The sequence below is a fragment of the Seriola dumerili genome, unplaced genomic scaffold (genome assembly GCF_002260705.1).
Source record: "Seriola dumerili isolate Sdu_G_001 unplaced genomic scaffold, Sdu_1.0 BDQW01000025.1, whole genome shotgun sequence".
Lineage (NCBI taxonomy): Eukaryota > Metazoa > Chordata > Actinopteri > Carangiformes > Carangidae > Seriola > Seriola dumerili.
Window position 1 is genome coordinate 6,103,073 of NW_019174280.1, and position 72,089 is coordinate 6,175,161.

Below are 72,089 nucleotides of genomic sequence, written 5' to 3' on the forward strand. Positions count from 1 at the left end.
GGTCGTAGTTAGTGGTGGTGGGGTACTGGACTATATTATATTCATGTTTGAAAACAGTAATTAACATAATTAAATTAATAAGAGTCTGACCATGTCAATCAAAATTGAACATTATCATCTCTGTAAAGGTATTGGATTACATTAGATTTTTACAGGTGTACCTAATATAAAGGCCACTGAGTTGTAAAAGTCCACCTTTGCTGCGTCTCTCTCCGTTCCCTTTAAAAGTTCTCAAACAGCCATACAAGAACTTTGACTAAATAAAACACAATACAATTTGTTTTCCTTTATGCTGAGACCTATCTGAAAAAATAAGTAAACAAGCTCTCAGTATGCTATTGGGTCCCATTATCACCGTTCCGTGTCACTGACCCTGGTCCTGCTCGGTGCCTCTTGCTTGCCCGGGCTCTGTACCCATTGGCCTTCTTTTGCCCCTTTCACTAGTTGCCCCTCTCCCGAGGTTAATCGTGAGCCTCTAAATGTTGGCCTGTGGCTGCTCCAGCCCTGAGCTGAGTTCACCTGCCCTCACCAGGCTACAGCCCATCTATTATTCATCAGCCGTCTCAGGTGACCTCTCATAAACACTCTATTATCATTTAGGATCCAATGTCTCATTAGCGGTCCATTCAGCTTCCTCAAATATTGCTTCTGTGACTTCAGCGGACTGCCAACACGCTGCCCTCACCCGACCAATTGATCCTTGGCTGTCTGTCATTCGCCGGCCCGTCCCGCCGAGCTCGTGTGATTGGCCCTCGAGAGTACAGGTGCTCCGGCGGAAACTGAAGACGCCTCGGCCTGTGGTGGTGAGTTTCAGCAGACCACTGACGTCGTCTCAGGTTTTCATCTTTAAAGTCCCCCGCAGGTCTCCTTGGTAACTGCCCCCCCCCCCTCCCCAAACCAGCACCCATATGCCAGGCACTAAGCTGAGTGGCGTTTAGTAAACAGTCACGTGGTGGGGGGAGGGACTGAGGTTGGACACGAGAGACAAGAAATGTACATTTAGAATGCAACTCTGTGTAACCCAGAGGAATGTAGAATAAAAGGATATTTTTAGTTAAACAAGCTGTGCCTCTCTGTGCTTAGCCCTTGACCCTCCATTAGCACTGCACCAGCTCCATTGGGCCAGACCTTTGTCCACTTAGATTGGGGTCTCGACACACTCTAAAAACGGCAGCTCCATTACTATCCAGTTCGCCTTGAGCACTTTAATAAAGCATGCTTTGATGCTTTTGTATGGCCTGTTGTGTGTGTGTGCAGACATGTGAAGAGAAGTCAAAGAATAGCAAGATTGGGTTGGCATTCGTTAAAAAAAAAAAAAAAAAAAGACAATAATGTTTATTTCCCATCCCCATGAAAACTCAACCAAAAATTATTTCATCTAAACAAATATATTGTATTGAAATGTGTCTTTTCTACCTCTAGGCTTTAAAGAGGCTTCCGATTCTTGGATCTTATTTTTCTATTAGTTTTGACCATAGTGCCAATTAGTACAAACATTGTACTCACAAAGTGAAATGCTGAGATTTGGAAAAACAGTGACATATTTGAAAAGAAGATAGATTGGGGCAGGGGGGGGGGGCTCAGTGGCTCACCTGGTAGAGCACATTAGGTTCTATATTTAGGTAAAGTGGTTTAAAAGCTGTCTTAGCTTTTAGCTTGTTTACTACTTGTCTGATCATCTGACTTCATTTCTTGCCGTCAGACTTTGTTGCTGCAGTGCTGCCACATTCCTAGATCTCAACAATTATCTAATCACCGCATGGAAATCACAATTGACAAAAATCTATCAGAAAGTGACGAGACGAGCCGGGGCTAGCTAGTTAGCGTGCTAACTTCAGGAGAAGAAAAGACGAAATAGAGACAAGTGTTAACATTGATGTTTCTTTCCACAACTAGAGACAGCTCTTGGCGAGAAAAGGCAAAAGACGTTGGATGCTGAACTCACAGCATTTCTTCTAGACTGGTAGGTAAACAGCTGTTGCCATGCTTACGCTGGCTATGTAGAAATAGCAAAACTTACAAATAGCTCCTTCAAAGATTCAAGATGGCTAACAGCATTAACTTTGCCTCTTGTTTGTGTTTCTTCACATGATGTTTTTCTCCCGATGCCTTGTTCAGACAAGTGAGCCTCTTATACACGCACATGCAAGGTATACACATAAACACACACGCATGCACACCCCCAACACACGTGATGATTTGCCCCCACCATTTTGATGTTCGGCAGCACAGCCTTTATTTGTCTCAGTGTCAGCGAGGACCAAGCCTTTATTAGACGCTCCACTCTCTGCCACAGTGTTTTCAAAAAACAAGCCAGAGAGGCTGCTAATTAAGGGCCAGGCTGCCGTTTGTATTTAACCAAAGAATCCTCCTCATTAGTTTGCCAGGCAGTAATTAGAGAGAAAGCAGAGAGAGAGAGAGAGAGAGAGAGGAAGGGGATGAAAAAGTGACTGACTCTGCTCAGCACAAGGCACTGTACTGTACAACAGTGAGGGTTTAATGATGACTCTTTGGTCAGTTGCTGGTGTTATCTATGGTGCAAAACTGACCTGAAAATTGATCACTACCCCTTTTTGATTACATTTTTATCAGCAGATTGAATATATTATTTCTCTCTTTGACTGGGAATGATGAAATAATCCTCTTAACTCAGCATTAAATAACAATAGGGCGTATATTAACGTATTCAGTCATAAATAAAGAAGAATAAAGCATCTAAGAGATAAGAGAGCACCAGATGGTGGAACAGACAGAAATGCCTTGCCCAAGGACTTCAGTAGGGCTATTTAAAATGAAAATTTAAAGAATGGTATCACACTTTTGCAGAAAATGCAGAGGATTAATAAAAAGCTCTACCTATGTCAAGGCTCAGATTGATAACAACCTCCACTTGGTCCACTTGGCTTCCAATCTAAAGCCCTCTGCCAGAAATCTTGGTGTAATATTTGACTCTGATTTCAAACCGGACCTCCACGTAGAAAAGGATGTCCAATCATGTTTTTATCAGCTACGAAATGTCGCCAAGATCAAATCATGTGTGTCATTCGCTGATCTGGAGAAGGTTGTTCGCACATTCATCTCATCATGACGACGGAAACTCCCTGTACCCATCTGTCCCGAAAATCTCTTCGTTCCATGCAACTTATACAACATGCTGGATCTGAACGAAAAATGTGATCATATTGCACCCATATTAGGCTCCCTACATTGGCTACCCGTGTCTTGTAGGATCAATTTTAAAATACTCTTAATTACTGATCAGGCTCTGTCTGGTTTTGCACTTTAAGAACTTTATTTTTAGTTACACATTTTTTATTCTCCCTGTTATACTTGCTTTGCTAATTCCCTGAGTATTGCTTTGTTTTGTTTTTATGTATGTACAGCACTTTGTAACTCTGTTTTGAAAAGTACTTCATAGATAAAGTTATTATTATTATCACAATTACCTTGAAACTACTATTAATTTGAGGATAGATGCAGAAGTTTACAGTGTAGAGCTTTATAGAGAAAATAGACTGGAAGGCTTTTGAAGTTTTCAAAGGAGAGTTGCAGGTGTCTGATTAATCACTCTTCATCCAACCATTTGTTTAATATGATGTCAACCACTTAGGGAAGTGTTTTAATGGAGCCTTGTGCGATTGTTTCCAACCCCATTGACTTCCATTTACATTAACTGCCTCTGTTTCCATTTGAGCGATGTGAGAATGAGCCAAGGTCTGACAGGCCTCCCAAGTCACGATGACTCACATACATTTTTCAAAATTCTCCAACATCACTTTAAATCCTCGGCGAAAGCTCATCAAAGGAGGATGATGATGGCAGAACTATTTATATCAAGGTAATTCTCTGTTCTGAATCAGACCCTGCTCATCGCTGCGGCAGGGGTGGGCTACGTTTGTGTGGGGAGATGAGGAGATGGAAATCATCTTTTGGCTGGGAAGACCGTGCTCTCGCTGTTTCCAGTGGACCGGCGGCCTCAGCTGGCCAATGAGAGTGGACTGCCAGCCGCCCACCTGGTGACTAGGCCTCTGTGTGGGTGGACACGGCGAAGAGGACACTGCTGCTTTCCGGCCTTGTCTCTGTGGTTTGCATGTACAGACACACACTCGCTTTCATATGCATGAGGTGTTAATACGGTTTTATGCCGTGCGAGGCAAATAAATGGGCTTCCTTAGTTTAATTTGTTCTGTAGCACACATGTTGTAATGAGTTCTTCAAGACATGTCAGGTTGATTTCGATACAGCGATCAAAAAAGGTGTGCGTTCTCATATAGATCTGTGTTCGAGAAACATGGTTATCAGTTGCCTTGACAACCATAGGGTCAAGGCAGCCCTGTGGTTCCTGCTGCATTTTGCATTTGTAGCCAAATTTTCATCTTTACAGTGAATCTTTTTTAGATTTTAGAAACGCAGTTAAAACAACTTATTGCTTTGCCAAAGATTTTTATTTTGATCAGTTTTGTTTTACTGAATTAGCCAATCATTATTCTGCTGTCATCTGAATGATGAAATTCTTTATCTTACTGAGATAGTACCACTACACAGTTACCACTTTACTAGACACATCTACAATCTAATGTGATCCAGTCTTTAAACAGTGGTGATGCTACACTCTGGGGCGGGGGGGGCAGGAAAAGAATGCTATTACAAAGCTAACTTACAGTATGTGTGTCAGTGCTGACGGACAATGTAGGTGATTGTCTAGAGGCCTAACAAGCTTGTTTCTATGTGTCTGGATCCATAAACTATCCCATATATAATAAGTTCTGCTAATCATTTAGAACTTTATCTTGAGTATTGATTACTGCACAGGACCATTGGAGGTCTTAACCTGTAAACAGTCAACACCCATTTGTGCTCCGGGCCCGGGGTGGACACGTATTCATGCAGGGCGATGCTGTTGTGCAGAAAAGCCTCGGTGTGGTGTTGAGAACAAGGCTTTTTCATTTGCTGACAGTTGGCCCTCTGTCAATCAACACGGCTCCGGATTAGCCAGCGCTGACGGTTGGCTGACCGACCCATCCTGGGAACAAATGCTCTGCCCTTCCCACACTGTCGCCTGTCAGCACCTTTCACATACAATATTATACAAATGCAGAGCCTCTCCATTCCCGTCACATTTCTCCCTGCTGTCTCTTCCAACTACCCCTTGACAGCAGGGTTTTTTTTTTTTGTTTTTTTTTTCTTTTTACCCCCACAGCACAAAATGTGGCCCACGGCTCGTCACAGCAGGACAGAAAAAGTCAGAGTCGGCTAGTTGCCTCTGCTTTCTTGGCACTCAAAAGTACTGTCAATGCAGCAAGAACTGACAGAAAGAGAGGGGGGGGGGAAGGAAGAGGAAGACAGAGAAGTGGCTGGGGCTGAGGGGGTTATACAAACACGACGAACAAATAAGGGATCTAAGCATAAACCAGGCTGTCACAACACGTTGTCTGGCTAATTGAATTGTTCCTGGCAGCCCTGAGAGAGCGCAGACCATTTTAAGTTTAGCTTTATTGAATTATTAAATCAGAAAAGGAGGACAGTAACATTTAAGGGAACATTCTCCAGACTTGTTCGCTGCGAGAGGAGGGAATGGTGTTGTGACTCCGACTGTATGCAGTGTAACAAGACTTGAAACAAGATTACTTCTGAAAATTGTATTACTCCGAGCTGCCTCAGTCCAGATTGCCGCGTCTGCGTTACCTAAACCCCCGGTCTGTTCGCAGTAATGACCTCTTTTGTGTCAAGGTACATTTGAGCCAGTTGTGTCTTGTTCAGACGGTGCGTATATTGGTGATGAATAATTGAACAGCTGGGCACATGTGTCTAGATTGTTATGAGAGTGTGTGAGTTGATGAATGTGTGTGTGTGTGTGTGTGTTTAGAGGAGGGAGGGGTAAGAAGTTGGATTTGACGCAAACAAATCTGTCGTCTGGGACTGAAGAGGACAAGCTCTGGACGTTCTCACTTTCATTTGCAGCTACTGTTGCACATTTCCATTGCGCACTAATATGTAATTCATAGTATACGTCCATCGAGGTCAGGGGTGCATTACGAGCATTATCCCTCGTGCCCATGGGGCCTCGGAGTAACAGCCCATTCTTGGACGTCCTTGCCCTGTCTCATCTGCAATGCCTCCCCCAGCACCACTGCATTATGTTGCATTTGCATCGTATTGCCTCTGCATTGCCTCTGCAAGGCTGGCCCCCATTTCACACCCCCCCACCCCCCCTCCTCTCCTTCCACCCCCCTCTTCTGTTGCCCTTTCACATATCTGCCTCTCTCTCCTTCTCACCCCCCTTGTCATCCCTCTCTCCAGTGTCAGGCTGGTGCCAATCTGCAGGGGCTTGGCAGTGAGCTGTTGTGCAGACGGGGCAGGACGGGGCAGGACATGGCTCAGTGGATCTGCAGCAGCAGCAGCAGCAGCAGCAGCAGTAGCAGTGTTTGAAGTGAAGGTAGCGGTGTGCAGTGTTTGAGTATTGGCAGGGAATATGCAATGAGCCCAGGACCGATTACGTTGCGGTAAAGAAAAAAAAGAAAAAATACAGGGTGGGGCGGGGGGGGGGATACATCAGAGGGAGGAAATCCCTAGCAGGAGGATCCCAGCTCAGCGCTTTCTCCCTGACACCACCCTCCTCCTTCTCCTCTTTCCTTCCCCCTGCCTCATTTTTCCCCTTCCTCCCCCCTTTTTCCCCCCTCATTCCCTCTTCTGTATCCTGTCTCTTTGGATTGGACTCGCTGCATTGATCTTTCTTTGCAATTATTTCTTGTTTTCTTTTTTTCAGTCCGAGGGGGTTTTATCCTTGTTGTAAGAGCTGGTGATGCAATCCACTGCCACTCCAGTCCCCCTCCCCCTCTTTTGCTCATGGGTGTATTAGGAGTGTGTGTACATACATGTGAACGGGCGTATTTGCTTTTTGCATGTGTGTGCATTTGTTCTGCTTTCAAATGTGTTGTGTGTGCATCATGAGGGAATGGATATCCAGAGCACAAGCAGCTCCACTGGCCCTCTCACCATCACTTTGTCTCCTGTCCCCTGTCTCTACAATATATATTGCAAATAGAGAGTTTGCACAACAGGTGGACTTACATGCCACAGGTTACTATGATGCTGATAATGGTGGCTATTATGTAGATAAGCCCCACAGTGCAAGTGGGCCCCATGTAGCCAACAGGCTCACAGGTGCTGGTGCCTTCACCCTAGGGGCCCAGCGTTGATGTACGGGGTCGACTGCGCTCCTGAAGCTCAATAGGGAGCAGGTTGTTCTGCCAGGCCGTTATTAAAGGGCTGTTTGTATTGCCTGCTGTTTTTTTCATTAGCAGGAATCTTATATCATCACCCCTGAATATTGCATGAGGTTCAGCGAAGCTTGGTTGTCGTGACACCGCCGTAATATTTCACAACAATCAAAGATGGATGAGCCTATTCTTCTAGGTAAATAGAGGGAGGCCTGGCACAGATGAGGAAAAGCCCAAAGATGGTGACGGTGACAATGACGCACCGCAAAGGGGGCTGGCTGGAGGAGAAAGAAAAAAAACTGGAAGAGTGATTGGAGTCCATAAAAATGAAAATGCACTGTAAGACAAATGGAGCAGGCAGAGATGAGAGAGCAAGGTAAATGAGGGGGAAAGAGAGAAGGAGAGGACAAGAGAGGGAGACAGAGTGAGAAATCAAGACGGAGGGAATGACAGAGTGAGAAGGATAAAAAAGCGAGAGATGGGGCTATTAGAGGGTTGAGAGGAAGAGTTAGTGAGAGACCCACGCTGCTCCCAGTAATTGAAAAGGCACCGGGACTGATTTAGAGGGGAGCTTAGCTGGGTTTGTTGGGATGGCGTGGTGGTGGTGGTGGTGGTGGTGGGGGCACTGCATTGCAGAGTATGAGGAGCAAGAACAGCCGAACCCCCTGCGGTGCTTTGCTCTACCACCTCTACAGTTGTCATTAGCGCAACACGGTGAAAACGACCCTCCAAGGCCCATAATAAGCAGTGAGGCTGCAAAAACATTATGGCTAAATCCATACAAGCTAATTACTGTAGGTGTCTCTGCTTTTTTGGTATGAATAATACAGAAAAAAAAAATGAGAGAGGACAGCTTTAAAGGAAGAAGATAAAGTAATAAAGTGGGGGAATAAAGTGAGGAAAGTTCTCGTGTAGCCGCAGGTGAGGTCCATACACGCACGAAAGACAGAGAATTTTTCAAGTAGATTATGTGTGTCCAAGTGTGTGTACGTGCACAGCGTGAGTGCAAAAGTGTAAAGATCACCCATTACGAAAGGTCATCTCTGCCATTCTTTATTACAGCGCTTGTGACTTTGTGCCTTTACCTTTAGCAGGACTTGGTCCATTGCTTTAAAATGTTGCCATCTTTACAGCTAACAACAAGAAAAATATGCATGTTTAGCTCAACAAAACAACATCCAAAACACATTAAGCTGCTGCTAATGGACTTTTACTACTGTCTGTGTGTGTGTCTGTGCATGGTAGAAAGTGCCAGAAGCTGATCCACTTCCTTAACTTGCTAATACAGCTGGACACTACACCAACAAACAGGGATCCATGTCACCAAACACATGCTCTGTCTGCACCTGCCCGCCCACACACACACACACACACACACACAAACACACACACATATATACAGGATACACACCCTCTCATAGACGTGCACACCCCTGCTGTATGTCACGGGCCTGTCTCATAAGTGTGCCTGTTCTTTCCAGGGGCACTGATACGTGATACCTCTGCCCGGTCAATCCTTCTCGCATTACTGCCTCTGCAGTGTGCTGCTTCATTTACACATGAAATATTGATGTTCTTAATTTAACCCCCAGGGTGCTCAGGTGTCCCTTCCTCCCCTGAGAGGAGGGTTGGCCTTTTCCAGAGCTGAAACCACACCCTATGCGTCTTGGGATTGGTTGACAGGGTGTGTTGAGTTGTGCCTCATTGGGTGGCTGGCACATAGAGCGGTGGCACAAACACACCAACAGGGACGTATCCCAGTGGGTTTTTTGTCCTCTGGTGTCCTACCTGTTCCGTACATGTGCTTGAGCTGTGTTTGTCTGATACCTGTACTGTATGCCTGTCATTGTGTACAAAGTTTAATGTTTAATTGTGGGGAGTTAAGTGTAAGAAATAAATGATGTGGTAGGAAAACTGAAATCTGCAGGGTTGTCCTAACATCTGTGAATTTTAGTCATTCAGACAGAAAACAGCAACTAGGCTTTTTCCCCCATCATTCATTGCAGTTCCAGAGTTCAAGACAAATTGGTTTCTGTTTTGCAAAAAATAAAACAATATGAAATAAAAAATAATATTGATAAATATCAATAGAAGAAGAAGATTAATAATCATCTGTTGAGTTTTACTAATTTATTAAATTATTTCGCAATTTATTGATAGCTTACTTCATTTAACAAGGCTGCATATGCTACCTCACTAGCCAGCTAGCTAGCTAGGATGGGCTTTGAGTATTAGCCCTAGTTTGCATCAAACTGAAGAACAGCTAGCAAGACCTAGCGAATCGGGTGTGTTGTGATTCAAAAGATAGAAAGATATAAAACTGAATGAAAACTGAAAGTCTTTCTTGTTGGTTTCTCTAACCAGATGTTGGCTAGCTAGCTGGCAGTTAGCGAGCCTGCTAGGAGAGGTTGGAGGCACATGTGACAGGCTGAAAACTGAGGGGACGATTTCCACTGTCATGAGAAGTGACATTACGATATAAAGATGTGGCACGAGATAAATATGTCACTGGGAAAATGTCATTATGACATTAAAACCAGACTTGCAAAAGACTATTTTGAAATAATAAATTGTACTATGATGAAATCGAATTAACTCTGAAAAACGTTTAGTATAAAAAGGAAGATGATGAAATAGTATTTCATAATCATAGTTGGAGTTTTACAAATTATCACATAAATTTCACAATTTATTGCATCATTTATATAGTCGTTTATTCATATTCCTATTTATTTATTTATTTAACACCAAGCACTTAAAAGAGCTCTGCTATTTTCCTTTAAATGTACATTTTCAGGTTTGAGGACATGAATCAATTGAGGTAAACAAGAAGAGCAGTGCTTCAGTCCCAACTGTCAATCAACTTCACGGCTGTTCCTATTGGCCTGTCTGGTGCTGCAGGGAGGGGCGGGTAAGGAAGGTTCACTGCATTAGCTTGCTTGGTTTTCTTCAAAATAAAACACCATGGCTGTAATTAGGGGATGGAAAACATACTTACCAGTTACCGGCAGTATATGGGCAGGGTTTCTCATCCTGTTCCTCGTTACCCAGCCCTCTACTTCACTCAGCCTCAGTTTATCTGATTAATGTGGGCAGGGTTCATTCCGATGGCATCTAATTTAAAACAAATCTACAGAGATAGTGAAGGAGGAATGCAAAGAATGTTCTATGGTTTTCCCCTTGAAAGCAGAACCATGCCCCATTTCTGTGGGAAAAGAATAAGGTGTGTGCATGCCTATGTATAGGTTTATGATTAAGGGTAGTGCTCATTTCTTGCTTTATCTTGCCTAGTGTATGTGTAGGTGGGTGGAAAGCTGTCTCAGTCTATCTATGCTCCTTTCCAAACATGGTCAAATTACTCTCCTAATATAGTAAAACAGTTCTGCACTAACTTGACTTTTAGACATTTAGGTAGTATGCTGCTGGAGGCCAGCAGAGACCTTCCTGCCTGCCTGTCCTGTACTCTGTGTGTGTGTGTGTGTATGTGTGTGCTGTTTAAAAAGTGCATACGACTAAGTGTTGTGGCCTGGTTTGCCTTACTAGGACAAGCCAACATGGAGTCACTGGCAGAAGCAGGAGGGTTTATTCAAACTCCCACTTGCCTTTTCAAAAACCCCCAACATCCCAGTTACAGCATGCTGCTGTTGCCTAGCAACCAGCTGTGTCTTGAGAGAGCAGAGAGGCGTCATAATTGTGTATGTATATCCACGGCTGAGCGCAAGAGCAAACACTCTCTGCTGCCTCTCCCTCCCCTGTGGGCAGCTCACTCTCTCCACAACCTCACTGCCATGTAATGGGCCTCAGTATCACACACTGAATCCTGCCGCTGCTCAACATCACCCAATGACACTGCACATGGAGAGAACCATGCTTATAACCATTTATTATGGACACATTTGTCTAGTCGGTAAACAACATACAGACTATGCTGTCTTTATAAATCAAGCATCAGGAAAAATGACATAAGACATGATAAAGTTCATGGTCTTTTATTTGAAAAAAAAATAAAGACTAGCATGTACAACTTGGAATGAATGTAAACTGAACTCAGATGAACAGTCGCGAAAACTGGTGCGCTGACACTCCTAACAGCGTGCGCCGCGAACACAGCACACCCCTCACTAATGCTCTTGTCTGAGTCGAGAAACAGAAGAAAAAGAAAAGTGAAGGCCAGTGATTCTCTCTTGCAAGAAAAGACAGACACTCCATCTCAGCGAGAAAATAAAAGAAAAAGAAAAAAAAAAGAAAGAAAGCTCACCGTAAGACTCTTTAAGTCCCCCCTCCTTTTAAAAAGGGCAGGACGCACAACTACTAAGATGGCCATCCAAATAACATAACAAAAACAAAAGAACATGCCAAACATTTGAAAATGTATTTTTTGTACATTGTTTTTTTCACTTTTTATCTAGCATACAATTAAGTCCCATTCCACTTTAACGCTTGAGTTAGAACCTGGTATATTCTCTCATGTTAACAGTACAGGGTTCCTCTCCAAATACAAAAAAACTGTACCAAACCAACAAGAGGACAGCTTATAGTGGAATCAGCACGCTCTGGTAGCCCGGAGGAGGGATGGGGGGGCAAGGGGGTTAGTGCTCCGGTCTCAAGCTGCATGCATGAAGAACAGAAAACAGAGAGAGAAAGAAGAGATGGCCAGCCCAGACATTTACCACTAGCAAATGGAACTGGAAGGAGTTCGCCAAATGCCTTTGCTTTAGTCTGAAGGTAGTAGTTACAGGGTTTGTTGTTATTATTTTTACTTGTTAAGTACTGATGCTAAACTGATCTCCGGGGGGAGGGGGACAGGATCACTAACCATTTTCATGCAGATATTTTTTGTATATTTTTATATTTTTCCTGTGTGGACAGAAGGATATTTTATTTCAACATTCAATTATTTTCTATACAGAAACAGTATGAATAAATGAACATTTTTCCAAGAGGTAAGTAAAACATTTTGATTTTTTTTTCCTTTTTTTTTTCTTCTAAGAGGGGACAGGACGGGGCGGGCAAGCTTCACTTTGCAGTCATCATCTGTACAAACTCTGCAGAGAGAGAGAGCGAGAGGGAGGGAGAGAGAGAGAGAGGACAATAAGGGCATGAGGTTTAAGGCTTTGGCACAGCCTGTTGCCAGTGAGAGCAGTCACCTGCTAAATTGTTAAATGCTTTATTAATTTTTTAATCAACTTGAGCAGGTTCAGAACACACATCCTAATTAGTGTCCCCTTTCTAAATGGCTTCCGTGTTCATCTCATTAAACCCAATTGATTAAAAAGCTCCTGCATTGTGCTTACAGTTTTAGAGCAACGTGATGACAATATGCACACACACAGAATAAAAAAACAGATAAAGGGAGACTTGGGAGAACATATTCTCTCTCTGTGGTACAATGACAGTGTAGAAGTAGGACACTTTTCAGCTAAAACTTATGGACTGTTCATAATATATCAACAGCCTTCTAGAAAATGAGCGCAGTCTCTCGTGTAATGTGCCGAGGGAGTGACAGTAGGGGGATGGGAGAAAGAGACAAAAAGGCTCCTCGCACACTGACGATAATTCAGAAGGATGACTTTCTCCCATCTCTGTTTCAGCAGGCTCCCTCTATAGCCCCTATCTAATAACTAATATTACGTGTGGCTGGCTTATCTCACAGTCGCCCTCAGAGAAATACACAGCTTGGAAAATGAAGTGCTCTGGTCCCCCTGTTTAATAAAAACTTACACCATGGCCTAGAAACTAAAGCTATTTGTGCACCGTGACATTTTTGTGTCTGCTTCCTTTATAGGCATCTTATATATAAATATATTTATATATATATATGTATATATATAATTTTTTTTACCTTCGTAGTTGACCTGTCCGTCTCCGTCAATGTCTGCTTCTCTGATCATCTCGTCCACCTCCTCGTCCGTTAGCTTCTCTCCCAGGTTCGTCATGACGTGACGGAGCTCTGCAGCACTGATGTAGCCATTTCCATCCTGGAAACATGAAGCATGGGATCCAATGTGTGAAACGTGAAAAAAAAAATCCCCACAGGCTGACAACTGGTGCGGCAGGTGTTAAACAAGCAGTAAGTTTTTTTTTCCATCTGCATAAACTTACTTTACTTTCAGTCTTACTTAAAAAGCTTAACAGATGATACTATAGCTGCAAGCAAGTCTTCTTGGCCTCCACGGAAAAATAAAATATTCAAACAAAACTAAAAAGCTTGGCAGGCATAGAGACTGTTCTACCATCTCATTAGCACTTTAGCACACACTCATTTACCTTGTCAAATACCCGGAAAGCCTCACGGATCTCCTCCTCGCTGTCTGTGTCCTTCATTTTTCTGGCCATCATAGTGAGGAACTCCGGGAAGTCGATGGTTCCATTACCTGGAATGGGTGATCAATGAGGCACGTTTAATCAGCAAAAATTGTAATTACTTAAAAAGCCAACTCAGATAAGTAGAAAGAATTTAACCCAGCATTTAGCTGATGAAGAGCACCCGACTGAAAATATTAATTTAGTACTACAGTCCTCTTTTTTTCCCCCTCTGGGAATGATGGCAGCGTGTACATTATTGTATGGAACATAACTTCTCTCCAGTGACGGTGCAACCTGGGACGTGAGTAATGGTGGAGACGGCAGCAGCCCTAAGATCATGTTAGTATACACCTTCCTTCCTGCGATAAACACAGCTACTGCAAGCTGAAAGGAGGAGGGGGATGTATGTGTGTGTGTTTCCTTTTCTTCCTCAGGGAAGCCCCGGGAGGAGGTTGTGTATGTAGTACACAGCACAGCAGCATTGCGGGGGGGGGGGGGCAACCCATGGCCAGTCATCCATAATGTAGACGTACAGTATACTGTGCAGCTTGGCCTTCAAGCAGCCCGGATAAATCAAAGGCTCGTCTCTCCTGGTGCCCCTGTCAGAAACCAAGGCTGGACGGGAAGTGAGAAGGACAGGAAGGGGGGTGGGGAGCTTCAGTCCAGATGCTCCTTCCCTCCCTTCTCTTTTTATCCATCCTAGATTCCCTCCTTTTTTGTCCCCTTTTCTTGTCAAATATCCGGCAGTGTTTGCATGTGTTTTTGGGTCATCTGGAAGCGACATCAGAAACCCCACCAACCACTGGTGGCTCATGTATGCGTGCAATAGGATCAATATCCATGTTGCCGCTGTCAAGACAGGATTACCAGGGGATCAGACCCTCTTGACAGGGGAAGGATCTAAGAGGAGCTCAGCAGCTCACTAACTGCAGCACCAGGAGAGAGGATGGGAGGGTTGGTGGTGGTAAGCCTCGCTGTTATGTAGATGTTATGGTGATGTAAGATCGTAGGAGTATGGAAGTTATCATTAAGATTTGGCGAGAAAAAAAAACGTAGAAAATTGTCAGGACGCTGAAGTGAAGGTCAGAGACACCGAGGGCAAAGTACCCAGGAGGATTAGCCCTGGGGTGGGACGGATTGAGGGGGGTGGGGGTGTAGCAGATTAACCAATGACGGAGCACGCCTCAAGAGAGCGAGATAGAGAGAGAATAAGGGAATGCATGTGTGTATGTGTGGAACAAAAAGGAATGCAGTAATGTGATGGGGCAGATGGTGAACTCATGACCCGGGGTAACAATCTAAGGACCTGTTATCTAACACAGAGAGACAGCCAGCAGCACCGAGGGAACACATGCTGCCACTGGGGGGTTGGAAGGGAGGCTGAGGAGGGGTGGGGAGGCGGGGGTCCCAGTTTGGGAGAAGGGTAAAAGTGCAACTGGAAAACCATCATTTGAGAGCACAATGACCAGAGAAGCAAGGCAGCCCTTTGAGTGATATCTGCTCAACTGCACCTCGGGCCAGCTGCTGCTGCGGTGGAGGAGGCAGGGAGAGAGGGAAGGATGGATGGAAGCAAGGAGGAATGGAGATAGGGAGGCAGGTGGGAAGAGAGAGAAAAAAAAATGGTGGGAGGGAAAGAGAGAGAGAGAAAAGAGAGGGAGGGAGGGAGTGGGCGGTAGAGAGGGAGATGTGAAGAGGAGAGAATATAAGGAGTGAACCGAGTGGGAGATGGTGCGATTACACATAAGAGGTGCTGACGCAAACTATAGAAGGCTGAGGCATCTCAGCGCACTTGTATGTGTGGTCATCGTTTTTCCTGCATCATAAAGCCAACTTCCATCCCTGAGATAAGAAAGAGGGGTGGGATTGCATAATGATGATGAGTGGTGTGCCGGGACTAAAGCTAGTATTTTTGTCATGCAGTTATTTAATCTTGTCTCAAACATCCCTTTTACATATTTTACCTCATTAAGGTCTAAGATAGAAGCCCTGTATAATTTTAAGTAGGTGTGGTTAATTCCCGATGTGTGTGGTTGGAAGATAAACAGCAGCTATTCCATGTCGTACTGTAATCCACACTGTTTGTAAACTGCAGCTTGGCTTTTACATTCAAATAGCCAAGAGACTATTTCTTTTCACAGCTGTGTCTAGCTAAAGCTCTCCATCCTCTCTTCCATTCATTGTCATTCTTTACCACAGCATCCTTGTTTGGTAAATAAAGCTGATTTTCAATGGGCCAGCTGACATCCAATGGCTGCCGATGTGGGTACGGGATGTGCAAAGCGCAGAGAGGCCTTATGTAACCACTTTTATTTTCCATTACTAGCTTCATTGCTGTCTGACCTAGATTGCATCAGCCAAGGGAGGCAGAGGCAGAACAAGGGGATGTTAGTGGTGTGTGTGTGTGCGTGCATGTGTGTCTGCTTGCTCCTGGGTGTAACCAAAGGGGAGGGGGGAAGGGCACTGAGGATGGTGGGAGGACGTTTCAATAAAGGGGCAGCCAAGCTGCGGTGCAATTGATTTCTCCTGATCAATGCGGTCCCATTTTAGGAAATCCTATAAGCTGACAGAGCACCACTGAGGTAAAGGCCCCACTGACAGCTAACATCCTCGACTCTACTGCCCAAGGGCGGCCAGCTTGGGAGCTACTAAGCCAACTTCTCTGACTCCTCTCTCTCTCTCCCTTATCACTCTCTTTCGATCACAGAACCTTTGGGAGACGCTGCAGTGCAGGATGAAGAGGTGGTAAACAGAGGAGGAGGAAGAATCTGTCTGAATTATGGCGCTCAGCGTGGGGCGCCAACACGGACAGTCTTTTGACACTTAGCCTGCCCTTCTCACCAGCACTGCAAGCACCTCCTGCACATCCATAACTCTTACAATGTCAGCTATGATGGAGCTGGATACACAGTGACTAAACTGCTGACACAGAGCGACACGTCATCTGAAAATAAAGCCGGCCGGACAGTTGGCTCGGACAGTTGGTTGACAGTTGGCAGAAAGGGGAGGGAGGTGGGCAACAGCACTACTGATGTGTTTCGAAATGGAGGCAGTAATGGATGCTCTATATAATCCCTTATCCATTTGTAACAGAGGTTTTATCACTGAAGTCATGCAATGAAACGTCAACGGAAAATAAAACCAGCTCTGACACTAAAACTTTGTCAGTATTTGGAACCAATCAGGAGATGGATATATCAGCTCTATTTCCTTATTTGGCATCTCATATGACGTCTTTAACAATTATTACTGATATGTTGGTAATAATCAAGATCTCTGTTAATGTCATGGGTAAATCAAGCACGGGTATACTGACCGTCAGCGTCCACCTCGTTGATCATGTCCTGCAGTTCGGCCTCTGTGGGGTTCTGGCCCAGCGACCTCATGACGGTGCCCAGCTCTTTGGTGGTGATGGTGCCGTCGCCATCCTTGTCAAATAAGGAGAAAGCCTCCTTGAACTCTGCAGGGGGCGGAGGAAAGAGTGAGAGGTTAGGTTACTGTTGCTATGCAGTTACAGAAATGGGTTACGCTGGGACACTGCAGTCGGGTCTAGAAGGTCAATCGATTCTTGTGAGCGATGTGACTACAGGGGCCGAGTTAACTCGGTTCAGGCTTGTCGGTAAATTGGCCCACATGAGCGTGAACACGACTAGAAACTGTGAATGTGCTGAGCTCTGAAACCACACTGCGATCTTATCTCATACTATGAGAAAAAAAAGCAGAAAACTGCAAGTTAAAAAAAGCCACAAGATTTCAGTGTAAGAACTTCAATGTGTGCATCAGTTTTTTCTTTGTAGGAGCAGCCCTCTAAACTACAGGCCATAATCAGAAGAGCAGGCAATAGTGAGCGTTACCCTTGGAGCATTAGCACAGGCTAATTAGCCACAGAGGGGGTTCGACTAAGAAAAAACTGTGCGGCCTCCAGTATTAGTACAGAGCCCACATCATTTATTTATCAAGAATATCAAGGTGCCTGAATGATTGAAGCTACTCGTGAGCTTGTCTGGAAAACTGTCTATTCACTGTAGCTTTGTGGGTTTCCTGTCCTGACTCATGACATGCTGTAAATACGTTTTCCCCTTACTTCCTGTTCTTTCTGAAAAGCTAATGATCTACCAAGGGAGGGTGGGGTGCCAGATCCTTCAATTTTCTGTTGCGTGTCATGTTCTCTGTAAGTTATGTGGAAGCAACCAGAACAGCTAATGAGAAACACAAAGAGGAACTTTATTGAAGTTATATCATTATATATTATAATTATAATTATAGGGTGGAACTGATCCACAAGTTGCCAGTAAATGTGTGAAGGAAGGATGTGTCTGTGAAGGGAAGTAAAGAAGAGGAAATCTGTCTGTTCCTACCTGCAATCTGCTCCTCTGTTAGTTGGTCAGCCTGTGGTTGGAAAAAGAAAAGAGGGAAGGGAGAGAATTACAAACAAACAAGTCACTCAACAAGGCAATTATTCCCAATACCAAACTGTTTCGTCATTACATTCCTCAGCATCCCCACCCGCCAACCACCACACAGCTTAACACTGGCCACAGTGTTCAGAGGTCTGCTGGCCTCAGTGCAAGGCCATCTCCAGAGGCCTCCACTGGAATCTAGTCTTGGGGCTGCCAAGATTTACAAATGACGATAACTCAAAATTAACCACAAGCCACAGTCAGAGGACTTGTTTTAATATTTTCCTTATCTCAGTGGCATTTTCCTCGCAGCAGAATTTCACCTTGCCCAATTGATTCAGTCCCTTAAATGGTTTTAAGCCAATTGGAGTCCATCTTGACTCCAGTCAGACTTTGATTGCCATATAATTGATCCTGCTGCTGAAAATCAGTTAACAGACATGGCTCACATTAATAGCATCATGGCTTATCAAGATGCTTTTTAAAGGTTGTGTTTGTTTGATAGGCTGTTGGAAAGGCTAACATGCAGAGAGCTCTACAAAGGTACTGCGTGATGTTAAACCAGCCGATGAGTGGCTCCATGGAATTGTGCAAAAGTAGGCTACGCCATGGCGGTTCTCACAAGAGGGACTGCTGGGAAACAAGATGCTGTAATAACTCGGATGAAGTGCTGTCTCCAGACCAGGAGAGAGTGTTTAAGCAGGGTTGTTTTAGGACATATCAGCATGGGAGTGTTTTCCATGGCCCTACCAACAGGAAAAGAGGCCCGCTGGGTTGGCACGGGTTGGTTCCCCCTCCCAGTCTGTTCCCTCCACTAGCTGGGGCTCTTTAATGGCTGATAGTGACTCACAAATACTTTAAATGGCTTGGAAGCGAGCATCCACTCGCCAGGTCCTTTTTACATGGATGGATCCAGCTTCTATGTAAAAGCAGCACCACTGATTTCAAACAAACACCCACAGCAGTAATGTGTGAATACAGAACTTGTGGTGCAAACAACTCCCACAGGTACCCTCCCTCAATGCTGCATCAGAAAAAAAAGGATTTTGTTTTATTGTTATTGTTAACAGACCACTCTGACATCATTGTGCTTGGCAACAATGCAGGAACACACACAAAACGTGAGTAGTCACAGATGTGCACATATACTTTCACACTAACTTAAATTTAACTACGTTACTCTAGCGCGCACACACACACACACACACACACACACACACACACACACACACACACAGACACACACACAGAGAGTGTCTCTTAATGGCGTTCTTCCTCAACACCAATACTTTCCATCCCCATGTTTCCTGTGAATTAGTCAGACTAGCCAGTTCTGCCTCAAAGCAAATTCCCCCAGCCCGTCAGTGTGTTTATGTGTTTGTACAAGCAATCTAGCTCTGGATGCAGCCAAGCCCACATCCAAGAATCGACTCATCCTCAAATCGCGTGGCTGTGGAAACCTGAGCCTCATTTTTTGAGGTGAGGGTATTTTATTTTGTAATTCAAGCCAGTAAATTCAATTTTGTTGCATAATGACTAGATTCGGTTGAGCTGGATAAGATTTAACAGGTCACCGCATGACAAGCTACAAGCTGACCTTTGACTTTTCAAAAAGGGGTTAGAAAGGCCTCTGGCTCTCCTCTCCTTGTGGCTTGAGTAGCAGCAGCCACAGGATGGATCGATCCGGCCAGCAATGGGTTCATGGATAACTTCAGCGGCGCTCATACGATTAGCTGACATGATTCAATAATCTGCTCCGCACACAACAGCTCTTGCTTTTCTTCTCCCTCCCTGCACCCTCTTCCTGTCTCCATTTCCATCTGTGAGAGACGGAAATGTCAAGAGACAAAAACAGCCTCGCCACCACTAAAATGCCACCCAGCTTGACCAATATCTTCAATCTCATTTTGTTCATTTTCTGACGCCATCTTCAACCGTTCCTCTCATCTCTTATGTTCTGTCCTCGTGTTAATTTCTCTCTCTCACTCTGCTGATGAGTCTCCCTTCCACTCTTTCCTTAGTCACCCTGTTTGTCATGCTGTGTCGCTCCTGTTATATCTTTGCTGTCTCTTTCTGTCCCCTGCTGTCTCTCTAAGTGGACTGGGTGTGGGGTATGGTGACTCAGTGCTATGGATCCTCCCCTGGCTCCAGCCCAAGCTGTTGGGGACTCACAATGTTGCTGCACCACCAGGCCCACTACCGGCCCATCCCTTCCTTTTCGCCTTGTTCTTCCTTTTTTTCCCTGGCACTTGGACTTCAGCCAATGCCAACTCCTCCTCCTGAAGACCTTTCCCCTCTATGTGTCTCTTTTCTCTCTCTTTATGTGGCATACTGTTCAGAGGAAACTCCCTGTGATTCACCATCCACAGTGTCTTATGGACAGGGTTGTTCACTGCCAGGCTTCCACTCTTAATAACAGCTTGTAGAGGAGAATGTGTGTGTGTGTGTGTGTGTGTGTGTGTGTTTCTGAGGATGGGTGGTGCTCTGCTGGCAGTGGTCTGTTGGCATGCGTCGGTCAACCACTCCCACTGTTGCCCGGGCAGCCAGCCTCAGCAATGCGCTCCAAACAGGACTGTGAGGAGGCAGGAAGCAGTTCACTGGGCCAGCGAGGAATATCTTTTACTCTCACTTGATGCTATATCACCCTTCTACAAACATACTGCATCCTTCGCTGTTCACACTCACTTTAAGTTGACAGGGGATGCAAAATGGTGTAAGAAAACACCAATTATTATCTTTGCAGCCCTTCCATCAACACTCTCCAGGTTTTTCAAGTTGCCAGTCTGTCACTGTGAGGTGCCCAGGCACTTCCTTAAGCAGCTTCTCTATACTCACCAAGTGAAAGGTGCAAAAACCAGCTGTCACTCTGACAGATGGGTGTGACACACACATACACATACACACACACTCTTGTACAAACTTCCATTCACTATGACACAAGCACAAACATAAAGAGTCAGTGTGACACACACGCTCCTTTTCTATAGGAGCACTGAGCTCCACAAAGCACTGAACGCCTCTTCTCTTTGAGGCCGAACAAAAGGCAGCGAGGCCTCTGGCCCAGCCTGTGTCTGGAGGGGAGGAGGGAGAGAGAATGGGTGTAAACAACACCAGCCTCCCTACTCCCTGCAGACAAGGCTGGTCCACCATATGGCCTGGTGGTGGTAGGTGGCTGGGTACTCCTCCACACCATAGAGAGCACTTTACTGCTCCTAGACACTCGGGACATGGAACATGGCTAGGTGTTGCCGCCAAGCATATAAATTATTCACTGCAGCAGATCAGATGTCCTTCAAGTTACTAAACATGCATCAGCAAACAAGAGCGTAACAGGAATAGGATAGGGCCTTAGCATGGTCCAACTACTTATTCGATACTTCCACCTCAATGGGGGAGGCTGTTTCCACTTCAATGGGCGTATTGATGCAGACAAGGGGCTTACGCCTGTGGATTAAACTTTTCAGAGATGCTGATACGCAGGCTAACTCCATAACAATTCCACTTTACACTCCAATTACCGCGCCACGTTTGCAACGTGAAACTGCATCGCAGTTCGATACCATATATGGGATATTTGATCACAGCAGAAGGGATCGGTGGGGGGGGGGGTGGGGGGGGTCTATAGCTTCTTGAATCCCTTCGGCCATTAATGATCTATCAAGCTTGATAATCAATGGATTGGCTTGAAGCCCTCTTTTCCACATCCACACTTGGTAACTTCTCCTTGTGTGACATAGCAGGTGGAGGGGCTCTGTAGCTGCCTGCAGATGTCAAAGTGTGCGTGGACGCGTGGCCCCAACATCTGGTGGAATTGGTTAGAACTGGGTGTTAACGTGTATGTTAATATAATCTGCAAGTCACCCAGGCCTGTCCTACTGAAACCTCATGGTGTCACACAGAATTTGACTTGCTACAGAATAAAACATAACTTTTAAAAATGTATAAGCTGTAGAGCAGCATGGCAGTGCTGTAATATTCATATCCCACGATATGTGGCGTTACACTGGTTTGGAAAACGTCGACTAAACTTCCCAGCTGTTGATGTTTTTCAGAAAGAGCTTCTTGGACAACTCACACTGGCTGCCACATTTGCATTACATCGAAAATTTGCAAAGAGGCAACCAAATCAGCCGACATAACACAAATAGATAACACAGCCTGAGATAAACCCCGCAGTGAAGGCGGAACTGCGCCTCATGTCGCTGTATGTGTAGCCCTTACACACAATTTAGCTGTAACCTTGTAATTACAGAATATGGTCAGTTTCCGTTGCGGAACACTGACGAGATCCACTTGTGTCATTCCCCCCATCGTGGCACAGTATAGCACGGCACGGCGTGGCTCGAGCAGCAGCACGATGGTGCAACCTAGAAAAAGGGAAACCAAGCTCGTTTTTTTTCCCCCTCATGACGAGGGGCAGCGCAACTCGCGGGTTAGCCGTGTTCAAACCGTGTGAACAGCAGCTACAGAGAAGAAACCGTGTCCCACATACGTGTAGAAACGTGTTGAAATAAATGTCAGCGTATGGCTCTGCTGTGACTCTAATAACGTTAGTCAGGGCGTCCCAACATGCCTGCGCTCCTAAGGCGGATAGTAGAAATGTTGCCCTTAACTGAATTATGCTGTAATAACCCAGAATAGCTTGTTAGTTATTCCGATACCACTAAATCTAGTCCAAGAATTAATTCGATCTGCACCAAGCAGCCGTGAACCAGCTACTTGACCCGACATAGCCGGATAGCCAATAATGCTCTATGAATTGCGCAGTTATGGGGAAATACGGTCCCGGTTTGAAGGTGACCATCGTTTCAGAGAAAAAAAAACATTAACACGAATAAAGCCAGACTTCGTGAGGGCTTCACGTTATCTCGTGCACTAGCTAAAACATAGAAAAAATGCGGTTTGCGGGCGTTTTCCGTCCTCGTCTCTACATACGAGTAGCTCATAAGAGCAATCAATGACTGAGTAGCAAATACGGGGACGGAAAAGCATTAAACCGCACCGGGTTTACATTTGTAATAAGCAGGCTTTCCTACAATTAAAACGCATTTCCCTTCTACACAGAATGAATGACAATACATACCATGTCGGATGGGTTGTGTGCTTGTCGGTCTGTGGAGGCAGACTAGGAGTGTGGTCGTTCCTTAGATGGAGTTCCACTGGCGGGTTAGGAGTGTGTATATTGGCCGTGGCCAGATGGGGATTGCCTGTGTATCCCTCCGCCACACTAGCACTGATCACTCACTTCCTTATTTCAATTCAGGGCTGTTGCAGCAGCTCGGGCCTCCAGCAGATGACATGCCAGTCACCGGGGCTGAAACGCCTGCAGTGCACGGAGAGCATCCATCCACTCATATTGAACTGCATGACCTGGGATGCAGTGGACATCCAGTTGATAATAGCTAAATCCATCTTTGTAGGATGATGATTCATGATGTACATTAAAGTCAGCAAACTTTGTGATATAACTTTATCAATGGATATATAAAACCCTTAGACCAGAGGATCAAACCCCCAGCAGTTAATGTGTTGTTTTCATTCTCATAGACCATTAAACTCCATCACCGCAAGCAATGACAAACTGATGTAAGTCATGTAAGGATAAGGTCTTTTAAGGAAAGCCCGGATGAACATTTCTAGATATGTATCCACATGTTTGCCTACTGGAGGCCATATTCTCCACACACTACTGCTTGCCCTTGTTTTGTGCACCATATGTGCAGACTACTTTAACTTGCAAGAATCAATATTTTACAGTTTGTTTGGTTGGCCCCTTGGGAGTTCTCAGGCCAAGTTAGATGAAGCGGCAATAAAGCAGCAAATTAAAGTTAAGGCCAAACAGTTACTAAGGTGTTATGGACCATGATTAACTTTGAGTAGGTAAGAAATGTACATCTGAACTGAGCCACCATCAACCTTATCATCATCATCAATATCCTAGCCAAGAAGAAGTTAATCCCATAAATGGCCAGGATACATCAACTTGTTTGTCTGGATCATCTAGAAAGATTGGAGAGACTTCTGTGAATTTCTCCTAATTTTTCCTCACCTGATAATCATCACAAATCATTATAATACAAGGATCAAACCTATTATGGCAAAAGTAATCAACAAACAAAAGTTATTCACGTGTGAAAGGGTGGGTATTTGACAAATGACTGTAATCACAAATATAAAGACTAACTGAACTGATGTTTAATCTTTTGTTATTATATTCTAATATTTATATCAGTCCACTAAGAATATATTTTTATGACCATAATCTGTTTTATTATCAATTTATTTGTAATTTTATCACCAAATGTGGACATTTTTTTTACTCCATAATGAAACCCATAGGTCTGAATTTAATGCAGACTGTGCCTTTAAATTGAAGCAGCTAATTGTGAGAACTCACAACTTACCCAGATATATCTATTACATACAAACATATAAAATCTCTTTTGGTGCATTTTGAAGCTGCTATCTATTCACCTGGCTTCTTATTATTCCAGAAAGAGAGTTGGATTCTCCCAACACAGGGTACTAGTTTGCAGCCGCGGAAGGATAACGTTTGTGTAGGAAGCGGCCTGGTTGACACTGGAGAATTTGCTGTGCCGGTGTGTGATGGCGTCTCTGATTGGCCGCTGCAGACCTGCAATATTATACTCCATGTGTCGGCCGCATCGATTGGCTACACGGGACCTGCATTGCACCAGGCAGTGGCACTTGATGGAAATATAATAAATATAAATACAGGAATCTTAAAAATCAACGCAGCTTTCAGCGCCGCGTTTCCTCTGCTTTGTTAGTGTCTATAATTATTTACATTTGTTTGGTGGAGACGGATGTAAATTGCGACAGGTTTTCATTGGTGCGGGGTAAATGTTTGATAGGCTCCATATGGGAAGTGCGCAGACTTACTATTGGCTGCTACAAAGTCTGGTAGGCCTACGTGAAATTAACAATGAAGCGTGGTAGTGTTACAGCCTACTTATTTAAGCGGTACATAACCGGGGTGCGTTGTATGCCATTAAAACAGGAGCTTGTTAATCAAGTGAACATTATGTCTGACCCCTGAATAAAACTAAACTTAGGGAGTGACGACGCAGGATGTGGCAAATAACATAGTATGTAGTCATAACCCTACACACAAACACACACACACACACACACACACATATGTGTGTAAAGGTCCTCCAGCCTGTTTGTGACTGTGAAGTGTACCTGACAAAAGCACCACTCAGTGGACAAAGCGTAGAAATCAGGAACAGTTGTTTACAGCAGGCGGCAACACGGAAGGAAGAGATCCCACACACTGAATACAAACAGAAAATGTCTTATATTCAGAGTAAGGGCCATGAACATAATTTTAACCATATGTTCAAGTATTTAGATCACTGAAACGTGTTAGTAACTGGTTTCTGAGATGTTTCTCCAGTCACAGCTTGGTTTCTAGTTTGATTCAGATCTTTATTAACATGTAAACAGACTCATAAAAGGCCTCACAAAGGCTTAGTAAGTTACTAATAACTGTTCATACGTATTCAAGGGTGCAAAAGGTATCATTGTAAGACTGAACAAGTGACAATGGATAATAAGGAAGCTAGCCAAGAACCCAGAACCAGTGTTTTATTGATTGAACTGCTGATTATATTACACACTAGTCCCGTACCTTCTTTTATCCTAATCAATGAACTGTTTTATGTATAGGCCTATGTATTTGTATGCATATGCATTTTATATATAACATTCACTTTGTTTCATTTACATAATCATATGAGGTTTTCCTGTTGAATGCAGAAAGAGTAGTGTTTGTAACTCCTAACGGAGATGCAAATAAACAACTTCAGCTATTTAATATTTAAATTCAACCCTTTAAAGATCTTATATTGTAGTTCTTTAAGTAAAATCTCTGCGGTTCAGTCAGGGAGCAGGCTGTTTGCAGTCTTCTCATCAGGTCAAGTAACTCTAACTCAAGTTGAGCTGTTTCATTTGTTAATCTACTGGAACTAATCGGGACTTCTTACTGAATTTGTTCGGTGCGTTTGCCCTGTTTAACAGGAGAAATAGCTATTACATAAGCAGATATACATTTCTCTTGCTGCTTTGCGTCTATCTCCTTCTCTCTCTCTCTCTCTCTCTCTCACACACACACACACACACTTCTCTTTTGTGTTGCTGCACTCTTTGCAGCAAGACACAGGTGAAAGGATGAGCGTTGTTGTTTATGACTTGGGACTACATTTCCCTGCACATGTGGGGATTTGAAATGGCAAAGGTAAGATCACAACCCCACTTTTCAACCTTAAACCTCTTACTGTCTTTTAAAAGGCTGAATAAAGCAGGACCCGAGGTGCCCGATAAGGTCATGCTTCAGGTTAGGAATTGCTTTGCTTAATACTGCAAGGAAGTGTTTTGGATATCTTCATTAGTTCTTTACCATTTATGTGTTTGTGAATTTCTAATTTTGAAAACAAAGCTTTTATTTGCGTTTACGCAGAGCTACATTAACTAGAGCACAATCTGTACACACTGTGACTGAACAATAATGTGGATGTGACATTTCAGAGAATGCCAACACCATGGTCAGCCCTGCTGATCATCCCCCATCAGTGTCTGTGCGCTCACGGGGGCGGTTTAGAAATACCCAACCCAGAGTTTGCCTTAAGCTGACAGGGCAAATGCCTCATTAGAACGCACACTCCTCTTCTTGTAACCCTCCCAGTCTTTCTGGCCCAACATGCCACGCTTGATTTAAATGGTGTGTGTGTGTGGGGGGGGGGGTTCTTCCATTTGCTGAATGTGCTGCAATGTATGAGCTGCAGTTGAAATGCGTGACTGATTTAATAAGGAGAGTGTTTCCGAGGAGGGGGCTGCAGTACAACAGCAGCAGCAGCTTCGTTCTCACTCGAGCCCAAAGATGGCCCTGTAAAGTGGTTCGATGCTTTGCTGCATGGGGCCACTTTCTGCTGAGCACTGAGTTACACATGGCTCCACATCAAGAGGAATTAAATCAACGCTGCTGCTCTCCACATGTCAGACTGCAGCAAAGGCAGCTTAGCTGGATTTACTTAACCATGCTGTAATAACTTACAAGGCTGATTTGAATGGAGACGGCAAAAATCAAATCACAGACCACACTCATTCAGCACCCCCACCCCCCCCACCCCCCGACGGTGCAGAAACAAAAACATGTGCCAAAACTCACTTTGACTTCTCTCCACTGCTGAGGAACATTTCCCTTTAAACACTTGAGAGTGAAGCATTAGTGCATTGACATTACGCTACTCCTGGAGGAAATGTCAGAGTAAAATGCGACAGTCAAGGTGTTTTCTCTCATTCTGTAACTCCCAAGATTTAATTATCTGCATCTGTGTTGTTGTCAAGTGTGTAGGAGTCATATGGAATATTGTGGTAATTAGTGAATTTCTTTTAAGAGAAAAAACAGCCAGTTCCTTCGGGTCTTTACTTTGCCTCTGGGGTCTTGAAATAAGAGGTATGTCATGTTCAGGAAGTAGGCAAGGAGGACAATAAGACAACAAACATGACTTTGCATATTGATGGGAGCTATTATGTTTGTGACACTGAGGGCGACAACAGAGACTGAATTAATTGAATAATTCATGCGATTAATTATCTCAAGATATTACAGCACAGAGATGAAGTCAATATACAGGAATCTAATAAAGAGCAGACGTCAACAGATGCTGCGTCTGTGCAAACACGATTGCAGAGGCAGCTGCTAGTCCAAATGCTCCTGTAAATACAAAAGGAGAAAACTGATGATTTTTTTTTTTTGTCAATTTATTTACTGTCTGAACATATAACGGTAACAGGAGAGTGGGATAAGCCAGACATGACATGCACAAAATATATCAAAACTCTCTCTGGGGGAGACAGACAACTCAACTGCTGCCTCCTCTCTTTCACACAGCGATAGATAGAGGTGGAGGGGTGAGGGGGATGGTGGTGAGAGAAACATAAAAAGTTTGAGGGTTAAAGGTAAAGCCCCTCTGGTGTGCCCTCCTGCTTCTTGTACAGGACGTTTTCCTTGGACTTCTTGAAGTCTTCGTTGGTGACTTTCATACGGCGCTCTCGCAAAGCCATGAGGCCGGCCTCTGTGCAGATGGCCTGGAGGACACAGTGAGAGGAGAGAGAACAAGAGTCAAGCTCAATCTAGGCTTCCAGAAAGTTTTTGTTAAAGAAAACAGACACATTACACTTTGTGGAAATACAGTAAAGATGGCCGTGGAAGCCCATTCTGCTGAAATGGAAACAAAAAGTTCTCAAAAGATCAAAGTTTGGGTGGATTTCTCACTTTAAAGTTTACACCTTAGTTCATATAAAGTTCTTCAACAACGATGATGCTGCTCAAAATCAAAAACCTGCAACCCTGTGCTTTCTTCATGATCTCCATGGACTTCAACCAATTGTGCAATTATAACAGAGCAATTTCCCAATAGTGTTTCTTATCCTGATTTGAAAAAAAATAACTAAGCAGCTATTGTAAATGATCAACATAAAATATAAATGATGACAAACCACTTAAGGTGGAAGCTCACTCAAAGTGTTGTACTCCAACACTCCACATGAGGGCAGCAGAGTTGAGTCAATGAAAGGTGAAGATGTGAATGTACAGATAACACTTTGGATCTTTCTGAACGGAGGACTTCATAAAGTTAAGTAAGTTCACACTACAATAACTTAGAAAACCAGCCATTGTCCTTCAAAAAAGCTTAATCTTGTTTTCTCTATTCCCTCCACAGCGTGAAGCCGCTCACTGCTCAGACCTACTGAACCAGACCAGAGCAAGTTAAGAAAAACAGACAGAAAGCATCTGCAGTGCCAGGATGCACTTTGATAGGTCACAACACCTGCCATGCTGCTTAATCCACTCATGTTAAAGACAACGTTATCGTACAAATACTATTAGATCTGTAAAGGAGTAAAGGAAAATAACTCTCGCTTTTGTTGGAAAATGTCATAATTTACTGGCCTACCTCTTATTTACAGGCTCCTTTTTACTCTAAACAACAATGTGTCAGGTCAGAAAGTGAGACCAACTTGTAGGTTTAGGAATTTAGCTACTGGGAGCAGATTGAAAACTGTTATGCAGTTGAGAATGGACAGTATAGCTCTTACCTTGATGTCTGCTCCTGATAGGTCGTCCTTAGCCAGGATGAGGTCATCAAGGGTGACATCATCTGCTACTGTCATGCGGCTGGTGTGGATCTGGAAGATCCTCCTCTTGGTCTTCTCATCCGGCAAAGGAAACTCGATCTTTCGGTCGATTCTCCCTGAGGAGGAGACGGAGAGAAGAACAGAATAATGTGACAAACTGTTTGCAAACTGCTTCTATGAACAGAATCTCATCATTCTGACAATTCTTGTTTAAGTTTTGATATTTTATTCAGTAACTAAAGCCAATAACAGTCACTCAAAACCAGTTTGATTAATAAACATAGCGTTGCACTACTTCAAATTATAATATTTTGTTAATTTATCAAATGTTAATCTTTTAAGAACACAATTACAGAGGCACCTTTGCCTATGACAACTCTACCCAGACTCAGGCTGACTCACAGTAAAGCAAAGCATTTTAATAGCAGAACTGTCCTGGTGCACAATCAGTGCAACTGAATGAATAAATAAAGAACCATTAATATGTACTGTGGTAAAGTGAATATCTGATTTTTGGAATAACCAAGATTTTCAAATTAGCAAAAACAAGTTTTTCATTAAATAAATGTTAATAATTCTTCTGCGTCGTTTCTGTATAATAACGAAGAAGAATTTTGTATTGTTGTCTCACTAAATTCACTTTGTGTTTATAAGTGAGCACCTTTATCATGAATGTATTTTCTAAAGAGCGGTTTCAATTCATCCAAGAGAGAAAAAAAAACTTGAACTTCAAAAGAAGAAAAAACTTTGCCATAATTTCTACTTCCTGCCATGACTCATCAAAATACAACCACCTCCCAAACGCCACTCAGTCATAATGTAGATATTCGAGCCGGCAGCCAATCAATAATAGATATAGTCTCCTACTGACCGGGTCTGATGAGGGCTGGGTCCAGGGTTTCTATCCGATTGGTGGCCATGATAACTTTCACGTCTCCCCGTGAGTCGAAGCCGTCCAGCTGGTTGAGCAGCTCCAACATAGTCCTCTGGATCTCCCTCTCACCTCCAGAGTTAGAGTCATACCTACACAACACACACACAGGATATATACACTTAAAAATTTATGGACCACACTATATCACCATACATCTTCAGACTCCAAGGACCTCAAGCTTGTCCATCATGTAGTCTTGTTATCACTAACTAATTTTACTGAGTCGTTTGCCTTCTCCTCTTTTTTTACGGCCACTATATTACATCACACCCACCTGATAAACAAACTGGCAAAGTTTGATGTGGATACTGAAATCTGATAAATAAACCTGGTATAATGTACAATTTAACAGGCTTACAACATTTTCAAATTCACCGCACAGTAACACATCTTCAGTTAGACGAGGAAAACTCTGCAACCTGAACTGTGCTGTTAAATATAATAATAAAGGCTCTGCCAGTTTTCACACTAATCCAACACCTTGTCATCTAGTTCTGCCTCCTCAACACCACAGGTGCAACATCATCACTGCTCTGACGCTATCAGTCGACGCTATCAGCCTTAGACAGCTTGAAGTACAGTACACCTCTTTGTACCTTTTAGTGCCGATGGCGTCGATCTCATCGATGAAGACGATGGAGGGTGCGTGTTCCTCTGCCACCCTGAAGAGCTCTCGGACCAGCTTGGGTCCGTCTCCCAGGTACTTCTGGATCAGCTCTGAGCCCACCACACGCAGGAAGGTGGCTGATGTCTGATTGGCTACGGCCTTAGCGAGCAACGTTTTACCTAGCATACGCATAACAGAAGCACATTCAGTAAATACAGTGACACATCTAACAGCACATACTTAGCATGAAAACTCAATTTGGTCCCACAAACATCCTTGTCCTTTGGACCCTGCACACTGCTGTTTCTTTATTCCCACCCATATGAATGTCATTACTTATTAGCAGGGTAGAATAGAAATACTCTGACTAGATATGATTTGAGACATTTAGAGACATTTTCAGTAAAAGGGTAAAAAATGGTGAAGAGCTGGTGAATGGTAATTTTATTTTTAAAGGCTTTGGTAGTTTCCCATGAGATTTTCTTTTATATGAAGTGGTGAGATAAAGTATCTGAACACTGGAATTATGGGGTTTTCTGCACTAATTGGTCATAAAATGTGATCTGATCTTTATCTATGCTACAAGTGCAGACAAACACTATGTGCTTAAGCTAATAACACAAATAATTAGAATCTCTCGTGTCTTTATTGAACACAGCATGTAAACATCAACAGTGTTGGTGAAAAAAAGTAAGTGAGGCCTTGGATTTAATAACTGGTTTAACCTCGTTCAGCAGCAATAACCTCAAATAAGCAGCTGCAGATCAAAGCTGCACAATGTTCGGGAGGAATTTGGTCTTTTCTTCCTTATGGAACTGTTTGAGCTCAGCTATATTCTTAAGATGTTACAGTATGTCTGTCGGGTTAAGGCCTGAGCTCTGACTACTTTTACAGACAGTTTCTCTGACCGTGGACTGATGAGTCTCTTTTTTATGAGGCATAGTTCACATCAGCAAATGCTTCTTGTGAAGAGCAAACTCAAGTGTGTGAGTGTTTCTTATAAGTCCAAGTAGCTCTAAGCCACACCTTCAATCTGGTTTCATTGATTGGACTCCAGGATTGATAACTCCTGACTCCTAATAGCTCTTGTTGATGTTATTAGCCGAGGGGTTCACACACTTTTCCCAGCCTACATTATGAATGTTTGAATGATGTTTTCAATATGGATGTTTTCAATAAGAACAATACAAGATTTTTGTGTTACTGGTTAAAATAAATTGTTCGTTCATAATTGTAATTTAGATGAAGATCTGACCATTATTTAGGACACATTTATACATACATGCAAATAACTCCAAAGGGTTCAATTACTTTTTCTTTATCTAATTTCAATTTCTCATTTCATTTGGAGCATGAATGGAAAGGTTTTTCAACCCCCAGGCAAATTCTATATTTTGTTGATTTTTTAAGTGTCCCTGAAAAGCAAAAATAAGAGATTTCCAGCAACACAAAGTGCATAAACTGATAAAAATTAAGAACACAGTTGTATGCAACATGTTGGGAAGCAAATTTAATATTTTGTTGAAGTGAAAAGAAGTAAATACAACCCCTGCAGCAAACAGGCATTAAAATTTGTCTTTCTTCTAATGTTAATGCTGTTACTTTTTATTCATGGATTTAAAAAACTGAAAAAATCTGGGAGACCAACAGAACAGCAAAGTAAACCCTCCATCTGACTGCAAAGGAACTGCAGGAAGGTTTAGCTGACACAGGAGTGGTGGAGTGGTTTTTAAAATATTTAAATAATTCAACAGTAATTGTGGCATGCAAAATATCACTTCAAGCTCTGAGAGCTACCCACAGATGCTTTCTCTACAACATGGTGTAAGGCAGGTTGGATAACAGTATAAGTTACAGGTAGGAAAGATATTAGCTTTTTAAATATTAGCATCTTTGTTTTATTTGTTTCTTTTTTAAAGAGTCTAAGAGCCACTGTTACATGTAACATGTTTAATGAAAGAACTTACCTGTGCCAGGTGGGCCATACAGGATGACACCTTTAGGAGGCTTAATGCCCATCTCCTCATAATACTCTGGATGTGTAAGAGGCAGCTCCACCGACTCCTGTTAAAAACAAACAGAACTACACAGTCAGATGAGGCCTCTAATGGTAATGTTAAACGAATACAAGCAAACAACATTAGAACATTAACCTTACATGGTGGTTAATAAGCAAATGTTGTTTCAAGTGATGCAACAGGTCATTATGTAGGCTACAAACATAAACAATGTATTTATTTTACCATATTGGGTTAATATTTGTGTGTTTTGAGCAAACCAAGCAAACAGACTGAGAGCAGAGGATCATGATACAGAGGTGGCATAGTTCATATAGAAAGAGGCCAAGTGTCTCTTTTTTCCGCTCTTATTCCAGACCACAGACAAACTTCACACAGGTTAGCACTTCATAAACCCACCTATTTTCTTGCTTATCTTTCTTTGATATATTGAAATGAAGATTTTTGGCTCAGGAAATTTGCGAGAGAGATTTTTTTGACTTTATAACATGGCGAGATGAAGTGCCTGCGCTGTATATTGTACCTTGATTTCCTGGATCTGATTGTCCAGTCCACCGATGTCAGCGTAGGTTTCTTGTGGGGCCTTCTCCACCTTCATCACTGTCACCAAGGGATCAGTGTCATCCATCAGCACCCCAATCACAGCATGAACCTACATAGGATACACAAACATAGGACAAGTGGTAAGAATTATTACATCAATTAATAAAGGCAGCTGTAACTTTTTACGTGTTGGGGAATTGTAGAATATTTGCTGGCAAGATGGATGGACTATTAAGTGCTACAGGTAGTTAAATAAAGGAAAAATACTAAATATCAAGAAGCCACAAAACTGAAATTATTTCTGGTTAACTGTCTTGAATCATAAGTTGACAGAAGAAGCCTAACATAAGGATTATGATTGAATGTTACCTTGTGGTTGAGCAGGACAGAGCAACCTGGCTCAAGCAGATCCTTATCCACAAAAGACAAGATGCTGACGTAGTGCTCTGATCCCACTGAGGTGGAAACGATGGCGTGGTTGTCATCAATGATTTCTTCCAGGGTGCCCACAGACATGGGAGTCCCTCTCAGGTCGTCTACCTTTGACCTCTCCTCCTGTTATAAAAACAAAGGCAAGAAGTGGATTATTTTCTCTATCTTTTATCCAAATATACAGCACAAAAGCATGTGAGGTACTAGGGACACAAAGGCTGACCTCCTGTTTCTCTTCAAGGGGTTTCATCTGCTCCTGGTTCCTGATAAACTCCTCCTCCATCAGTAGGTAGTCTTTGATTCGCTCCTGCTTCAGCAGCTTAAGGCGGCATTGAGTGTGAGGGGTGACTGAAACACAGACAAATGCCAGAATGTGTAAACCTCACAATAAGAAATTATATAAACACTAAGTTCATACAATAACAACCAATTTGTTTTAGACTTAACCTTTCCTCTTAAATTTGAAGGTCAATATGATGCATTTACCCTCACCATTTACATCAGTTACTCTCTCTTACATTCTGTTTTTATTCAGAAATGCCATGTAAGGTGTTTCAGCAGTATTACAATCTTTTTACCAGAGATTTCATGATAAGTACCAAACAGTATCCTTATTATCCAGTGAGATAGAGAGAGATCCAGTGAGATCAGAGATAACATTGAACAAATGCTGCTGACTGGACAAATCCAAAAACTCACAGTGGCAGTAAAAATGAAAACAGAACAGAAAAAGGTCAACCAAAAATTTAACAGATTTGTGATACCGAGAAAACAACAAAGTGGTATGGGCAGTAGACCTGAGAACTGAACTGAATAGTACTGGGAGATAAAATATTTCTTCAAAACTCCACGTCTTTTCCATTTCTTACCCAATGGTAGTTTGCTGGCGGCATCTGGTCCCTTGGTCTTCTTCTTCTTCTTACCAACTCTAGTGGGAATTGGAGGCTCATACTTCTTTTTCTTATCCTTCAATTAGCACACAGTGCGAAAACACATCAACTACAGTGTTTACCTTTCACAGACATATAACAAAAATATTTATTTTCATAGCAACACAAGCCAAACAAGTTTTTCCTTGTTTGTTATCATCACACAAACAGCTCTACAAGATCTTTGCTTACATGTAATGCAGTAAAATTTATACTCTTTACATACAGTGGCCTGTGGTAAATCGGTGTTTGATACAAAACGTATAGTTGGCCTGTCTGTCAGTCACAGTGACAACAAAATATCATAGAATACTACTTTTACTAAATGTGAGGTAATTACTGGATGGTGTAGCACATTTTGCTGCGCTAATTGCCACATAGACTTATCCAATATATATCCGTTAAATCATCAAGACATCTCAGAAATGTGCAAATATAATTATGTTTTAATATTAAAATTTGGTGACAATAATAAACGAGTTAATTTAATTTTGACTACCAAAATATGCAGGTGCAGAGGTGAGCTAGCAGAAGCTGTGTCATTCTCACCTTGTCATCCTTCTTGCCTCCCCCTGGACCGTGGCCTCCACTCTGGCTTTGACCCTGGAAGAGTTTCAGACATATATTAATAACACTGAGAAAAAAGTTGCCATCGGTTTATTTTGACCGTTACAGACAGTGATTTCCTTTCCTGAACAGCTCATTAGCAGAGCTGTTTACAACAAAGTTAGCTCACGTCGCCGTTACCTGCTCTATTAGCAAAACTCAAAGTGTTAGCTTGTAATTAAGGAAAGACATAACCGATACAACATTGACACTGTCATCCACGAAGAAACATCGCTAACACTGACACTAAGAGAAAAGGCTGCCTCCTAACCATGAATGACTTCGTTGGTAAAAGCCAGTATAACGACTGCTGCTAACCGGGAGAAAAGCTAATGTCGCTAGCCTTCTGCTAGTAGGCTGTTACTTACTTTCAATTCTTTTGTTACTTTACTAATAAAACATAAAACCATTTGAAACTACATGACAGTGGGAATGTTATGGTTCCAAGCACTGTGAATAATGTTATATTGGCGAATATTACGTACTAGTAGAATAAATATACGAGCCGTAGAGAAAATTGCTTGCTCACTTACCATTGTTACTTGTCGCTCTGGAGTGACGTCAGAGTGTACGGCAAGAATGTAGGACCAAAAGAAAAAAAAAAACAGACACCCACCTGTCGCTGGAACAGTCCACCATGAGACCACTCTTAAAACATGATTTTTGCATGATATTCGGGTTTAATTTGTGTATTTAAGCCATTTATATAAAAGTGTCCAATCAGTATATTTTGGATGCAAATATTAGTTACTAAAATTAGCTAAGTAGTGGTGTTTTTAAGATGAACAGTTAGGATACAACAGTGAATAATGATAGATAGATAGATAGATAGATAGATAGATAGATAGATAGATAGATAGATAGATAGATACTACTACTATTGTATTTATCCCCTAGGGGAAATTCATGAATAATGGAACAACTTCTAAGACATCATGACAGCAACCTTGGTAATTTGGTACTTACTTAACTTAACTTGGTAATAAAAACTTATTTTAATTGGAATATTTTAAACACATCTTTATGCACCACTAAACTGTATGGCAATCGACTAACCTTAAAAACATATAATTTGGTGAAATCATACCTTCATGTCTTAGTGCTCCAATTTCCTGTTTGGCTTCCACATTTGTCTGTATATACATATTTCACTGTTTGAACTCATTGGACTATAGCACACTGTGTATTGTTTTGGGTAAAGTTGTCCTTAAAGTTTATTGAACACATTTTAATGAACATCACATATCATGCGTTGTCATGGTTAATTGTGCAATTATTGCACATTGTAGCTGATTATTAATGAGTCCTGCATTTTCAACAAGACAAGGTGAGTTATTGCACAGTATGTCATAACAAAGGACTTTTCTGAATGACACAAGTGTAACAAGACAAGGTAGACCTTGATGGATGACTTTGAGGACAGTGTCCTTAGTACTGCACAGGTTTTTGATGTGGGCGCTTGACAGTCATAAAGATGGAATAAAGCTACAGAAATAATATTATATCAGCATATGTTTGACTAGAACTACATGCCACTTTCTGCTTTCTTCCTATTTACCCTGTCACACTCATGCACATGATAAATCAATATTTATGCATATGACATTGGCAATGCATTCCTCCCATCCTAATTAAATCATTAGGGTAATTTGCTAATTGTGCAGGGCTGCCATTGTCTGTGTAGCTAATTCCCCACCACCACCCACATCCAACATCCCATCCCATCCCCCACCTCCAAATTGTAATATGGAAAATAAATCTACTTTCATTTATTCTCATAATAGCATGTCTGTTCCATTAGAGTAAGTTTCAAATAATTGTCTCCAAACCAGCAGATACCACAGCAGTGTAAGAAACAGTGTGAGTTGGAAATACCTTTAACAAAGAATTTTTGTATGTCTGCATCTGTCAAATTCTCACCTCCAACACAGAAACGTATTTCTGCATGCACAGACGTACAAGCAAACATGAACAATGACTTGTTCAAAGCTATTATTATCTGTGTAGGCACAGCTTCTCTTGATATACTCTCTGATTCTCTATTGAGCCATTTTGGTCTGCATGTCTGTGTGTGTGCATGTGCATGCAGCATACGTGTGCATGAGCATTGGCAATGCCAAGGCAACATCTCTCTAGTTTGAGTATCAGATTATCTGTCTGAGGGTGAGATTGTCTCCATAGCAAAGAGTGGAGGCTGTTAGATTCAAGTTATTTTTGTCTGTTTTATTATTCTGCAAAAGATATTGGATTTCAGTATTCAGGGATTTGTTCATGTCTGTGTTATTTTCTCCTTCTCTGTTATTTTCTCCTATTTACTGGTCTGATAATGTAGGTGACATCTAAGTGTTGGTTTTGATGAGAGCAAAATGTTGACATGTTGTTTAAATACATTAAGTCAAGTAAGGCAGCACATAAAATGTTATACCTTAGAACATCTCTCAAGTTGAGAGTAGAACAATTAAATACTCTAAAGAATTGTTTCAAATGGACCAATTCAAAAATTTGCAACTGACAGCCGTCTCAAGCCTACTGCCCTTAGTTATTGTTGAAACATATTGTTGTCAAGCTTTCTGTTCTTGCTCTGTAAATTTACAGTTTACCATGTTAATGGTGGCAATTTACCACTTGAATTTCTTAGTCATTTTTGGGGCAATGGGTTTGTGGTTTTAGACAGAGCTAGACAAAAGCAGGCCTCCTATTTCTACCCGGTAACCACGGTTCTCTGCATCAGCTGTATACTTACCTAGACAACTAAGTTAATGTTAGGTCCAGTAAGCTGAAAATTCCATTGCCACCTGACTTTTTTATGTTTCAAGCATTATGATGAAAACAAGAATCTTGTATAAGATTTTACTTCATGGCTACATGCATGATATTGTGCTAATAGACTGAAGCTACAGCTGCATGAGTGGCAAATGAGTGACTGCTAATGCTCAACTCTGATAGCATCCAGGATTGGCTTCCACACAGTGGAGAAATACTACATAGTGGAAGTGCTTGTGCTAGTTAGTGCTAATGATGCGTTCTTAGGCTTTGAGTGGGGTGACATCATGGGTTGCTGGACTGCATTTTGGTTCAGTTGCTTCGCTTTGCTTGTGGTAGAAGTTAAGAAAGCACAAGCGTCAGCCAATCAAATGTAATAAAAGCATGGCTGTGATTCGGTCATAGGGTTCACTCCCTTTCTCTTTCACTCCTCCCATTCTCCTCTCCACCTGGGTCTTCATCACATATTTTCCTTGTCTATGCTCTTAATTTTAGGTTTTCACTCCTTTGTCACTCCCGTCCTCATCTATTCACCTATTCCTGCTTCCTCTCTTAGTCCACAGGTTATCCTGTCCTGTCCCCTTGCTCTTATTCGAGAGGTTGGAGAGAGGCAAGACAGAAGGACAACTATTGGTACAGATTCAAGATTATATACTATTTATAAATATATATATATATATATACATAAATATATACATGTGTATATATATATATGTCCTTTAATACAATAATAAACAATAACAATAGCAAGGAATGTAAATAAATGTGTGGTCAAGTGAGGACACTGGGGGACAATGACACTGGGTGAAAGAACCTCCAGAGAGAGAGAGAGAGAGAGAGAGAGAGAGAGAGAGAGAACAGAAGTAACATGAAATTTAATTTTTCCTCATACTTCATATATATTATACAGTCCATGATGTGACCCGTGTAAACCTCCCTGCGTTGTGACTGAATGGATTTATTTACTGGACAGTATGTGACAAAAACGTGATGGGATTATCTTTTATTCTGATAAAGCAGAAAGCTAGGTACTGTGCATGAGTGTCAGGTTCCGTTTCCCTCAGCTCTTCACCCCACAGATGAAAGATTAGGGCAACTAAAATCAGTACAGTAAATACATATAATCTAATACAGTTTGTATATAAAATAGCTATAACAATGACCAAAAAAGCAGCATCAATACTAATTTAATACAAATTTCCCTGCCGTTATAATTTAACATCTTAATGTTGCTTACATATAGCATAGCCTCTAATAGATTGTAAGACACGTTCCTGCAGTACCGGAGGCTGCAGTCTCAGGACCGCAGTATATTATGAATAATTATATATCATTTCATTAATATAAATATGGTAGATGGTTGTGTCAATAAAGAAATTAGTTGGTTACTCTTAATATGTTTAGGCTATATGAGCTTTCATACTCACTTTCTGTTTACCGTCCATCTTCTTACGAAATGCGGAGCCAATGTCCATGTCATAAGTGGCAGTGTCTCCAGAAACTAGGGTCCTGAAACTGCAGTCTCCAGTTCTGCAGGAACATTTAACTCAGAATTTCCTCCAGTGAAGAAATCACTTTTTTTGTTTAAAAGTAAAAAAAAGGGATAAGACCAGCGTACAGGCAGACTGGCAATGAGGACTTCTGGCTGAAACCCCGGTCGGCCGGTGGCTCATGGACTTTACCGGCTCCAATAACTCCAAGGCTGAAGTTCTTACCCAATCCTACCTTAGAGCCAATTATGGTCTGGATTTACCGAGATGGAGAGACCTACTAGCTGCTAAAGGACTCCAGCTTGACTCAGAACTGGCTTTTCTTCTCCAAAGTGCGTAAGTAACTTGATGACTACATAATGTTACGTGTCTGTTTTTATTACTGACCGGTTACAGAAGGCATGATAATGTTAGCTAACTTGCTGTTTCCATTATTATGAATGTGTTCGGCAAATGTTGCTATGGTTAGCTGGCTAACTGCAAGCGTTGCTGTTGAGCATAACATGGCCATGCTAGTGAGCTAGTGGTTGTGACTGGATTGTTTTTTGTTGGCTCTCGTGTACATTTATTCAGTTGTGCATGTTGTGTGTTTAGTGGCTGCTAGCACTTAACTTCATAACACCTTGTTGACTGAGAACGTGAAGGAGGGAGGAAGGGGGGTTGTGGCCGAAGGGAGGCCGGAATTGTGGCTGACAAAGCGTTTGTTTTGGTTTCAAATGCTGGTGGTCTAATGCGACATATACTCCTTTAACTTTTACCCCTGTGATTTTGAATTTTGGAAACGCTACAAGAAGGCACCATACATTAAAATCTGAAAGAAATGCAGTTTTTCCGTGATACAGCCTTATTATGTAGGCTGCTTCAACATGTGGAGAAATCCAGGGTTGACAGGTTTGCCTTGCCAGTTACAGTTTCTAAGCTGTGATTTGACAGTGTTTCTTTATTTTTATACAAATACATTCTTTACTGGGCATATGTTTAATCAATGCTGTGAGCCATCTGGATCTCACTTCTTCTCAGTTTACAGTTTTCAGTTTATCACGTTGCCTCTGTACAAAAAATACTTTCTTTGTAGGTTACCCTGTGTTGTCATTTATAAAGGCAACTCCAAAGGAGGTTGTCTCTCTGTAAATCAGACACACTTAAATCAGATATACAAAAGCTCAGCTGGTGACATCAGAGGTGGAACCTGGGGGATTCTCACCCTGTAATTTCAGCGTCCTCTCAGATGCATTTATATCGAGCATGAAGATGACTTTACAATCTGCCTAAATCAAGCATAATGTAGTGTCCACAAGTCGTTCTTGCTCTTAGCTGTTTGCAGGTTTCACCTAAGTCAGTTACTCCACAGGCATGTTATTAACAATCTCTTCCGTCTTTTGTCCTTTGTGTTTACTGTGCTTGGTGTGAATCCAGACAGCGGGAAAAATATAAACCTGACACTTGCTGAGCAAAAATCAAATAATCAGGCCTGTAATTATTTGTTTCAGTTTTTCACATTTACATCAATACCAACCACCTACCTTCCTAGACAGCATGAGGGTGCGAAAATGTCCCCATGTCTGCATCTGTGCTAGGATAATGTGCAGCAAAGCCGAAAGCAAACAGCAGTCTCACATAATAGGTTTCATCTCAGATTCAGAATACTTCTCATTCAGCTTCAGATAGGTCTGTTTGCTTTGTAATGAGGTTCTTTTCAGAGGTTTTGTCTTTTATTTGTCGTGATTATGAATGAATGCAGTAGCAAAGACAGAAGCTATTGAGTAGGATATAATGTGGCTGTAAAACATTTGTCTGAATCCTGAATGATGTGAATGAAGGGTGCCACTGATTGTCTAAATGTAAAATCATGTATTCTTCATTGAAGGTAAACATTCAGTTACCTGTGAATTAGGCTACTTTTTCATTTTCTACATGACACTGTGTTTTATGTAATAACTACCAGTAGACACAAAACCAAAAAACACCCATTTTATTAAAGCTATTTTTCTCTCATTAATGTCCTTTACAGGGACAGATACAGTATAGACGTGGGCAGAGTCATAGTGGGTATTATAAAGTACTGCAGATGAGTGGAAGTTGTGGTTAGATGTGAAGTAGCTGTGTAGTGCGCATGAGGTCTTTAAAGCATAGATACAATGGCTCTAGGCAGGCTTTTTTATCACCATGGAAACTGAATTCCTAGCGGGGTGGGGGATTGGGCATTCCGGTACTCTGAGCTTTGTCCAGATGTGAGACTCCAGCAAACTATCATGCATCATTCATGTAGCCATGTTCTTGACAGAAAGGTGGGCTGAGATGGTTTGATTCTAAGCCGCAGCTGCTGGGGGGTCAGCCTGCTTGTCAATGGAAAGGATACATTATTTAGTCATGAATTCAGTCTTGTAACACCAAGTAAGTCATTTCTTCTTCTGGAAGGCAGTCCTCAGTGTCTTTTTGTGCTCACTCGCTTCACCCTCTCAACCCTTTTGTAAAATTTGACAAAAAAAAAAGATTCACACTTTTCCCCCTATCTGTCCACACTAGTCTCTGCCAGCCGGTTGTTCATGATGCCCAGGGCGCCCACCCCTCCTGAGAATCCGTTCTGACGTGAACTGGAGCTGGACTGGCGTGGGTGCCCAATGGCCATCTCCGATAGCTGTTTCTGCATAATAGCCAGGTTCACCTGCAGGGAGGGGACAGAAATAGAGAAACCAGCAGATGAGGAAATATTTGCTGTCTGGAAGTGGTACGTGCAACCTGTGAAGCATTGTGAAACAAGAATTAATACAGTCTTGTTGGCAGCAGGCACATCTGATTTAACAGGTGTGATATAGCAGCAGCACAGGGTGTTTTTCTTCTCCTTTGCAGTGTTGATTTAAGTGAACAAAGACAACAAAAACTGACAGAAACCAGATATTTACTCTCCCACACACCAACTGTTCCCTTTCATTTTTCACTCTACAAAGCAGTGTGTGGAGAATTTACTCACCTGATGTGTTTTACATTTGTTCGGTCAGTATTAAAACTGCATGATATGCAAAAAAACAAAACAAAACACAATCATATTGCGATAACCTTGGCAGATATTGTGATATGCGATTTAACTTTCATTTCGCTGAAAGAAAAATACAAAAATGATGATGTGATTTTTTTTTTTGGGACTTGTGCCAAACAAATATGTTCCTTTACATCTGGAGAATATGATTGTAGGCAGTCTCTGTAGCACCATATTGCTTATGGTGTGATGTGGATATTGCACTTGGCCATAATGCAATTTCGATTATATTTTGATTAATTGTTCAGCCCAAGTCAGTATTAAAGCAAGTGAGCTGGAGCTATTTTATCTACACACAATTTTGTGTAATATCCTAAGGGCATGAATCTAGGGATGGCAATATCAGTCCACCACTTTGGTCCAGAGTGAAACATCTCAACAACTACATGTTTTCCATTAGGGCTGCACGATATACAAAATAAAACATATAGCAATTATTTTTGGCAGATATTGCAATTGCGATATGAGTCTCAATTTCATTTGGAATGATAATTTTTGCATTTCATTTTCACTGAAAATTTTTAAAATGATGATGATGTGATTTTTGTTGGGACTTGTACCAAACAAGCATGCTCTCTCACGTCTGGAGAATATGATTGTAGGCCGGGGCGTCTCTGTAGCGCCACAATGCTTGTGGTTCTAACAATGCACAACAATGTTGTGACACATTTTACCTTTACCAAAAAAATCGCAGCTCCCGGATTTGGATATTACACTTGGCCATATTGCAATTTCGATTATATTTGATTAATTGTGCGGCCCTACTTTCCATGAAATGTTGTGCCGACGTTCATAGCCCCAGGAGGATTAGGCCAGCCCCTGACTTGTAGCCTAGCATCACCATGGCACTGACAGTGACGTTGACACTGTTGTCTTTGAGTGGAAGGAGGACTGCCATGAAATGTGGTTCAGTCCTTCGTGTTCCCCTCAGGATGAACTGTAATAACTATGGTCATCACCTGATTTTTATTTCGGTTCCATCATCAGATCAAAACTTGAATTTTGTCCCATACTTTGGTTTAGGGTCAAATACTGCTCTCATCAGCCTCAGTTATACTTTATCTTTGATGCTAATTAGCACACATTTGCATACTGGCACACTAAGCTAAGACAGTGAACATGGTAAACATTACTGTCATTATGAGCAAATTAGCATGTTGATGCTGATTTAGCTCCACTGTGCGCAAGTATAGCCTCATAGTGCTGCTAGCATGGCTGCAGACTCTTCTTGTTATGACAGAAACAAAGGGCATCATTCATAAAATGTTTGTGCACACAATGTCATGGTGTTCAGTTAAATTTGAGATAACCACAAAGTATTTTGTTGCATTAAGATGTAAGTTGTTGTTGTTGTCAGTGTTGTTAGTGCTCTCAGTAAATGGATGTGTCTGATGGGGCCATGAACTGTTGACCTCATCTTCAGTGTCTGCACCGAGTGTTTATAGATCTGCTTCTAAGAATTTAACCACCTTGTGCAGCTAGAGAGGCTACAGCAAAATAAAAATGTATTCCATTAACACCATCTGAACTCTAAAGGCTATTATGAATTTCGAGTTTATGTTGCCACTGAATTCCACCTACATGTCATCGACGTTCAGCTGTCCCAGATTGAAAATGAAAAGGTCAGTGTGTTACCTTGGGCAGCACAAACATTTGAACTTGTAGAAGTCTGTGAAATGTCTTGTCTCCAGCCCTCCCTCTGTCCTCTCCCTCGTATTCTTCTCTCCAAAAGTACAATATCTACACAGCCAGACTTTACATGTGTCGTATGAATAAATGTTCAGACAGACTAGTCTGATATTCAGACTGAAATGCCATTTCATGTCATTCATATATTATTATATATTATATAAAGGGCTGAACAAATTGGTAGACAGCAAATCAGAGGTCTGGAATCACAGACCTCTACAGACACGAGGCAATACCATGATTTGCAGGCAAATTTGCTGTCAATCAACACACAAGGGTGCATGCATGTAAGGCTCTGAGGTTTCCATCCAGCTCCAAGCTGAATCAAACTTTAGTTGTTCTTTTATTTTGAAAGGAGACCAGATTGTGTTTGTTTTTGTGAGTATTGTAAATTTTAATCAGTGTTTTTATGCATATGCATAAGAAAACAAAACTATAGCATCGTTTGAATTCATCTGTCTGGGCAAGGTGGGGTGATTTTAACATTAGCTGCACTGGTAAGTGATTTCAGTCATGTCTGGAGCACGTACAGCATGTGGGTAGTTTTTCACAACAATTACCTACTGTTTTTCGGCAACCTTGCTGGACCTCCTGTGGTTTAAATCTCACTTGGAGTGATGTCCTTGTAACTTAAAGTGGATGTCTGAATTTTTTCTGCAGAAAGGGCAGCTTCTCCTTCTGCTTTTTTCATAACCTCAGGATAAAATTTGTCTCTTGTGTGAAAATTGAGTAAATGCTAAGCTAGTCAGACAGAAACATGTTAACACCAATTTAGACCTATTTGGGAACCAATATGAAAAAAACACCAGGAGAGCAAGACCTCATACAAGTTCATCTTGGACAGGGCAGATTACAGTGACTCACTATTGTCCTTTTGAGGTACAAAGTCATATTACAAGACAGGACTGGCCAGGGCTAGCTGATAATCATGCTAACTCATGCTAACTTGAATAGATATCTCTGCAACACAATAAACTGTGTGTGTGTGTGTGTGTGTGTGTGTGTGTGTGTGTGTGTGTGTGTATGTAAAATATCAGATTCAGTTGTTCATTGTGGGCCAGCACTAATCCTCTGGAGGTGCACAGTCACACTGAATGATCAATATGTGTGTCAGTATGTTTGTTAAGTTTCTGTGTTAATGGTTTGACGTCAGTTTTTATCACCTCCTTGCTACAGCATCGCACCATTTAGTCAGTCAAAACCCTCAGGCTTTAATCACCATGTGTGAAAATCTAGTTTTTTTGAGTTTATAGTGAGTTCATAATCCTTGGGAGCATGGTTTTGACATTCAACAGCTCACACTGCTCACTCCTATTATCTCAGTGGGGTAGCTGTTATGGAAATGTACGGACAATTGACACCTAAGTGTCTAGAAGGGCTGTCGAGAAATTTTGTTTATGTAACCTAGAAAACAACAGCAAAAAATAAACTGCTGCTTATACAGACAGGAGGCTCTTATCAAAATATGAATCATTATATGAATTATTTAACCTTTGTTAAACCACCAGTCATTGGTGTTGCTTATCTTTTATTTTTAATATTTTAATGAGTTTCAGTGATAATAAGTCTACACATGTATGTTATGGCTCATGAGGAATCTCTGTATTGAAAGTTATGCTGCCTTACAGCATAAAAAATTCAATTAGGCTTATAATGATGGAGATGACTGAGAGCAGGGTGAAGGAGTTAATGAGTACAGTAAGCACGACTACAGGGAAACAAGGTTACTGACTAAATGTTGTCTGCTACTCATATGAGCAGTAAAATCAAATTACTCTAGGTATTAACAGAATATCTTGTGTGCAATAACATGCGTGATTACATTAACCATGTGAAATGTCACACGAGCTGTTGCCACAGCCTGCTCGAGCCCTGCAGCTCTCACCTTATTGGCTGCTAAGAAGTCCCGCATGGAGATCATCTCCCCAGACATCCTGCGCCCAGTGTCAGTCTCGCTCTCGTTGATGGCGTCTGTCTCGATCGAGGGGTCTCTGCGGGTACGCAGGTGACCTGGGGCCACCACGTTCCGTCGGGGGTGCCGGTGCGGGTGGTGACCCCTCCTTGGGAAACAGCAGCGGCAGGGGGCTTCCAGCCTCCTTAGTAGCCAGTTGAGGACCTGCTTGATGACAATGGAGATGACATTGAAGAGGGAGTAGATGCAGCAAACGCCGGTGAGGATGAAGAAGAAGTTGCCCAGCCGGTATGCAGCTGTTGCGTGGCCCTCGTAGACGACCCGCTGGCTGCTCACCATATCTCCAAAACCGATGGTGCTAAAGGCCACAAAACAGAAGTAGAGTGAGTCCAAGTAGCCCCAGCCCTCGGCTGCCGAGTACATGAATGAAGCGCAGCAGGACACCAAGATGGCTGCCGCTCCTAGGATGAGCATGACGCAGTAGACCGAAGGCTTCCAGCCAGCCAGATCCTCCCCTTTTCCCCCTCCACCTCCTGCAGCTCCACCTGCTCTGTTTCCTTCAGACACTTGCCGGCCATTTTGTGGGAGCACAGCCTTGTTATGGCGTCGTTCGTGACAGGACTTAAGGACAACGGCGATGACGGTGATGACACGCTCCAGAAAGAGGTTGAAGAAGAGGATGGTGGCTGCGCAGCCAAGCAGGCCGTAGAACATCAGGAAGACTTTTCCTCCAATGGTGGCAGGCGTGGTCATCCCAAACCCTGGGATACACACAAAAAATAATATGAAATATGTTAAAATTACACAGTGAAACTGGTGTTATGACAAGATCAAATGAATACTAGGAAGAGCAGCTTCCTCGATGTTTTGTCCTCAGATGTACAAGTGCCTCTGAATGAAATAATTGTTTTACATAAAAGCATTACATTCACTTTAACAACTGCTTAGTCTTACTCAGTGCCTCCATTTTTCTTTCAAGCACACACTTAAGTGCTCTAAGGAAATGAATGGGTTATTTGTAGAGGAGATAACGGTGGTCATTGCTTCCAGCTTCTTTTACTCACCTTTAAAACTAAACTTGCACCCTCTCTGTCATTATCAAAGATGGTTAATTACTGAGCTCGCCTTCTTCCTAGTGAATATTATACTCACACAACAGCTTCACTCCACTGGGTTGCCATTGGTGATGCACTCTCCCTCCTCTTTCTCTCTCTGTCTCTGTCTCTCGCTCCTTCTCTCTTTTTGTCACTCAATTTAAGAGCTGAGGTGTTTTCAGCCCAAGCACATCACTGCAATCAGTCCCAATGTGTCGGGTTGTCTAACATTTCACTGTATTCCACACAGTTATTTGGCAACTAAAAGACCCAGTTGAGCCCTTTCACTTCTCAATTTGATCATTTAAAAAAAAAAATATATATTTCTAAAAGATTTGAACCCATTTAACTGGTTTCACCTTAAGGGGAACTGAGACGCTGTTTTTAAGAGACTTCTCTTTTGTCTCTTGAGAACGGGCAGAACAGGCCTTCCTATCGACTGCACCAGTATCAGTGAAGTATCTTTTTCATCCCTCACTTAACACTGAAAGCTCAATGAAGCGCTGTCTGTCTGGCTGCTCTTCTTTTTCAGTTTATCACATTCATAACATTGTTGAAAATGTGAACACTTATAATTCTCACGGCGATTTCACGCGCCGTGTAACGAATTGACTTCTTACAGGTAGGTATAGCAGCTGTAGAGCCTTACAACACGAGAGCTCTTTTCTGTAGAGAAACAAAGATGAATGTTAAGGTGTCTCGCGTCATGAAAAGCATACTCTGCAGCAAGACTAATTGCCACTGTGCCACAGGCGGGCTTCTTGCAGAGGATTTGATTGCCTCCACATTCAAAATTGGTTCTCAAGGTGCAAATTGAGCCGGAGTTTTCTTCCAAATACGCCGATAAAGCCAAATGAACTGGATTTTATAGATGTGTTTTTCTTTCCTTCTTGTTTTGTTAAGCCCGGTTAAATGCGATGTTGATGAGTCATTTAACCTGTTTAATAAAATATACAGCCCATAAAAGAAAGGGGAGAAAACAGTGTGCTACTGTGTCAGTATGACATCTGTGTCAGGAACAAAAGCTGTGGGTGTTAATGGAGGTGCTGGGCTGTGCTACACAGTCCCGACTTTTTCCTCCTAAATTCAGCGTCACTCACTCAAGAAAGATATTTAAACCAGTAAAAGGATGTGGGAGGCGTATTTAACTTCTTCTCATAAGTTTTTATATACATAGGCTTGTACTTTTGACTATTTATCAATGAACTTTTATTATCTTTTGAACTGATTATTCAAACTGGACAGTTTCATGCCCATGCAAGCTGTAGAACTGTGACTTAACAGATACCACAAACATGAGTGTGAAATCAATCTTCTAATCTACTTTGACTGTAAACCAACCTATCATATATTTTAATTAGGCCATGTAACCAAATAGTTTTATTATCGCAATCTTATAGTAAAACAAACAATGTGCATGACAATGTGCATATTTTCTGACCACACATGCACTTGAGATATTAAAAAGATGCACCACTCTCTAGTACTCCTCCATGTATTTATCCAAGCTCTGCAAGCATGCAGCACTCTCAGAGAGGATGCAAAATGATGCTGTGTTTGTGAAGGGCTTTACTCCAAAAACCGAGAGATGAGAGTGTAGGAACAGAGAAGATGAAAAGGCTAAAGAATGCTCAGATTGATCTCTCTCAGCATACAGTATATGTACAGGAGGTTGCAGCAATGATGACGATACTTCATACTTGCACTGTTATAACCATAAACTCAAACTTGTAACGCAGTCTGTGATTGTGGAGTGTTATGCAGGAGCATTTTGAAACTGTCTGCATTCATATGCAGAACAATGATGCTTCTTCTCTTGGGAGGCTACTTGAGTGAAAGATGTGATGAAGTTTGTGTTTAAAAAAATCAGAATGTTGTCTTTGCTACTCTCAGAGGAAGGTGCAGAAGGAAATTCATCTTGGAAATTGTCAGACGCCTCAGGAATAATTGGATCAATCTTGCAGCATGGCCTCTTTGTAGGCCACAATCTATCTAAAAAAAAAAATGAGGTCGTATAAAATGTGATCATTTTGGAAATTGGCTTGACAAACCCCAGGTCCTTCATCACCTTCCCTCTGATTTAAATGGTGATGGTCTTTCCAGTCATCTAATCGGAGGGCCTGTCAAACTGTCAACTGTCATAAATTCAAAATCACCCCGATCAAAGATGTTGAAATGGCGCTGACCTATCAGGTACTGAGAAATAATCACCTGAGTCTGCAGGTACAAATCAGGGGTATCAGCAACGACAGATCAGTGAGTTTATTGTCACTCTGTATAACAGTGCTATTCCCTAGAAGGATGGCTCTGTCTCTCTGCTCCGTCTATCATACTGACACTGACACCTGTAGTGCTCTCAGACAGTCCTGGAGAGTCTGGGCTGAAATGGAGAACAAATTGTCAGGGACAAATCTTGCGCTAAGGCAGAGATTACATTTTTTTTTAAATTTTTTTTTATCTTTCCTTCTTTTTTTTTTCCTCTGAGCTTTGTTCTACCCAAAGAAACAGACTGCAGGAACTGATGCTTCAAAATGAAACATGCGTGGTCAAAGAGGAGACTCATCAAACACAGGTGGAACTAATTACATTAATTATGGCTTCATTCTGTTCAGCTTTGCTACATCCAGGGCTCTGGTCATGTGTATGCTGGATCACTGCCTGTATTGATATGTTACATGGGAAAAAGTCCATTACACACAATATATTATTACTCGTTACTGGGCTTCATCTGTTTTGTGTGAAAGTTTGAAACCTAACTTGCTTTCTAAGACATTTTCAGCAGAAAATGAAATGAGGTTGAAAATAATTTTGCCATTTTGGCTCATAGAAAGTGAGTAACTAATGGCCTTGAGTTTGCTGTAGTGTTTGTAAACTGTGAAAGACAATTTGTGACACAGTCATCTGTAATTACATATAACAGACAAAACATACACATGAGTTAATAACTGATTATCCTGGAAGAGAGGTCAAATCGATTTGGAAATGAATGTGTTTTCAGAAATTGCATTTTAACGCTGTTTTAAGCGCCTCTCTCTTCATCTCACCAATGGTTGATACCACAGTTCCCACGAAGTAAAAAGCGCCGGTGAAGTCCCATCGTGGTCTGATTGTGTCCACACGGATACCGGCTACGTTCGCCTCCTCGTAGTTCCTGAGGAAGTTGTTCAGGTCCTTCTTACTCAGGTTATACTTCTGGCTGAAATGCTCGAACCTCTGCGCCCAGCGCTCCTTCGCCTCTCGCTCTTTTGGCTGCTCCAGTGCGGAGAAAACTGCCGCCCCACAGAAGAGATAGATAATGATGAACAGTGCCAGCAGCAGGAACCTCGCGTTATCTTCGTTTATTGGACCGGAGCCGCAGCAGCAACCGCTCCTACATGCCATTATTTTGCTGTTGTCACCGTGGTGCAGTTGCAGTGAGGGACCTGTGACATGGTGGTCTCGAATAAAACGCTCTTTTCCTCGGGAGAAACGTTGCAAAGATATTTTTTTTACAAAAGAAAAGTCCTGCGCAGTACAAGTAAATGGTCAGGTAGTTTGTAATCGGGCTGTGGATTCGGCATTTTGCTCACGGGCATCTGCACTGTCCAAAGTCCAAAACGTTCATGCCAACGCGTTCTTTAGCGACTTCTCACTTCATTTCCAACGACTGTACTCTTCGGTGTGGGCTGCCAAGATGCACAGAGAGGAGGAGAGATCCGCGCAGCAACCTGTGGATGCAGGGAGTCGTGCTGTTGTGCGCTGTGATCCTGCCTCTCCAAAGAAGTCTCCACCCCAGAGCGCGCGTTTTACGCACCGCGGACAGACCACCATAATAAGAATGAATTTACAGTCTCCGTCCATTCATCACCGTATGCGAAGTCTATCTTGACATATCTGCTGATTCCAGAATTCATTTCCACATTTCAATTGTAAAAGAGGCTGATGTGTTAATGAGTCCCAAACTGACCTGAAAATGTTCGACCTGACCCCAACTTTGGAGGCTTGATTCTGACAATATAGCGCACGTTTGCATAGTGAGATCAATATCACTTGACCTTTCCGAGCTCTGATGAGAGATTCATGCTCCTGTCCATGCTTACCCAGGGACGATGTGAGCAAATGTCACAACGGAACGAAGGCTGGAAATAAATTATTCAGGATCACAGGGACAACAAAAAGCCATTTCTGTAATACTGGGAATTTAACACAACGATGATGCGTGCAAGGCCATTTCAGCACCATGGACAGAGCGTTAGATCACACTACAACAAGGTTTTATATTTTTTGGAAATAACAAAGTTTTTACTTTGCCAGAACTACTTTTAAAAATCAATTTAAGGCTGCTCAAAGTGAACCAGAAAGTGTTCACTGGACCAGTTATTAGCATTTTTTACTCTTAAATATTAAAGCCCAGATGAAATTGCAGGTTTTTTAAGAGAGTTGTAATAGAAGACTTGCATCACTGAAAGTCTACTGATGCATAAAACATATTAAGAATTCTGAGCACGTCAAGCATTACTTTGAAGTGAGTAATATATTCAGCATTGCTAATATGCTAATTCATGATTTCAACTGACACAATCAGAATTAATTTGAAACAATAATAGATGACCAAATTAGGCGTTTTGGAGCTGCCCTTACTAACAGGTACAGTACCACATATTATAGCAACTTGATTATAATTGTATTTATACCATAGGTTATTGTTAAATAAGGTTGATCAATGGAAGTGATTTTCTCTGTGTCCTATCTGGAATTAGTGCAACATAACAACCACCTGTCTTTGAATGGCAGCTCATCAGCTTGGATTGTTCCCAGTGATTGCTCCTGGTTGTGGGCTACAGTAAGACAGGAGTGCCAGGAAAAACATTTTATTTTTAAACTTAACATATATTTAAGCAGACAGTTTAAAATTACTGTATAAGGAAGAAGTCCAACCTTTGCATGCAAGGATTGAAAAGTTACTGTGTAAATAAGATTTAGGGGAATCCCTTTTACAAATGATAGTATTAAAACATTAAAAACTAAACTGTTCTCTCTGATATTTGCAAAAGCTTCATGTTGACTATTATGGTTTTGCCAGTCCTTTGTCATATTAGATTCATACATAAGCTTATAAAAGTAAGACAGTAAGAATGTTCAGTCAATAACATGGGGCAGTTGTATTGTAGGACAAGGAAATTAATGTTAGATATAAGACAAAAGTGTGAACAGAAAAGTTATATTTTTCTGAACAATTGGCTATATGAAGGGTGGTAGTTACATAAAGTAGAAAAATAACACATTTTGTACATACAAGAAATCGGAGTGAAACCAGTGGAAGTAAGGAGGAGTTATTCTAGTCGTTAAACATGAGGGAGCAATTGATAAATACGGAAAACACCTCATAAAATAATACACCACTGAAAGTAGACAATCAGCTTGATTATTTACTGTGTACATGATTCGCACCCCTGATTACAGCCACCTTGTGTCTGATTTTATAGACTGGGCCAAATCCATACCAAACTTCAAAGTATTAATATTTCACTGGCCATTATTTGGCGATTACAGTTGACTGGAGTGTTGCTTCTCCACTCATACATGGCTGTTTAAGGCCATCAACAAGTGATAAATAAACTTTTAAGTGTGCTTGACATTGAAACAAAATGGGTATACTGCTCATTTTTATACTCAATGAGGGTTAAACATCACTGCTGGTTCTGCTGTTTTCTATAAATAACTCGGTAAATAAGGGTTTTATGTTACACCATATTTTCTACTATTGCTTTGTTGTATAGTATAGTATAGTTTAATATAGTATACTACACGATTCTATATTCTATATTATATTATATTGTATACATACTATAGCATAGTGTAGTAGTGTATAGTATAGTATAGTAGAGTAGTGTATAATATACTATAGTTTTAGTATACTATAGTATAGCGTTGTATAGTATAGCATAGTATAATAGAGTACTATATAGTGTTGTAGAGCATAGTATAGTATAATAGACTAGAGCATTACATAATATAGTATAGTATAGTATTCTATATTATAGTATAGTAGACTAGAGTATATAATAGTGTTGTAGAGTAGAGTATAATATAGTGTATAGTATAATATGGCACAGGCATGTGAAGGTCTGTCAGTTATTTAATTTAATGGTGACAGGTTTTAGTTGCAGAACTGGACTCTGTCAGATATATAATTATCAAGGTTTAAAAAGAAATGAAAAAATATGTGTAATTTGAAATATGCTGTGTTCTTTGCCTCACAATGGAGTAAACGGGCAACCCTGAAGCTGTTTCTTTTCCACAGTACTGACGTACAAGCAGATAATTATTTCATTAATTACCTCATAGCCTGAAGCATAGCCTGGTTTTGTGGAAGTTGTTGTACATAGAGCCAGACAGCCAAATGGGCTGCTGCCCTCCAGTCTCTTGTCAATTATAATTTAAAAAAAGTTGCTGCTCTACTGTTGTGTAACTTCCCAGAAAGTGCTAACAAAAGTAAAAACAACTATGTTTAGCTCTAATCTGGCTCTTACTGAAGACCTTAGCTTCTTTTTACTTCCTATTCTTCTGCTTTTACTTTCTAAATCTAGACTTTGTAGCCAGGAATTGCTAGTAGCTGTGTGCGTATAAATATGAGGTTCATTTCCAATTCTGTTCTTATTTCATGAAACACTGGTGATTATTGGACTGTGGTAGTTTATTAATACTATAAATCATGCTAGACAGATGGGTATTGAGCTTCCTGTTAATTCTGTGTTCACTGCAGATATGGAGTCAGTCCATTTCAGTTTAAGCAGAAAATGTTTCATTAAAAGTCCATGACTTTTCAATACACATTTGTTGACTGAAAGTGACCTGAACCCCACCCTTCTTCAGACTGGTTGAAATGATTGTTGTCTGATAAACCAGCATAAAACATCAATTTACATACGTTGTGGTTACTAACAGGGCTTTGTGTACATACACTATGTATTCATGTTTGTGCATATATGGCCTTGATTATAGTCATTAAATGGCTGGGCATTCACAAGCATGTGTGTGAGTCTGTGTACATGGCATTTGCTTATTTATGCATACACACAGACACAACCACACGTACATCAGTCTTGCCTGTATATGTGGCTTTGATGGCGTTGTCTACAGTAGCTACCTCTTCCTTTGCAGAGCTTTCAACTTATACATGGCCTTGTTTTGTCCATAGCCTTCACGTGCTATGGAAAATAGGACCTGGCAGAAGAAAGCACACCATTTTCTGTGGTCTGCTTCACATCATTTTGAGCAATCTTCAACACACTCTACTGGTCTGTTCTTATCACCAGGCGAGTTTATCAGCCGGCCCTCTTCCAAAATTTGGTGCAAATCTACAATGGCCACAATTTTTATAAAAGAATAGTTTGTTTTCATGTGAAGAGTAAGAGATTAGGAGATTGAAACCACTTTTTCCCAAAAAACGATTCCTTTATTTTTAAGTCAAACTTAATCAAATGCAACATTCACTAACATATTTAAAATCAAGATTTACATTATGCATTATGAGAGACGTCAGTTGGGTCTGAGGACTATAAGTTTGAACATGAGAAAAGGTGGAGTAATGTGGTGTTGCAAAGATATGAGCTCACCAGACCTCTGTGACCCACTCCTGATCTCTGCTTGAGTCTAGCAGGTCGAGGCTACTCTCACAGCTCTGAATCTCCAACAGATGCATTGTGGATAATTGTCAGTAGATGCTAGGTTTTGACAAGGAAGAAGACTACGCCACTAAATTTGAAAGATATTCTCTCCTCTCTCAATTCTGGATTTTGTCGCACATCTGGTCAGAATATGAGACTTGATTTAGATAAGGAGTAAATATTCTGAATAAGAAAACAACTCCCATATGGTCTTATTTGGGAAAAACATGAACATTTCATAACTTTCCATATGCTTATACGCACTGATTAATGGACTACATCATACTACGAACTGAATCTCTGAGAAGCACTGTGTGGGATATATACCTTTTATATAGGATACTGAAGGCAGTCATCATTTTAAAAAATGTACTGTTTACTGTACTGTTTTTCTTTTTGTAGGTATGAGATCCGTTTCCATGGAAATACATTGGGAATATTCAAATAAGGGTTATTCATGAGCTGAGCGTTTTGTGAGCACACTTCCAGACCTGCTGTAACCTAATAATAATCTACTCTTTTATTCATAATGCATATGCCCAATTATCTGAATGTGCATGATCCCGGGCTTATTTCTTAGTTGATGTAATGACACTGTTGCAGCTTCACTACTGCAACTATGACTCCACCATTACCATGTGGTCTGCCAAGGTCACAGCCATTTGTCATCAGCCTCTACATCTGTAAGTAGGCACTTCACCTCATTTTGCCCTGGTTTATAAGCAGCATCATTAAGCTAGTGCTCTAATCATTTACACACAAACAGACACACACACACACACACACACACACACACATATATACAAAAAGGACCCTATTTTAAACTCTTGAGTCCACAAGTGTCCGCACTGCTGAATCACCTTCGAGCAAGACTCTGGATCTCAGCATCTCCAGCAGCTTCAGGGTAGTTGTTCGGTATCTGACCCTAACCGTTGACCTCCCTCTGGAGGGAGCAAGAAAAAAAGAGAAGTTCTTGTTGAGTGGGAGCAGAAGGCATTATTAAAAATTTTGATCATAACACTAAAAGTCACAAGGGAAAAACCCTGACCTTCAGCTTCACTGTCTTACCTCATGGTGGACGATTGTTACCTCTCACATGGCGCTCATATTCACAGCACACCACAATCTTGGAGAGAATCAGATCACATTGTGTAACAATATTGTCTTAAAAACACATATACACACACAGTTAAGAACAACCTGTACTGAGTAATGAAGGTGGCGTGAAGGATCCTTTGTGATGAGAGTTACCTCTGACTGCCTAAGTATAGAGATCTGATAGTGAGGACTCAATGAGTGATAAAGTGTCTCTTGCATTTAAATTTTTCAGCAAAAAGAATCCGACTGGGCACATAGACATAATACCTGTGCTGAATAAATGACAGGAGTCTCTCTATGTGTCTGTTTCAATGCCAAACTAAAGGCATCCCCTGTTCCACAACCTTTGAGTTACAGGGGTTCAAAAAAAAAAGTAGGTGGGAGTTTGGACCAACCCTGTGTGAAACAACACCAGCTATGCAGTGGGGCTGCTGAGGAGGTGGGGGTGGGAGGGGTGGATGTGGGGGCTCCAGCAAAAAGCAGCAAGGTCAATCTGACAAAAGTTGAACTTGGCCAAACTTTTGCTGCAATGCAACGAGCCGTGATCCAGCAAGGCTCTGAGGTAGCCAGTCAAATACATGCAAGTGCACATTCCTTACAAATGACTTGCATGAACGACTCATTTCTACAGTTTTGGGTTTTGTATAACTCGTACCTTTGACACCACGCTGCCCAGTCGTGAAGATTGTAGCATGTCAGCATGTGAGTAAATTGCTCTTTGTTATTCAGAGAAGAGACTAACAGTTTGGTATAACAGGCTGGTGGCAACAGGGTAGTTAAGCAGATTCTATGATGTTTCTCATGAGTAGAGCCTGTTTCCTGGGCCAGAATAAGTGCATTAATTTAAGTCAGTGGAGACTGACCGAAGAATGTGTTTCTTTATTCATCACTCACAGTATTATAAACCACTGTGCAGTGTTTCGGTGAGTAATTAACCTTCAGACTCATGGATCCGTTGCTCAAACCGGTGCTTCCCGGTTCATATTTCATGTCTCACCAGAACCTGAAACAACACAGCCGCTTGCATTTTAATGCAGGGTTGTTTTCGGTTTGTTAGTTAAGTTATGTTGTTTGTGTGGATGGAATAAAAAGAAGTGGGTATAGGACACAGCTCCGTGGGACCACAGAATTTAAAATGACATAGCTGGATTTAGAACCATTTTGTCACCTATCCTTCAGGAACCTGTGGTACAGAAAGCCAAATAACTGGGGAAACTGGTGTGGGTCCAGTCTGTCTGCAACTGAGGTGGATAGGTGGTCACACATGCCCCTCTCCATTTACGTAGCAAGTTCAGCTAAATACACTGAAGACCATGGTCTGTTAGATGACATTCATTTACCCAGTCATGTGCGTAAGCCGTCTTCGTGGTTTTCTTTGTCAAATTAAGATACAAAAATGAAACTGTAGCATGATGACGAGTACCACTGGTAGTACTGTATCTCTGCTTTTGGATAATTCTATGACTTTGTGCTTTATCAGAGTGGATGTGATTTTGCTTTTCTTTTAAGTGGACGACAATGAAACAAATGACAATCTTATTCCATTTAAACTAAATCACAAGATTCAATAGATTTTTGGCGAATACATTGACAGCACAGATCTCTCTCCCCCTCTCCCTCTTTCTCTCTGTCTGATAGAGAGACGTTTATCCACTGAGCATGAGGTAACCATAGTAACTAAAAACTAGGTTATAAAGTACTGTATATAAACAACAGTAAAGTGCACAGGCGCGTACAATGATCGTACAGTTCTCAGACTGTCAATATTCTATCAACAAGATGTTCCAGGGAAATATGTTGAATATAAAGTGCTTTGTTTGTCAGGATGTACTCTGTGTGTGAGGGTCGCCTTCTCTCAGTCTGTCTCTAATTTCTGTATCTGATTCTCCCTCCGTCTTCACTGATAATACACAATCTCACTTTTACTCCACGGGTTTCATCCACACAGAAACTTGTATGCCAGACAGAGTTTATACATGGACTGCAGTAGATTCTATAGGCAGTTATGATACTGTGTCCAACTCTTATATAAACAGACTCCCCCAGTGATTCTTGTAATACACGCTGAAATTAAATATGCAGCCGAAAGCATATACGATATAGACTTCAACATAGCAGAGTCTGGGGGTCATTTCAAATATATATATATATATGTATACACAATATATTTTTTTTCAAAGCCTGCTCTTATTGCACAATGCAAATTTTGTTTCATAACTGCACTTTCAGTTGCACTGTCAGTCAAGACAAATAGGGCAGGGCTATTATGTGATTGGATGTCACTGTTGTCTGACTAAGCAACCACTCATATTGCCCATTCCTGGCTCTGACCTGATTGTGTTCACTCACAGATAAAGAATCAATTATTTAATATTGAATAGACTTCTATTGTTGTCCAAAAACTATTAAAACACATCAGAGAGCCGAACCGTTGCACTGGGTGACATCTTCCTTTGTAACCATAATTGTGGGCATTGTAGGGCATTGTATACTATTTTAATTATTCAGTCCCACCTACACTTCCCTGCTGTAAATACTCACTATAGCAGAAAAGGTATTAATCTGCAGCTGAAAATAATTCCTAACAAACACATTATTTTCTCCTGTTTGACTAGTATTTATTTAAAACTACAGTGCTCATTTGTTTTTGGCAACTTAGTCTTTTTTTTTTTCTTTTTTTTTTTTTTTTACTTTATATTTGTAACAGACTAGAAATTCATTGCTGGTTTGGTGTTTTCATGGGATTTGTTGACAATAAGAAAAACATACAATTGCACTAGACTTATGCATTATTCCTCAGATCTTATGACCAAAACATTTTTTTTTTTGCAAGGTATGAGAGTTATAAAGCTAGGTATTAAATTTACTGCCTTTAGATACAAATTTATTGGTCTCAACTAGTTAACAGACTGAATTTGAAGGTGCATGAGCAAAGTCTTCCACTTTTGATATTTGCTGTGCCTCCAAATGATGCCTTTAATTTTCTCTGCAGCAAATTCTCCTTCATTTCCACCTTTTGTCATGTAAATGCATAAATATGTTGTTCTGGAAAGGACTCGCTACCTCGTCCACTGTGTTGAACTAAAAGCAGCGAGCTTCGTCTCTGTTGCACAGGAGTTGTATCAGCATTCACACAGAGCTGGGATTAGTTTTGAGCCAATTAGCAGCTTTGCGCGCTATGGCAGCTTTGTATGTGGTTGTCTCTGTGGGGGGAAAGCATATAGACATGGTTCTGTGCATATCTTTACATATTTATGTGTGTCTTCTTATCCATGAGTTTTCTTTGAGGGAATCTATGTGTGTGACTGTGTACAAGTTTTGGTGTTGGCGAGTATGTGGAAGGCCTTTATCTCTACAGCCTTTGATGCTCACAGCTTTCTCCTGTCTTTTGTGAAATACACAGGGGTGGGAGTGCGGGGTTGGGGGGGTGTTAGGGGGGGTGTAGCAGCACTGTGGCCACTTTACAGTCCAAAGCCAATAAAGAAGACTGCAGCCTCTTAAGTACACTGTAATTGGTAAGGGAGGAATAATGAGCTTGTTCCATTTGAGGAGGAGTGATCGGCCAGACAGAAGATCCGTGATAAAACTAAATTGGATAGACCTGTCCTTCATCCTGGCCCCATACTATCAATGAAGTCAAAGAAATGATTCGTCATCGCCTGGAAGGTGATGACAGCTGATTTGTGGTCGGTCACCCTGACTGATGTAATGTTTCCCACCTCTGCTGGACAGTTCATTTTTCCTTATTTGAAATTCAGAAGCAAGGAACAGATGTATTCAACATGCTGAACCTATGCTGAATGCTTTTCTGTGAGCACCCCATTATAACAAACAGTACTGTGCTGGCAGTGTCAGGTTATTGTCAGCCTGGTTCTAGGGCTCACAATATTAATCTGTTGGTCAACCATTCTGGTCCAAACTCTCTATAATCATTGAATGGATTTTCAAGTTTCATACAGACACTCATGGTCCCCAGATGGTGACCACCAGTAGGTGACGTTTCATGTACCCAGTGAAACTTCTCAACAGCTGCACAATGAAGAGATATTCATTGTTCCCAGACGGGGTATCCTAATGACTTTGACGACAACCCGACATTTCCTCTTGTGCACTCATTTCATCAAAATTTTGATTTGTCTAAAACAATTAAATAACAACTAATTACAAGTAAACACCTGCAAGTAAATACTTACCTTGTGGAGAATCTGTCTGAGCTGACGATGTATATATAGCATGTCAGTATTGACAAATGTTTTAGCACTTGTGTCTTTGCGTGTAGTGTTATGTTGCTTTGCACGAGCTTCAAACTGGTTGCCAGCGACCAGGTGGGTTTTTTAAGAGGCTTAGCCCCCTCAGGTGTTTTTTTTTTTTTTTTTTTTGCTTCTACTCTTAAAAACTTCCTGTAGAAAAATAGCAAAAACAGCAAAATTATTGGTTGAGATATTTTGATCGTGAGTCAGGACCACAATGAAAAGCGCATTCTGTGTTTGGGTAGTGGAACATGGGTTTGTCCTAAAGAATAAACTTGTTTATGTTTATAACAAAACGTGTCAGTCAGGCTGAGAGAGAACAGGAGGGGCTTCCTTCTATCTCTTATAAATCGCCCAGTTTTAATAGTTACCATGGTCAAAATACATGAAAGCAGAACTTTTTATTTTTTTATTTCATAGATTAAAAAAAAAACATTGGATATTTTAATTATATATTGATTGCCGAACTGGGAACGTCTGCGGTTTTCATCTATGAAATCTGGTCACCTTAATGTGGGGACCATAAGAACTGAATGGTCAGCCTGGGCTGCTCATGTTTTCTCCTGATCCCAGTGAGGATCATTGAAACTGAAGACAACAGTAAGGAAGTTAGCACACACACACACACACACACACTGTTCTACAACTATGTGTGCAGCCCAGTGTCGCTCTGTACCAGTAAAGAGAGAACAAATGAAATAGTTATTGTGAAGAATATAATTAAAGCACAATACGGCCCAATCATGAGTCTGGCACTGTAAGAGCATTATCAGTGGCATTAACCCCTTGCACTGACTATATCTCCAGCTTCTTTTCATATGTATTAGCCTATTGTCATGTTCGAGGGAAAAACTGAAACCAAATGCAGACCACGAAAAAGGGGGTTGGTGGGAAAAGGTCTTTTAATAACAAAAAGTGACTTACTAGCGCTGTCGCCTCACAGCAAGAAGGTTCCGGGTTCGAGTCCCGGCTCGGACGCGGGGGCTTTCTGTGTGGAGTTTGCATGTTCTCCCCGTGCTTGTGTGGGTTCTCTCCGGGTACTCCGGCTTCCTCCCACAGTCCAAAGACATGCAAATGGGGACTAGGCTAATTGGTTACTCCAAATTGACCATAGGTATGAATGTGAGAGTGAATGGTTGTTTGTCTCTGTGTGCCCTGCGATGGACTGGCGCCTTGTCCAGGGTGTACCCCGCCTCTCGCCCGAAAAGGATGCTGGGATAGGCTCCAGCCCCCCCGCGACCCTACTAGAGGATAAGCGGTAGAAAATGGATGGATGGATGGACTTACTTACTTACAGAACTCAAAATCCAAAATGGAGGCAAAACCCAGGAACAAAACTGAAACACTAGGGTAACTAATAGGAGAGAAAAGCAGGAGCAAAACACAAGCAAAAACAGAAAATCCAAATACACCGGAAACACAGGCACATGAGCCATGAAAACAAGACGAACTGACAAAGACAAAGGGGAGCACAGAGACTAAATAGACACAACAGAGGCAAGGGTGATTGAACACAGGTGAAACACATTAGGGCCGGGCAGACAATCAACAAAGAGGGAAACAGGACAAAGACAGGAAGTCAAAACATCAAGACACACACAAGGAAACTAACTACAAAATAAAACAGGAAACGACCAAACTCAAACATAAATTGTCTGTCATGGCAACCCATGACACCGATATGATTAAGTAGGTGCAGATGTTTTTGGGTTTCACTGCGCTTCAGTCCTACACTACTTCAGCACATGGAAATCTGTTGATAAATGTTACCATTGAAGAAAATGAGTGTGGTGCTTTCCTTACAAACGTTGAAAATTGAGCGAAGCAATTTATCTGTCAAACAATTCATCAAATATTAAGATAAAGTTAAGAAATCACCTTCAGTTTTTATGTCTTTCAATATCCTTGGTAAAATGGGTTTCTAAACGTGCTCCTGCTGCCCGGTTGATTCATTTTTGCTGCTCACTCATTTTGGTTTAACTTTTTGGGGATTTTGCAGTAGGTGCTCCTCAGCGTGGATCCAACACCTCTAAGATGTGTGATCAACATGTGGCGGTGTTATTGACAAGCTCACCTTTTTAGAACTCCAGCAATATCATGCATTTAATGAAGCAATAACAGTGTGCAAATTATTCAGTCAGTGATTGCTGCAACAGTGGGAAATCAGAAGGGTTTTATATTTATAAGTATAAGTTTTGGCAGTCATTCCTATTACACTACTGCTCAGTATTCATGCTTCAGGGACCCAGTAGGTGGTTTTGTCTGTTTTAGCCCATTAACAAAAAAAAAAAAATAAGAGAAGAAATGAAAAAAGAGTAATCATTTTCCAGTCCCTACCTTCCAGGGTTTTAGATATAGTTTCACTTTTGCATTTTTTGAATTGTTTTTCATTAAAGTGGAGAAATGGTGCTGCAAAAAATGTGACAAGTGATTTATCACAGAGAGGTATGTAGTTATGTATTGCCATGTTGGTTTTGCAGTTGCAAAAACGTACATTTCATGTGGTCCTTTTTTGTTGATTTTTGTGTAGCAGGGAAAAAAATGTGGCCGACATAGAGTAAAGATATTTCTATCCAGTTTTCTTGACCAACACTATTATGCTCTGTGAAAAGCAGAGACAGGGAGCACACAATCTTCTTTAAATACCACAAATCATTGCATCTTTGCTGAAATCTCTTGCACAAAGACATTTGAGCGTGCTGCTTGTAGCCACAGGTTCCTCCATTTGAAGGACTGCTCCTCTTTTCAAAAGGGAGTTCTCTTTTTAATGATTTTTTTTTTGCATGCTAGGTTCTTGGTATCAGTTTGAAGAAATGGTAAAAATCTGACAAATGTTTTCAAATGTCTCAGTTCGATGTGTAATATTAATATTAGTGTGAGGACTGTGGTTTGTTGCCTAAATCAGCACCAGTAAAACCAGTATCTTGTAAATGATAACCCTTTCGTGTTGTAATTCATTTTGAACATGCATTTTACATGTGATCAAACGAAGTTCAAAGCGTTTGGTGTCTGACACCTCCTTCTTATTTTTCTTATCTTTCCTCTATCCCCTGTGAAACAGGCATATCATAAAACATCCTAAAAGACCTCACACAGTGTTTTTGCCCTCTGTGGCGATGTCATGGTGAGGCAGACTGGTTGCCATGGCTATTTCCAGTGGCTGCCCCTTTGATGTGTCATAGCAGCTTTTCCCGCCCATGTTGTACCACACTTCCCACTTCAATCAACCAATTAGATCCGGACTGGTCCTCGGATGTTTCATCTAGCCACGGCACCCCCGCTGGGAAAGCAAGTCATCAATATGGGACCGGTGCAAGCTTTTCAATCACTTGTAAATGCAGAATTTGTTTGGTTCAGCAATGTCTTCATGGCGTGTTATCTCTGAAACGAAAAATAACACAAGTGCTTTGTGAGGTTAGGTCAAGCTTCTATTGACATTATCATACCTACATGCAGTTGTCATTGACAAGTTTTTGTTTGACATGAGTCATAAACAGAAATTGTTGATGATGTGTAAACACCGTGTTTGGCTTTAGTTCCACCTTTGACAGGTGGATTGTGGGTGGACCTGGCTGTCAGAGTGCACCATGAGGGTTGAGAAGCTGAAAGAGCAGTTATAACATGATGTACAGTGTCGATGTAAGAACGACTGGGTGAATGGATGAATACATGATAACCATTAGAGGAAGGGGGGTCATTTGGGTGTTAAAGAAAAATAAATAGCATCACTTTTGAATCCAGGAATATTAGCATCAGTTATTCCACAGACAATCTAACATTTGACGCAACAGCCCAATAATAAATGCCATCACCATGGTTTCAGGGTAAAGCTCATTCACAGTGGGAGGTGTTGGAAAATGGCTTTTTTTTCAGAGGAAGTTTTCAAAACTGATGGTCATTTTCTAATAATTTTGTAATAGAAGATGGTTCTTTTTACAATGAGCAATATGAAACACATTGCAATATGGGCACTTTGTGAGGCATTCACCAGGGTGTCTGTGTGTGTGTCTGTGTGTGTGTCTGTGTGTGTGTGTGTCTGTGTGTGTGTGTGTGTGTGTGTGTGTGTGTGTGTGTGTATCTATATACATGTGTTTATAGGTGCATGACATGTATTAGACCTTTATCCTTTATTTTTGGGCATATTTTGTATGTATTTTCACGAGTGTGTTTCCATGTGTCAAAGACAGGCGGTTTGCTGCTAATGTCAGTATCGCTTGAGAGATCACAATGCAACCATAGACATAAAACGAAACAAACTGCTCCGAGTGATTGGCTTACCACCAGCAGTATTACACACTTGCAGCTGTACTGGTACACTTCATGTGGTTCAGAGCTGATTGCAGTGATTGCATGAGTTCATCTGATTTACGCATGCAAAAGGAATCGATATACCATATCTACCTTGTATTTTTCTGCCTGACCATCTCCATACTTCAACTCCATCATTTTCAGCCACACTAGGGGCATGGCTGTAGATGAATCTTAAAGATTTTAGTTAGTAGGTCTATATATTACATTTACGACCATGATTTCCAGATAATGAATCTTGAAGACAAAATGTAAAGTGTACACTAATCCGCTTTATTTTTCATGTAGAGCCATCATCAGGTCAAAATTTTAATATGTCTAGTATTTTAATTTACGGTCTAATAATCTAATCTAATCTAAATTTATCTAATATAATCTAAAACTAATCACAGTCCCATCAGCCATAGCTGTGCTTTATATGTAGTGTTAATTAGCAGATGTTAGCATGCTAGCACACTAAATTAAACTAAACAGATAGTAAACATTATACCTGCTTACAAACAGTGTGATATCATTGTCATTGTTGGAATGTTAGCATGCTGACATTAGCATTTAGCTCAAAGCACCACTGTACCCAAGTACAGCTTCACAGAGCTGCTAACATTGCTGTAGACTATAATGTTAACGTTTGCTGTCCTTATGGGCAAACACGAAGCCTGAAATATAGCACTTTAATAGCAAATCTTAAGTTCTGCATCTTGTTTCCTTTCTAGAATTTGAAAATTTAAACAGTCAATGGGAAAGTATACATTTCAGAATACACTCATTCGTCAAACACACTGCAAAAAACCCTGAACACTGTACATAAATTATTTAGATCACAGGAATGAGAGTCACTTTGAAGAGAAACTAAACTATTCCCTCATTGTTCTGAAACCACAGCGATAAAATGTTTATTAGGCTTCCTCTGCTAGTTTTTCCTGCAGTGATGTGTCAGTCTGTGCAAGTAAGGCCTGTGCAGCAATCTGGTGTAGGTCAGCAACAAGCCTCGCAGAGACCTCCGACAGATTGGATGATGTGAAAGGAAGAAGAGTAGTCCCCATAGATCCCCTTTGATGTCATACACAAATAAGCTTGTTGTTAGAACCGAGGCCTGGAGGGACAACTGCTGAACAAGTGTTGTTTAGCAGAAATTATGAACATGTTGTATAAATGTTAAGTGGGTTATAATTACTATAAAGAGAGAAAAAGATTTCTTTAGATACTGGCATACATTAAACGAGGCAGTATAGTAGTAGTAGACCTGTGTGCGGCATGTATAGAACAAAAGTTAAAGCACAAACACAGCAAACCTTTCAGATTGAGAGAGAATGTCTCTGCATTTTAAATGCCATTTAAAGTTTTGTTATTTGGTCAGGAAACTTTGTATTAGTAATGATGAATTAGCCGAGCAGCAGCGCTCACAACAGCTTGGCTTTGTCTCAAACAGGCTTTTCCTGAATGATAAACAACTAATTAAACACTAACAAATCAATTACAGTGCGGGGCTGTATTATTAACTTCACACAAGCTAACTAACCAACCAAGCATCATCATCATCACCACCACCGCATCCAGCTGGAATGGAAGCAATTCATGTCCCCCTCCTGGCCTTGGTGATTGTGCTGTCATTGCAGCAGCTGTAAATTAACACTTCTCCCATCCTCATCCAGCCTCTCAGCAGTTAGCCACCAGCACGGGGCTGTAATAAACCTTTTCAGGGACCAAGGGATCCAAAGATATTGGACTGATATTGCAAAAAAGGGAGAGAGCTCAAGCTGTGAACTTGTGACAGTTTGTATCTTCCCTTTCATTGCTCCTGTGTCATCTCTTTACAGCTATATTTGTATGAGTGTTTATGCAGCAGAAGGGAACAAACATTGCCTTCACATATGCAAACAGTAACTGCTGGAGGATATGACATCGCAATTCACTCTCATAGACAATATATGATGTATTTCAGCAGGTGTTAATGCTTTCAGTGACTCTGAAAGGAATAGTTTGGGAAATATACTCATTTGCTTTCTTGTAGCCTGCTAAGCCCCCTGCTAACCCTCCTCCTGGGTCCAACCCAGGAGGGGCAAAGTCCGCTGTAGAAAAAAAGATTTTTTGTTAAAAAGATTAAAGGCTGAAGAGATTGTTGGAGAGGCCAAACAAAACATTAATAAAAGTCATTAATAGAGATAGAGTGAGAAACTGGTTTTAGGTAAACACTCAGAAAAACCAAATCCTGCAAGGTTGAATGTTGGGTCCAGATGGGCGGGGCTTGGGGCATGGCTGTGAGCTGTGACTGTTTCGTTGTGACATCACAAAGTTACAGAAGGCATGACGGCTCGTTTTAAGGCTCAGTGTCTGAATACCGGCTGTGTGCACTTCTTAATAGATTAAACATTTTGACACTTTCACAGTGTTAGTATAGAACCTAGACCTGCTCTATAATCAAAGAAGACCTTGAAATTTCACTTTCTACAACATGAAAATAAAAAAAATAAAAAAATAGCTTTCCCTATCTCTAAATTTTTAAAAATAACACGTTATATCTGAGTTACTGAATCTATGGACACTTGTGTTTTTAGCGGATGTTACCAGGAAGTTACGTGCTGGAGCTACAATATGTTTTGACGCGGTCACTGTCTAGGTCACTGTCACTTCCTGGAGTCTGCAAGTCTGGAAGCCTGGCAACCAGCGGAGACTTTGGTTTGTGTACTAAGCAAAAAAACAAGATAGAACATGTTAACTAGTTAGCCTTAGAAAAATTTTTGAACTTTGGACAGAGCCAGAATAGCTGTTACCCCTGATTCCAGTCTTTACACTGAGATAAACTTATTGTTATGCTGGTTGTAGCTTCATATTTAGTGTGCTGACATTAGAGAAAAAAGCATAAGTAGATTTCCCAAAATTTCTAAGTATTATAAGTATATAAGAAAAGTATTTTCTTTACAAAAGAGTATCATAAATAACACAAGTGAAACCTGCTTGTGTGCAACAACAAACCTTCACTCTGATTAACTGTTTCTCTGCTTTTACACAAATCAAACCATGACACAGCCTCTCTGGCTTCCTAGGGGTCAAGGATCAACACCTTGAACGTCATTAATTATTGCAGCACCATTAAATAACACAGGCAACAGCAATAGGGAACACATTATAACTTCAGGATAGCAGGACACAAACACACTTCATGCACACATATTGCTTGGATCACCATGGCAACACAAAAGGAGGGGTTATAATCAAGAATGCTAGATCATCGTGTTCAGAACAGCTTGGTGTTGATTGGTTGATTGATGGCAGGGTAAACAGAGTGGTTCATGGGTAATCTCCAGTGGTGGGGTTAATGGGAGGCAATGTTTTGAAGATGGTAGAAATATGCTTTTCACAAACTGTGTCTGTGAATGTGTAATTTGTTGCTGGGCCTGTTGTGCAGCTGGTCTTTACAACTTTTCCACTGAGAACAGCTGCCCGCTGTGTCAAAAAAACAACACTGACAGGCAGTGAGAGTGAACCAAACCAGTAATGGTGGGGCCAACACAAAGCATTCAACACAAAGCGATGAAAGATACAAAAACACTTGACAGAGTTGAGAGGAGCTGCAGTCAGGTGAATATTCCCTGTGGATTTGTCACTACGAGCGACCCGCTTCACATTATACCTCATCATTTGATCCATTTTTGGTCGGTCCAGAGAACTACATCGGAGTGAGTGAGTTAGTGAGTGAGTGACATCATTGGTTGGTGGAGCGTTGGACTTTTCCAATTGGTCGTTGCTCTTTTAAAATGATTTGGCATGAACCTTTTCTATTGCATCAGGGGGTGTTTACAGCAGATCCACTTTCAGACCCTTTAAGCTTTTTTTTTTTTTTTTCTTTTTTTTCAAAAAAAGCACCTAGCAACAAATTTAGCAATGTTTTGTGTTTGGTGATTTCGTCAGACAATGTCACGGTTATAAAATCAGGATTTTAGCAGCGAAACAGCAGCGTAGAAATGGCTTGGAATAAACATGTAGTCTTAATGAGCCACGTTTCAGTCACTATTTCAAACTGGATCCGATGTCTGACAACAGAAACAGAAACATATATAAATGAGAACAGCTTTACTGGAAATTCATCTGTATTAAGAAACTGTATATGTGAGCACAGAGAGAAGGAGAGACGCAAACAGATGAAGTGTTGAAACTAGCTGACACTAGACAGAATGCAAATACAATGCAATGATGTCATGAATATGCTAATTAGTGCATTACGTCATCTAGCGTCATTCAGCGACTTCTCCAGCAGGATTTAGTTACTTTCCATTAAAAGAAATTGTTTACAGCGGCTCCACAACAGTGTTCAACTATGTTCTCATTTTTGCACATTGAGCATACACAGTCCAGCCATATACTAGGGTTTGATATAGACTTGTTTGTATAACAATCTTGATTAGAGCAGCTTTAAATATCAGCTTGTTCAACAGCTTAAAAGATGGGAGCAGATTCATCTCACAGTGATTATGTTTAGAGCCTGCTTTGTATCCTCTGATAGGTGTTGTAGTGTGCACAATCCACAGAGCAACCGAATAGACACGACTGGTATAAATTGTGCTGTGGCATAATGGTAATCTGATTTAAAACCTTATCCATCTGTACGCCGTACAGTTTGATAAGTGCCTATATTTTTTGTACACAGTGCCAGCGTATCAGCCTTTAACCCTGTCACTTTTGGTGGTTCATGGCTCAACTCCTTCAACTACTTCAAATAAAAAGGACTTGGTTTCATGTAGCAGAAAAACTTTTGTCCTGGCAAAACATGAACCCAGTGCATTTACTTCAAGTGATTCATTAGCTAGTTCCTGATCCCCTTCACTCTCCATGGATATTTGCAAATAACAATTGTACATTCTACACCAGCACTTAATAAAAAAAATGGGCACAAAGACATCAGCTTGGAGAGAAAATGCAAGTTTAATTGGGCTCACGCAGCGTCTCACTGCCAGTGGGAACTGTGAGAAGATTAAAAAGAAAAGCAGAGTCAACAGTAGAGCGCTAGAGGCTCTTTATCTGCCCCTACCTCGCTCTTCAGTCTCTATCCACCCCTCCACTTATCCAGCCCTCCGCCCACACAGCTTCGAGGAATCACCGTTACCTGGCAACCCCGGGGTGGAAAGTGTGGTGGGGATGCGGGGCTGAAGGTGGGGAGAGGCGAAGGTGGAGACGCATCTGTATCAAGGAGGGTAAGGGTGGATCAGGAGCCTCGTCAGAGACCTCTGAAGATGAATCCAAGCTCTGATTTTGTTTTAAGGGCGTCATGGTAACCAGCCTGTGATATGGTCGGCAGGTTTTAAGGCAAGGCTAGGTCAGGAGAAAAGTGCCACAGACACCAAGGAATATTTGATTTACTTTACCAAAATCATGACTCCTTAGTCAAGTGATATCAGTAGATCAATGAAAAGAGGAAGACAGAGGATATCTGCTTGTGTGCAGCACTTCCACTGTTTACCTGACTGAAGCATAAAATTGGCTGTTTGGCAATCAACATCAGTTGGCTTGTTATCTCAAACAGTGTGGGTCTAAGAGGAGGCTACAGAAAGGCACAGAGCTGAAAGTGGAAATATAACAAAGAACTCGAAAGAAATGAAACAGATGAAAGATGAACAGAAACTGGATTGAACAAGATAACAAGTGATTAGGATGAGAAAGAGCTTACAGGCAGACATAAAGGACTCTTGTGGCAGAGAAATGAATCTGCTTCTGAAGGACTAAAATATGCTGTTATTGCTGATAGAAATGTGTGTGTGTGAGTGTTTGTGTGTGTGTGTGTGTGTGTGTGTGCGTGTGTGTGTGTGTGTGTGTGTGTGTGATTGCACTGTTTAATACAGTTCACGTTCCAGCCACAAGTGCTATTTCGATCTTCACCCCCTCCCAAAGCCTCTCTCCCTGAAGGAGCCCAGATGTGGGCCCAGCTCATTTTGGCAATGGTGTTACCGTGTCATGGCTATTTTTAGGTACCCACCTCGACTGCCTGCCTAATTAACATCTTGTGACATTGTGAGAGAAAACAAAGCTTTTGATTGGCCCATGGAGTGTGGAGTGTCTTAACAGAGCTTTTGAGCGTCTCAAGAAATGGGCAGTGGGGACTCATTACATACTGATTTAACATCCTTGCTTGTGTGTGTGTGAGAGAGAGAGTCTGAAGATTAAGTGTGACTAGAAGGTTGGTAGTTGAAATCCGAAAAATAAATAAAAACACTGCTACACATCATGATTCAAAGAGGCCACCAGCAGAATAGTGGCCGTATTTCCCCGCTCTGATTATGTAGCTGTGTGTGATTCAGTATGCGAAACAAAAAGGGGAAACTAGAGAATAGCATGAAAGGTCAGATTGACAGCAAGAGAAAACATCCCAAGATCAGAGAAATGATGTAAGGATGAAAATGAAAGAATAATTTAAAAAGCAAGGTTTTGTGAGTGTGGAGAAGGTTACCATGTATTCTTACAATGGGTGAATGCACACTAAATAAAAAAGGCTTTACAATACATCAGGCACCAGAAACTGGGTTGTAAATAATGACAAAATAATGAATGTAATGAAATAAACGATTAATGAATGGGGAAAAAAAAGGCCTTGATTGTCAGTTTTTGTAATTCTTATGTGTACTGTTTGATAGAAGCATATTTTGCTTTTGGCTTCTTTGTGGAGCTTTAGAATCAGTTCTGGCATTTGGTATTGATGTTTCCTTTAGGAGTTTAACATATAATTGAGTGGAACAATGGGAGAAATTTGACGACTGCCATTTTGATAAATGTGGATGTCCTGAACAATGTTTTGTGTCACTGGGCGTTTTTAGGCTGAATGCTCTCTGCAGTTTTCAACAAGTGGAGATGGTGCCTTGTAGAAAAAGCAACAGCTCATTCTGCAGTGATGCTGGCACTCGAGGGACTAAGCTGCCTCCTCAAAGTTAAATTCAGAAAATACACTTATTCACTTTCTTTCTGAGAGCTATATGAGACGATTGATACCACAATTTTTCTCTGGTTTCTTGTCAAGAGCAGTTGTTGGTGATTGTTGATTGACAAGAGCTTCAGCCATTGTAGCGTTTACAAGACAAGAGGTTATAATACGATCTCTGAGCAGTGTGGACGCTACAGTGACTCGGTATCAGAAAGTGATGAGACGGGCTAATGGTTATAATACGATCTCTGAGCAGTGTGGACGCTACAGTGACTCGGTATCAGAAAGTGATGAGACGGGCTAATGGGGAAAGGGCTAGCTAGTTAGCATGTAAAATTCAGTATAAGAAAAGCAGTGATAGAAATAGAAGCGAAACAAGGGTTGCTTTCAGGTGTATGATGTTGGTGTCATTAAAAAGTTCAGGTCCCTCTTTCTATAATTTTGGAACATATCTGACCATCCAAATAGAGACAGTCAAGGCTGTGAAGAGAAATTGAACATTTAGATAACCTGACTAACCTGTTTGCTCATTTTTGGTCTTTCAGACTCCAAAATGAATTGGTTAGCCATGGAAAGCCAAGTTTATTTGCACAGCACATTTCACACACAAATTCAGTTCAAGGTGCTTTTCATAATGCCTTGAAACATTTAACATAAAGTGCAGCATAGAACCCAAATTAAAAGGGAAAAAACATTTAACAGAAATTACAAATATAAAAGCTGGGAAATAAATGTAA

At 41.4% G+C, this 72,089-nt stretch overlaps 3 protein-coding genes across 4 annotated transcripts; all 3 read right to left on the reverse strand.

The window, feature by feature from the left end:
* Window positions 1–11,193: 11,193 nt before the first annotated feature.
* On the reverse strand, window positions 11,194–23,093 carry LOC111216424 (calmodulin). 2 transcript variants are annotated; one of them, XM_022737948.1, is made up of 6 exons: window positions 23,007–23,093; window positions 17,882–17,912; window positions 16,840–16,983; window positions 13,488–13,594; window positions 13,063–13,198; window positions 11,194–12,265 (listed from the first exon to the last, which is right to left on the reverse strand). In XM_022737948.1, exons 1-6 carry the CDS (start codon window positions 23,007–23,009, stop codon window positions 12,237–12,239), a joined length of 450 nt encoding a protein of 149 aa, XP_022593669.1. In that variant the 5' UTR covers window positions 23,010–23,093; the 3' UTR covers window positions 11,194–12,236. The 2 variants fall into 2 exon arrangements, with proteins under 2 accessions (XP_022593669.1, XP_022593670.1); XM_022737949.1 differs by having other exon boundaries at window positions 12,237–12,265; window positions 16,840–16,988; window positions 17,887–17,912.
* Window positions 23,094–27,265: 4,172 nt separating this feature from the next.
* On the reverse strand, window positions 27,266–35,716 carry psmc1 (proteasome 26S subunit, ATPase 1). The gene is made up of 11 exons (XM_022768377.1): window positions 35,689–35,716; window positions 35,099–35,152; window positions 34,490–34,586; window positions 33,844–33,968; window positions 33,558–33,743; window positions 33,169–33,297; window positions 32,595–32,691; window positions 30,617–30,806; window positions 29,958–30,109; window positions 29,048–29,202; window positions 27,266–28,036 (listed from the first exon to the last, which is right to left on the reverse strand). The coding sequence occupies exons 1-11, from the start codon at window positions 35,689–35,691 to the stop codon at window positions 27,902–27,904; spliced, it is 1,323 nt and encodes a 440-aa protein (XP_022624098.1). The 5' UTR covers window positions 35,692–35,716; the 3' UTR covers window positions 27,266–27,901.
* A 6,201-nt stretch (window positions 35,717–41,917) lies between these two features.
* Window positions 41,918–50,521, reverse strand: kcnk13 (potassium two pore domain channel subfamily K member 13). Its single transcript, XM_022737943.1, has 3 exons — window positions 50,185–50,521; window positions 46,020–46,807; window positions 41,918–42,073 (listed from the first exon to the last, which is right to left on the reverse strand). Exons 1-3 carry the CDS (start codon window positions 50,519–50,521, stop codon window positions 41,918–41,920), a joined length of 1,281 nt encoding a protein of 426 aa, XP_022593664.1.
* Between the last annotated feature and the right edge of the window lie 21,568 nt (window positions 50,522–72,089).

Bases quoted from the DNA above. Each gene is read 5' to 3' on its own strand.
- LOC111216424 (XM_022737948.1), bottom strand. The intron at 13,595-16,839 runs GTCAGTATACCC...CACCCATTCCAG, and splicing joins CAACGAGGTGGACGCTGACG to GTAATGGAACCATCGACTTC. The intron at 13,199-13,487 runs GTAAATGAGTGT...TCATGTTTCCAG, and splicing joins CTTTCCGGGTATTTGACAAG to GATGGAAATGGCTACATCAG.
- psmc1 (XM_022768377.1), bottom strand. The intron at 33,298-33,557 runs GTAACATTCAAT...TATCCTATGTAG, and splicing joins CTGTCCTGCTCAACCACAAG to GTTCATGCTGTGATTGGGGT. The intron at 30,807-32,594 runs GTAAGTTCTTTC...TGCGTATGCTAG, and splicing joins GTATGGCCCACCTGGCACAG to GTAAAACGTTGCTCGCTAAG.
- kcnk13 (XM_022737943.1), bottom strand. From the start codon at position 50,521: ATGGCATGTAGGAGCGGTTGCTGCTGCGGCTCCGGTCCAATAAACGAA. The intron at 46,808-50,184 runs GTGAGATGAAGA...TGTGTATCCCAG, and splicing joins AACTGTGGTATCAACCATTG to GGTTTGGGATGACCACGCCT. The intron at 42,074-46,019 runs GTGAGAGCTGCA...CCCTCCCTGCAG, and splicing joins ACTTCTTAGCAGCCAATAAG to GTGAACCTGGCTATTATGCA.